The sequence below is a fragment of the Arachis ipaensis genome, chromosome B2, assembly GCF_059453495.1.
Source record: "Arachis ipaensis isolate K30076 ecotype BB chromosome B2, ASM5945349v1, whole genome shotgun sequence".
Classification (NCBI taxonomy): Eukaryota; Viridiplantae; Streptophyta; class Magnoliopsida; order Fabales; family Fabaceae; genus Arachis; species Arachis ipaensis.
This window is the reverse complement of record NC_142437.1, coordinates 65,720,831-65,792,919: the sequence shown is the minus strand read 5'-3', so window position 1 is coordinate 65,792,919 and position 72,089 is coordinate 65,720,831. Positions and strand designations below refer to the sequence as shown.

At 38.1% G+C, this 72,089-nt stretch overlaps 2 non-coding genes and 1 pseudogene across 2 annotated transcripts; all 3 read left to right on the top strand.

The window, feature by feature from the left end:
• The first annotated feature begins 16,414 nt into the window (after nt 1-16,414).
• LOC148574199 (uncharacterized) lies at nt 16,415-16,992 on the top strand (annotated as a pseudogene).
• Nucleotides 16,993-33,120: 16,128 nt separating this feature from the next.
• LOC148574198 (small nucleolar RNA R71) lies at nt 33,121-33,228 on the top strand. Its single transcript, XR_015906083.1, has one exon. It is a non-coding gene; the product is annotated as a small nucleolar RNA R71 (small nucleolar RNA).
• Nucleotides 33,229-56,760: 23,532 nt separating this feature from the next.
• LOC148574197 (small nucleolar RNA R71) lies at nt 56,761-56,864 on the top strand. Its single transcript, XR_015906610.1, has one exon. It is a non-coding gene; the product is annotated as a small nucleolar RNA R71 (small nucleolar RNA).
• Nucleotides 56,865-72,089: the final 15,225 nt, after the last annotated feature.

Below are 72,089 nucleotides of genomic sequence, written 5' to 3'. Positions count from 1 at the left end.
ATAAATTGCAGAAACTTAGATTGCAAGAAATGTAAATTGCAGAATCTTAAAGTGCAAGAAATGTAAATGGCTTGAATTGTAAAGGGAATTGGGAATTGGATTTGCAGAAATTAAACAAGGAAAAGTAAAATGCAATAAACAGAAAAGTAGAAGATGACTTGAATTAAACCGGATCTAAAACGGAAATGGGAAAAAGCTTGGTGTAACAATGAAATAAAGAAATTGAAATTTAAAACTGTAGATCTCAAGACTCAAGAGACTAGATAGCTGAGTCTAGATCTCACTGCCTTCCTAGATCCAGCAAGAACAATTGCAAGGAAATAAAGAAGTGTAAATTGCAGAGAGAGTAGAAGAAGAAGCAATTAACAGAAAAGGAAATTCAATTATGCAGAAAATTAAACAAGATCTCAAGGTGAGATTGAAACAGAAGTTCTTCAATTCTTCACCCAAGATCCAAAGCAAGAAAAGTAAAGAGTGCTCAAGCAAGAACAAGGAAGAAGAGAGATCAATTCTCCTTCCCAATTCTCTAGAATTCTAAAACAACAATTAAAAAATCTAAAGGTGAGTTCTCCACTGTAAGTCTCTAAGAATTCTAAAAGAAAAGCTCTCTCTGTAAGTGTTTTTCCCAATGCTAAAGGAAAGCTCCAGGAAAACTTAAATCCTAAGCTATTTATACACTTTCTTCAAATGGTCTTCAAGCCTTGAATTGGGCCTTTGCTCTTGATGGAATTGGGTTGACAAAAGCCTCTATTGATTGCACTTGGAGTTGGAGAGAAATCCATTGTGAATCGGGCTATAAATCATAAAAGCTTGAGTCAAAGTTTGAGGCAAACTTTGGCTCAAGCTTTTTATATCAGCTGCCCTCATTTGCTGCTACCAACGTTTGGGCTAAAGTTTCAGGTCAAACTTTAGGCCAAACGTTGATCCCCTTGTGTGCATATGTGGCGCCAACGTTTGCCAAAAAGTTTGAGGCAAATGTTGGCGCAAGCTTTTCTCCTCCAGGGTGTGTTGGTGTGGCGCCAACGTTTGCCAAAAAGCTTGAGGCAAACGTTGGCGCAAGCTTTTCTCCTCCAGGGTGTTGGTGTGTGGCGCCAACGTTTGCCAAAAAGCTTGAGGCAAACGTTAGCGCAAGCTTTTTGCTCCAACCAATGTGAATTCACTCTTCCAAAAGTTTGAGCTAAAGTTTGAGGCAAACTTTGGCTCAAACTTTTTGTTCTCTCTTGCTCCTCGCCCTTTCTTCTTTCTTCAACCTTCTTTAAAGCTCTTTTCACATATCATCAATCAATCAAACACATCAAAGCTATGCTCAAAATCATGAGTTTGTTATTCTTTCATAATATATGACAATTATAGCATAAAATCTCATGAAATTACATTAATTCATCCATGGTTGATTGAATCAAAGGAAATATGAAATTTCACCCAATTGGCTTACTTATGGCTCAAGAAAGTGCATAAAATCAATTGAAACCAAAAGAAAAAGACTAGTGAAACTAGGCTAAGATGACTTGTCATCAATTTTCTCATCAAAGATAAGGGCATCAGATTGATACTTGATCCTAAATCACACAATGCCTTATCAATGGATATATTGCCAATGGTGCTGGGCAGAAAGAAACTCCCAGGATCTTTGAGTTTGGGTGGGAGCCCTTTTTGGATGATCGCACTGCATTCTTGGGTTAAGAACACTGTCTCCTTTTCGTTCCAGCTTGTCTTCTTATTAATGAGCTCCTTAAGGAACTTAGCATACAGGGGCATTTGCTTCCAATGCTTTAGCAAGTGGTATGTTAATTTCCAGTTTCTTGAAAACCTCTAGGAACTTGAGAAATTGTTGATCCTTAAGCTCTCTTTGCAATCTTTGAGGGTATTGCAGAGGAGGACTGTAAGGCTTCATTTCCTTCCTCTGTTCTTGCGAATGCTCCTCCGTAACTTGCTTTTCCTTCTTTGAAGATTGTGGTTCTTCATCCTTCTTCTTGAGCTCTTCGTAGTCCTTCTCTTCAATTGCCACTTCCTTCTTACTGCCAACCTTGTCATCCTTCAATGTTCTTCTACTCCTGAGTTGAATTGCTTTGCATTCTTCTTTGGGGTTTGGAATGGAATCACTTGCGAAAGTGTTGGTTAGTTTTTTAGGCTGTTTAGACAGTTGGCCTATTTGTCTTTCTAGGTTTCTTAGTGAAGTTTCGTGGTTCTTATTAGCTAACTCTTGATGCTTCATCATCTTCTCCATCATCATCTCCAAATTGGAGATTCTTTGGGATTCTTCGGGTGGTTGTGGCTGAGTGTGAGGTGAATGTGGTTGTTGGAAATTATTTTGGTTAGTTGATGAGTTATGGGGTGGATAGAAGTTAGAATTGGGGTAATTGTTTTGTGGTTTTCTATATGGATTTTGGTTAGTTTGCTGATGGTTCTGGTGGTTTGTGTTGCGGGAGTTGTTTTGGTTGGAGTTTCTTTGCCAAGAGTTTTGGTTCTGGTTGTCTCCCCACCTTAGATTGGGATGGTTCCTCCAAGAGGGGTTGTAAGTGTCTCCATGAAATTCGTTCTGTGCACCTTGGTTGTGCATATAGTTAACTTGTTCTGGCTGCTGCTCTTTATAGATTTCTTCATTCTGCCCCCATCCAACTGATGATTGATTTGTAGTGCCCACTGATGCTATTTGAAGGCCATCAATCCTCTTAGCCATCATCTCTATTTGTTGCTGGATTTGTTGGTGTATAACTTTATTTTGTGCCAAGATAGTATCCACACCTTCCAGCTCCAACACACCCTTCTGTTGAGCTGGTTGGCATTGCCTTTGATGACCATAGAAGTATTGGTTATTGGTCACAGTGTCTATGAGATTTTGGACTTTCTCAGCTGTCTTCATGAGTTATATTGAACCTCCTGCTGAATAATCACGGGCCTCTTGAGCTTTCAGTGTCAACCCTTCATAGAAATTTTGAAGTCTATCCCATTCACTAAACATCTCTGGTGGACACTTCCTGATCAAGGTTTTGTATCTTTTCCAGGTATCATACAGTGATTTTCCATCCATTTGAGTGAATGTTTGCACCTCTGTCTTCAATCTAATGATCCTCTGAGATTGGTAGAATTTGGCTCGGAATTTGCTCACTAGATCTTCCCAATTATTGATGCTTTCCTTGGGGAATGTCTCTAGCCATTGAGAAGCCTTGTCCCTCAAGGAGAATGAGAACAGCAATAGTTTGTAGATGTCTGGATGCACACCATTTGTTTTGACAGTTTCATAAATCCTCAGAAAGATGGATAGGTGTTGGGTTGGATCTTCAAGTGGACCTCCTCCATAGGAATAATTGTTCTGCAACAAAGTAATAAGTTGAGGCTTCAACTCAAAGTTATTTGCATGGACATTGGGAGTTAGTATACTGCTCCCACAGTTTCTTGGATTGGGGAAGGTGTAAGAAGCTAGAACTCTCCATTGAGGTGGGCCATTGTTATTAGCCACTTCTTAGGGGGGATTAGGGAGATTTCCCTCCATCTCTTGGTCCTCCTCTTCTAATTCTTCTTCTCCAATAACACCCTTCCCTCTTGCAACTCTTCTCAATCTCAAAAATATCCTCTCTGGCTCAGAATCAAAAGAGGTAGATTCACCTCTTCTTCCTCCTGGCATACAACAGAAGTAAAACCAGAAACAAAAAGCAAAACGCTCCACTGCTAGAGTGAAGTTAAGATTAGCTTAATCAAAATCTCAAACAGTTAGTATAAAAACAAAGAAAAATGCTTAATCTATATTATCACATACTTAATCATTGTCAATCTAAATAAATCCCCGGCAACGACACAAAAAACTTGATGAGGGAAAATTGATTCCACACAAACTCACTGGTAAGTGTACTGGGTCGCATCAAGTAGTAAAACTCACAAAAGTGAGGTCGATCCCACAGGGATTAATGGATTGAGCAACTTTAGTATGATGATGAATTTAGTTAAGCGAATATTTAATGAATTTGGTGAAATTTGATTAACAGAAGGGAAATTGCAAGTAAACTAGAGTGCAGAATAAAAATTGGCAGAATCTTAAAGTGCAGAAGAGGTAAATTGCAGAAACTTAAAGTGCAAGAAATTTAAAAGATCTAAAACTTAAATTGTAAGAAAGGTAAATAGCTGAAACTTAAAGTGCAAGTAATTTAAATTGTAGAATCTAAATTGCTAAGAAACATAAATTGCATGAATAATAAAGGGATTTGGGTATTTGGGATCAAAACAAAACTGGAGAATGTAAACTGTAGTAAATCAGAGAAGAAAGTGTAGAAGATGAAAACTAGAATTAAGACTTAGATCCAATTTAAAATCCTAAAACAGAAAAGGAAATTTGCAGAAGAAAAATGAACAGAGAGGAAAATTTAGATCAGATCCTAAATTCTTTAACAGGAAATTTAAATTGCCAAAGAAGAAAAGAACAAAAAGAAAAATTGCAGGATAAGAAAAACAGAAAAGGGAATTTAGATCCGATCTTCAATTCTCAAATTCTAAAGACAACAGAAGAAAAATTAAAAAGAAGCTTTAGCACCAGTGTAAAAGATAATGAACATAATGAAAATAGAAAGCAAACTAAACTTAGATCTCAAAATCTCCCCAATTCCCAAAAGAAAAGCTTAAAGAAAAATTAAAAACTCAAAGGAAAAATAAAAGATCCAGCCTCCTCATGAAATCAAATTTTCTCCTATTTACAAACTTTCTAATTTAGTCATCATGTATTTGGAGTGGGCATTTTGGCCTTTATTGCAGTGGGTCAGGATGGCACTTGATTTCAGCTTCCAGGAGAACGTTGCGTTCTGAAAGTGAGCACAGCGTTCATTCATCCACGCGTACGCGTCTACTGCACCTGCGCGTTCCTTCGCAGTTTTGCTCATCGACGCGTACGCATCACATACGCGTACGCGTCATTGCCATCTTTAGCTTCCATCATGCTTGCACGCCATATTCATGCATACGTGTCTTCTATAGTGCTCTCTTAATGAGCGCTACGTTTGCTTAATGAACGCTGCCCACGCGTGTGCGTACTCTGCGCGTGCGCGTGGGTGGTAAAATATCAATTACATGCTTCAGTGCCACCCACGCATTCGCGTGCTTTCTTCCAAATTCTTCATCGACGCGTGCACGTCATGTACGCGTGAGTGTCGGCAACAAAATTTCTAATTCCAATTTTGAATGTGCCCGAAAACGCTGGTTTAGTGAACGTAGCGCTTTCTTTAAAAACGAGCGCCAACCACTTCCACGCGTACGCGTTATGCACACATACACGTGGATCTTCGAAAGTTGTCCCTAACGCGTAAGCGTCCTATACGCGTGCGCGTCACAAGTGAGCGTGGCTTTCTTTATTTGAACGCTACGTTATACTGCAGTGCTCTTCTTTCTCTTCACTTTTTCACCTGAAATCAACCAAACAAGCAATCAAAGTCTGACCAAAATCACAAAGTTTTTGCATCATTCCTAATAATCACCTATTTCTTGCATAAATCTCATGATTTTGTATAAAGTTAGTGATGTTTGATTGAATCAAAATAAAAAACAAAATGCTACTCCAATCACTTACTTATTGTGCAAGAAAGTGCATAAAACCTAATGAAACAAATAAAAAATGTTTGTGAAACTAGCATAAGATGACTTGTCATCAAAGGGGGATTACTACCTTGTTTAGCAGGTTTGTTGTCATTGAATGACTGATTTCCCTTGCTTGGGCGTTCAACGCCCAAGCTGCTGCCCCCCTGGGCATTTGAACGCCCAGTCTCTGCCCATTCCTGGCGTTTAACACCAAGAGGGATACCTCTCTGGGCGTTTGAACGCCCAGTCCCAACCTATTCTTGGCGTTCAACTCCAGGGGTGGTATTTCTCTGGGTGTTTAAACGCCCAAAACCATCTTGTGCAGAGATCTGGTTATCCTTTATGGGCTTTTCATTCTTATTGGGCTGAGGTTGGGAGCTTAAGGTTTTCCCACTCCTTAGTTGAATGGCCTGGCATTCATCTGTTATCTGCTTAGATAACTGTTGCCTTGTTTGACTCAACTGGGCTTCTACATTTCTGTTAGAAGCCTGAGTTTTTCACAGAGCCGCCTGCAATTCCAACATTTGCTGGGCTAGGGCTTGCAACTGCTGAGTCAATAGGCCATCCTGCTCTGGAGGGTTAGGTTCAGCAACTACTGTCTTAACCTCTCCTTTTAAAGAAGCCTTAGGAGATGAGTACAGATGCTGATTAATGGCATCTGTCTTAATGAGCTCTTGGGCTTCTTGAATGGTCTTTCTCATGTGTATGGAACCACCAGCAGAGTGGTCCAGGGACATTCTAGCCATGTCTGAAAGTTGATGATTGCGCATCATGTTATATTTTTCTATGCTTTTTCACGTTTAATTTTCATTAATCATGCTTAATTATTAAGTGTTTTTATGCTTAAATCATAGATTACTTTCATCCCTTTGATTTTTATCTATTTTACAGAAATTGGTGGAAAAAGAAGTAAAAAGCACAAAAGAAGCATGAAAGAAAAAAAGAGTTTAAAGGCTGAAGAAGAGAAGAAAAACGAGAAGAGCACCTTTGGCGCTACGCTCTTCACCAAAGAGTGCTTGCGATAGTGCAACTGGAAAATTTGCCGGTGACGCGTACGTGTGGGTGACGCGTACGCATCGAAGGGATAATTTTGGAAGACCACGCGTATGCATGGATGAGGCATACGCATGAAAGTGTTATTTTTGAAAGGCCACGCGCACGCATGGACAATGCGTACACATGGATTGGCACGAGCGCTACGCTCTTCTCAAGAACGCTGAAGGTCATGCGTACGCGTGGGTGACGCGTACGCGTCACAAGGGCCAAAAGCAGTTATGACGCGCACGCGTGGGTGCAAGAGCACTCCGCTCTCCTCAAGAGCACTACGCTAGCCTGCAGCCTCATTCTGAATCATTTTTCAATCAAAGTCCACTCTAAATTCAAGGAAGCAAGCCCACAATTGTCAACCAATCAAGGCCACAAGAATCATCTAGAATAGTTAATTTTTATTTGATTGTAATTTGCGTTCAATTTTATTTCAATTTGTAATTTAGGAAAGCCTATATAAAGGCCTTAGTTTCATAGAATTAGGCATGCTGGATTGGGAGAAGTCTTCAGACCCTCTCTGTTCACTATCATCTTCTTCTCCTTTCTTTCTTACTTCGTAAACATTTTAGTTATGAATTACTAACTCTTTCCATTAGGAAAGAGAGCTCTCTTGCTATTTGATGGATTAAATTGTTTTTATTCTTCTTCTTCTCTTCATCTCTCTTGATTTACTTGAAGGATTTTCGTTCTTCATTCTAGCATTCAATCATCTTGGAAAAGAGATTGAATGTATTTGGGTTTTATGGGAACCTTGGAAGAGGAAACATAAAACCATGCTTGAAAATCCTTATTACACTTGAGTAGATTTGGGTATGAATGGGATACGGTGACATTTAATCTCTCCATTATTTGGGTCTAGGAAAGTGTGTGGTATAATCAGGGACCATTCTTCATCTCTTCTCATGAGCAATTAGACCAACGAATTGGCTATTGATCAAGATTTGAGAGATTGAGTCACCAAGGAATTGGGGCTCAACCAATCATGATTGCCAAGAGGTCAATGAGTTGCATGATTAAAGATGAGATGAAATTAATTAATGCGGAGAATGCAATATCTCTTGATCCCAATGCTTATTTTATCTTTCTTTCTTTTATTTACTTTATGGTTATTTACATTTTCTGCACTTTACAATTCCAGTACTTTACTTTCTCGTACTTTACATTTATGCCATTTACTTTCTTGCACTTTATTGCTTTCCTTTACTTTTGTGTCATTTACATTTTCTGTTTAAATATCTCTCTCCAATATGAATAGTCTAACTAGGCTAATCAATAAACTATTGTTAGCTTAATCCGTTAATCCTCGTGGGATTCGACCTCACTCTATTGAGAGTTATTACTTGACGACAATTCGGTATACTTGTCGAAGGAATTCATTGTAGTGATATACATTAAATTCCAATAATCAAGTTTTTGAATTCCAATCATCAAAGAGTCCATAGTAGAAGATGTTTAACTGTACCCATTCTGAAAATATTTCAGTGGGACATTTTCATAGCATCTTCCTATACCTCTCCCAAGCATCATAAAGAGATTCACTGTCTCCTTGTTTGAAGTCTTGGATGTCCAGTCTCAGCTGGGTCATCTTCCTTGGGGGAAGGTGTTGGTTTAAAAACTTATCCACTAACTGTTTCCAAGTTTTTAAACTAGATTTAGGCTGGTTATCCAATCACATTTTTGCTTGGTCCTTTACTGCAAAAGAAAAAACCAGTAATCTATAGACATCTTGGTCTACTCCCTCACTTGTACTGTGTCAGCTATCTTTAAGAAATCTACCAGGAATCCTGTAGGTTCTTCTTGAGGAAGCCCAGAATACTGGCAGTTTTGCTGTACTAGGGTAATAAGTTGAGGGTTCACTTCAAACTTCAAAGCTACTAGCTTTGATGTGAGGTATGTTGATACTTCTTTCATAGAAGTCAACAGTGGAATTTGTATAAGACCCCAGAGTTCTCTTGAACTCTTCATTTCCACTTGGGTTCATAATTAAGAAAGGTAAAAGGAAAAAAAGAAGAAATAGAGATAGGAGAGTTGAATAATAATTAAAATATTTTTGTTTTTATTTATTTATTTAATTAATTTTTGAAAATAAGTTAATTAATTTAAAAAGAATTTAAAATTTAATTGTTAAATTTTTTAAAATAGAGGAGAGAGAAGAGAGAGAAATTTTCGAAAATTAAGAGAGAAGAGAGTTAGTTAGGTAGTTTTGAAAAAGAAGAGAGAAAAAGATGATATTATTTTCGAAAATTAAGGAAGAGAAGAGTTAGTTAGGTGGTTTTGAAAAAGAAGAGAGAGAAAATGGGAGTTAGTTTTTGAAAATTAAGAAGAGAGAGTAAGTCAGGTGGTTTTCAAAAAGATGAGAGAGAATAAGAGATATTAATTAAGAAAAGATAAAAATAAAAATAAAAGATAAGATAAGAAAAGATTTGAATTTTTATGTTTTGAAAAAGATAAGGTTTTTAAATTTGAAAAAGATTTGATTTTTGAAAACTTGACAACTAAGATATGATAAGAATAAATTTTGAAATCGAAAATCTGAATTTTTATGTTAATTTTCGAAAATTAAAGTAAAAATTAAGTTAGAAAAGATATTTTTTTATTTTTGAGTTTTATGATGAAAGGGAAAAACACAAAAAAGACACAAAACTTAAAATTTTTAGATCTAGTGCTCCCAAATTTTTGAAAATTTGGAAGGAAACACAAGGGGACTCCAAACTTAAAATTTTTAAGATCAAGACACATACAAGACTCAAGAACACCTTGAATACTCACAAGAACACAAAGAACAAAATTTAAAGACTCAAAGAACTCGAGAACATAAGAAAAGAACACCAAACTTAAAATTTTTAGAAAACTAAACTTAAATTTTCAAAAATTTGAAGAAAAATAAAAATAAAACACCAAACTTAGAAACTTGACACAAGAATTAAACAAAGAAAAATTATTTTTGAAAATTTTTAGAAAATAGGACTCAAGAACACAAAATTACTAAGAACATAGACACATTCAAAGAACAAAGATTAAACAAAGAAAATAAAAAAATAAAAAATATTTTTGGAAAAATTTTTGTGATTTTCGAAAATTTGAAGAGAAATAAAATAAAAATAAAAGACTTTAATCAAAGTTATACTCTTGCAAAAATCAAAGACTCAACAAGAACATAAATAGAACAAAGAAAAGAAAAATATTTTTGAAAAAGTTTGAAGAATTTTCGAAAATTGAGAAGAAGCAAAATGTAGAAGAGCTAACAAAATTAAAGAGAATACCTGATCTTGGGAGCAAGACAATCCAGCAGTTTGGCCAAACTCAACAATCCCCGGTAACGGCGCCAAAAATATGGTGCGTGTACGCAAACCCCACACTTTTTTACAGTAGTACCAGCAAGTGCACTGGGTCATCCAAGTAATACCTGAGAGAGTCACGGTCGATCCCACGAGGATTGTGGCTTGAAGCAAGCAATGGTTGTCTTGCAGGTCTTAGTCAGGTGGAATCGGAAGGATTTGGATTATATTATGTAAACCTTGAATGATTATATGTCATAAATGCTTAGATGTTAAGTAGAAATAAGGATAGGAATCGTATGCTGGGAATAGAGTTGAGAGTCGGAGTTGCTTTGTCTTTCTGAATAAACTTTGGTATTACTGTCTTCCTTGCTTGTGAATGATCTTCTTCTATGGTAGGCTGTATGTGATCAAAGCCATTGCCTATGGCCATTGATCTCCTCTACTATAAAATGAATGCCAGGGCCCTTGGTCATTCAATCTAATGGAGGGTGAAGCTCTAGCAAATCATTCCCCTAGCGATCCTACTCAACACGCCACAGACAAGGTCAAATCTTCCGGATCAGAGAACGCTGCTTCTTTGGATCTAGCCTATACTACGGAGACCTTAATCTCCCAAAAATTAGCTGAACTGGTGTCTCGAGAAGTCCCCAATGAAGTCGTGGATTAACCGTGTGAGAGATGTATAAACATAGCTGTTGGCTCGTCCTTTCCTTCCAAGTATTCACACAAACCCAATTAGACGTGGGTGTTTGTCAGGCACGTTCGTCTTAGTGTGGTGAACAGAGCTAATTTGTTAGATCATCCTGTTCACCACTATAAAGATCGAATATATATCTTAGAGATAGATCAAACACGGATTGAAGAAGAAATAGCAATATTTTTATTAATTCATAGGACTCAGCAGGGCTCCTCCCCTAAACCTAGGAGGTTTAGAAACTCATAATGAAAGTATAATACAAATAGGGCTGAAGATCCTTAACAAAGAGTAATCTTCTACTTTAAATACTAAACTAGCGACTAGTAAGGGTAAAATAGTCTATCTAGTGCTAAAATCCACTTCTGGGGCCCACTTTGTGAGTGTTTGGGCTGAGCTTTGATGAACTCCATGTGATTAGGCTTCCTTGGGCGTTGAACTCCAGTCCTAGCACCTTTTTGGGCATTGAACTTCAGCTTGGAATCCCTTTCTGGCGCTGGACGCCAGAACTGGTCAGACGGCTGGCATTATTGAATGCCAATTTTGGGCCTTCTACTCCAAAATAACGTATGGACTATTAAACATTGCTGGAAAGCTCTGAAAGTCAAATTTTTATAGCCATTGAGAACGCTCCATTTGGACTTTTGTAGCTCCAGAAAATCACTTCCGAGTGCAAGGAGGTCAAATCTATACAGCATATGCAGTGCTTTCTCTGTCTCTGGATCAGACTTCTGCTCCAGCTCCTCAAATTCAGCCAGAAAACACCTGAAATGGTGCAAAAACACACAAACTCATAGTGGAATCCAAAAATGTGAATTTAACACTCAAACCTGTAAAAATTTAGGGAAAACTAAGTAAAACTTATTAAAAACTATATAAAAACTATGGCAAAAAGCGTATAAAATATCCGCTCATCACATTCCTGCAGTGGCAGATGTGTTATTTCGTGCGTGTAGTGTACCCTGTGGTGGTAGAGGGGTTATTTCCTGTACATAGGGGTATAGCCAACAGGAAAGCCATATCCGGCTAGTAATGTTGGGTCGGGTAGAAACCGACAGATGAGCTTATTACCTGCAGTAGGACTAGACATGCATCATTCTTGTTTGCGCATCATTCTCTGTTGCATTCCTTTTATGTGTGTGATCTATTTCTTTATGTTTGTCTGCTTGTATGGTATATCTGTGTTTTATTTTCTTGTATTCATCTGTTCGTGTTTTGTTTTCTATTTTCTCTATTTTCTCTATTTATCTTCATCTCCTGTTTACTGCTTTGCTGTATTCTGTTATCTGTCTGCTAAATGATACCTAGGCATCTAAGGCTAGTTTTACAAGCCTTTTTCATTTTTTTTACTTGGTTTTCATGCATTTCTTAGGCAATAAGTAAGTATTTAGATGAGAATTTCATGTATATCTTGATTCAATCAAACATGGTTAAATATGTGCATTTTCATGAAATTTATGCAAGATTTACTTGAATACTATAAATGATGCAAAATCTTGTGATTATGGCAAGGCTTTGATGCATTTGTTTGGTTGATGATAGGTGGAAAGAAGCAGAGGAAGAGCAAGGAAGAGGAGAAGGAAGTAACATTGGTGGCCAAAGTTGGCTCACCAACGGTTGCCTTAAACGTTGATGGAGGAGGAAAGTGCAACGTTGGTGGCCATTTGGCTCACCAATGTTGCTGGAAACCATTTTTGAAAAAAGTAGTGCTAACGTTGGATAGAACGTTGGTGAACCAACGTTAGCCCCAACGTCCTCAAAATTGGAAGCTGGAAGAATTACCTTGTGTGCGTAAGCACAGCGTTGTGTGTGTACGCACAAGTGTGCAACGTTGGAGGGAACGTTGGTGAACCAACATTACCCCTAACGTCTGCGATCAAATTTTAGTTTTGAGATTGGAAAATTTGGCTGCGACGCGCACGCGTGGGCCACGCGCATGCGTGACTAAGCGAACGTTGGTGCACAACGTCGAGTCAAACGTTGCTGGCAACGCCCAAAAAATTTTTTTTATTCAACATTTTTACATAAACGTTGTTCACCAAAGTTAATGCCAAATTTTTTTCTAAAAGGGCACGCATGCAAGTATGAACGTTGGTGAATTAATCCCAACGTCAATGCTGCTAAAAGAGCCACTCCTAACTACTTCAATCAAGGCCAAGGCCCACATCCAAGTACATGAAGAATCCAATTGAAGATGAGAAGAAGAGTATAAATAGAAGAGTTTTTGAAGATGAAAGGGGACGGGGAAAAAAAGAGAGGCTCTCGTAGGACTAGAGGCTGGAGGATTAGAGATTCCAGAGCTCTCTTGGAGGATTAGAGACTCCAGAGAGCTTAGCTTAGGATTTTAGTTTGATACACTTTTTCTTTTTTGCACTTTTACATTTCATTTGTATTCAATTTAGTTTAGTTTATGCAATTTCAATTTCCTATATTTCTCTTCTGCAATTTTCCATTCTGCAAATTTTACGATTGAGTTTACATTAAGTTGGATCTACTTTCTTGCAATTTAGTTTCCCTTCAATTGTTCTTAGAGCGATGACCCACTGAACCCCAATCATTAGGGGGAGGAGCTCTATTGTAATTCACATAATTGAATGACCATCTTGATGCACGGAAAACTTGTCTCATAACAAATTTCCTTCGGCAAGTGTACCGAATTTGTCGTCAAGTAAAAACTCACAATAGAGTGAGGTCGAATCCCACAAGGATTGATTGATCAAGCAACTTTAATTAGAGGAATGTTCTAGTTGAGCGAATCAGAAATTGAGTTGAGAATTGCAGAAAATTAAATGGCGGAAAAGTAAATAGCAGAAAGTAAATTGTAGAATCTTAAATGGGAATGGGGGAATTGCTCATAAATGTAAATGACATAAATTAAAGAGAATGGGTAAGATCAGAAATGGGGAGTTCATTGGGCTTAGGAGATGTTGCATTCTCCGGATCAATCTCATTTTCATCTCTTCCTCAATCAATGCACTCATTGATCTCCTTGGCAATCTTAAGTGATTGAATTACAATTTCTTGTAATTCAATCTCTCAAATCTTGATCAATAGCCAATTCCTTGGTCAATTGCTCATGAGAAGAGATGAAGTATGGTCACTGATTATACCACATGCATTTCCCAAATCAAGTGTTGAGAGGATTATAGTCACACATCCATCCAAACCCAATTTGGTCCAGCATGAGAAAGCATTTCTAGCTTGATCCCTTCATTCCTCTTTCAAGGTTCAGAAGAGATCCAAGTATGAATAGCTTCTTTTCCAAGATAACTACCTAATTGGATGAAGATCGAAAGCTTTCAAGTAAAATCAAGAGAAAAGATAGAAGAAGAATAATGAAAACTAGTATTGATCCATCAAATTACAACAGAGCTCCCTAACCCAATGAAAGGGGTTTAGTTGTTCATAGCTCTGGAAAATGAAAACAAAGATGGAGAATATATGATGAAAACTAGAAGTGGAGAGAAAGTAAATACAGAGAGTAGTTCTATGCCAAGAGGCTCCCTATATTTTCCAACTCCTCAAATAATTCAAAGCTACTCCTATATATACTACTCTTCTGTTCTTCTAGTTGATTCTTCAAGTCTTGGGCCTTTGGATCTTGAGTTTGAAGCAGTTCTCTTCTTCATTGGGCTTAGCTTTTACTTGCAGAGAGAAAGTATGAAGTGGGTAGGGACTTTGGCTCAGGAAGTTAGTGGTGTTAACGTTCAGTGAAAATATGGGTTCGAGAATGTTAGTGACAATCACTTTTTTCACTAACGTTCCTCACCAAAGTTAAAAGCCACGTTAACCTCAACGTTAGTGGCACAAACGTTGCCACTAACGTTTCCACTATGTCCTTCGCACACGTTATTGGGACTCAACTTTCCCAATAATGTTGAGAAGCCTCCCCCTTCCCTATGTTAGAGTCCACGTTAACTTAGTTAACGTGGCTCTTTTAACGTAGGCTTGCCATCTTTCGAGAACGTTAGTGACACTTACCATTGTCACTAACGTTCTAAATTGCCCCTATTTTCCACGTTAACTAGGTTAACGTGGCTTCTAACGTGGCCTTACTAGCCATCTCCAACGTTAGTGACAAAGTTGGGTGTCACTAACGTTGGCGATCACCTTCCTTCTTCACGTTAGCTTCCACGTTAACTAGGTTAACGTAGGAGTCAACGTGGCTTATTGGGGGCTTGTGTGCTTCCAACGTTAGTGACAATGTTGGGTGTCACTAACGTTGTTGACCACTTTGTGTCTTCACGTTAGCTTCCACGTTAACTAGGTTAACGTGGGAGTTAACGTGGCTTAATGTGCTTTGGCCAACGTTAGTGACAATGTTGAGTGTCACTAACGTTGGCTTCCCCCTTTTCCTCTTAACGTTAGAGGCCACGTTAACTAAGTTAACGTGGACTCTAACGTGGCCACTCATGATATTGGTCCAACGTTAGTGATAATGTTAAGTGTCACTAACGTTGGCTCCATTTCTTTACTTCCACGTTAGAGTTCGCGTTAACTTAGTTAACGTGACTCTTAACGTGGGCAATGATGGCTTCGAGAGCGTTATTGTCAATCACTTTTCTCATTAACTTTGCAAGTTACTCCCATTCCACGTTAGTGTAACTAACGTAGCCACTAATGTGGTTCTTCTTTGCTTCCTTTGTCTTGAAATCAAGCAATAAAGTGCATCAAAGTTCTAGTCCAAGTCATGGGAAATGCAACATCCAATTTGTCCTTAAATTCATGCAAAATCCTCATGAAATCATGTAAAGTGCACAATGTATGCTTGAATCAAGATGTAAGTGAATATCTACCCAAAACTAGCTTATTTTCTAAGGAAATGCATGAAACTACCCTAAAAACAGTAAAGAAAAGGTCAGTAAAACTGGCCAAAATGCCCTGGCATCACATCTTCTTCTTCTCAATCTGCTTGGGTAGCTAAGAGATAACTTTTGTTTTGATTTGATCCATTCACTCCGTAAGGGGGTTTGGATCCATTGAATTTCCATGTGAGCCTTGGAAGGGGAATCATGGAAATTAGAACTGAAGCTCTGTCTCTCACAACTCTCTTGATCAACACCATTCGGGAGGAATTGAGATCTTGAGAGTTAGTGTGACTTATGGATGAGAGACATGCACTTAACCTCTTCTCATGACAATTGGATCAAGGAATTGGCAAGATTGATTGTGATTAGAGAGATTGTATTGCCAAGGAATTGGGATCCAATCAATTACAACCTGCCATAAGATCTACTCATATGATTGAGAAGGAAGTTGAAACCCATTGATTCATGATGGATTATGATATCTCCAATCCCTAATGAATCTTTCCTTTTGTTAATTGTCCTTGAGTTCATTTCAATTGCTTGATTTACTGCTCTCTTTAATTTTCCTGCACCCAAAGCCCCTTTACATTTGATGCAATTTACATTCTATTGTCGTTTACATTTAGCTCTTTTACTTTCTTGCTCTTTAAGTTTCAGTCCTTTAAGTTTCTTGCTATTTACGTTTCAAGCAATTTATATTCAGCAATTTACATTCCCTGCAATTTACATTCTGTTAATCAATTTTCACTAAACTATTTCAATATTTTACTTGACTAGACATATCACCTCACTAAAGTTGCTTGATCCATCAATCCCTGTGGGATCGACCTCACTCTTGTGAGTTTTACTACTTGATGCCACCCGGTATACTTGCCAGTAGTTTATGCGGATGCAATTTTTTCGTATCACTAAACAACACCAAATTAATGAACGTAACTAATAACCCCATCCCTACTAAGAACTCCCCAGTTTTTACCCCCCTTTTCTCCCTTCCTCCCTTCAAATGGAGAAGGGCGTGATATTCTATGAGTTCGAGGACCCTTACATCTACGAGGATCCGGTACACCACAGTTACTTTATTATGGGATTGGAGCCTCGTATCAGATGTTATGCATTACAGAATCGAGCTTTTCAACATTCTCTGTCTAGCCCGCTTTTTGACCCCGATGCTCTTTACGAATTTCTCTTATTTTGGGTACACCCTGACGCACCTGGGAATCCTTTTCCCGATGTTCCCAGACACCCTATACCAGCTCAACCCTTGGATGAGGTGGCACCTGAGCCTATCATTCCTAATAAGCCCGAGATAGCTGGAGGGTATGTACCTACAATTCCACCAGAGTAGGACTTTTCCCCTGAGCCAATTCCTGATTTTCCACAGCATGATGAGCCGGCACTACCGGACGATGGGGTAGCTCCTACATACATAAACCAACCTGTGATCGTGAATGGTTTTGTACATAGTGACAGTATTGCTTCTGGTGGTTCTGAGGATATAGCTATAGCTATTGATGACTACGAGGAAGAGGACCCAGAGATAGAGATAGAACAGGATGAGGAGATGGACGAGCCTCATGACGATCTACTGAACGGCCACGTGTAGATATAGGTTGACAGCGGTAGGGGCATTCTTTTGATGACACTCTAGTCTGACATTGACTTTTGGTTAGTCTCTCACTTGTGTTAGTACACCCAAGAGCTAGGAGCTATAGAGTAGTTAAGCTAGCCTGGGAGCCAGCTTAGCAGCTTTTTGTATGGGCCATGCCCTAGGAGTGTCGTGTATATATTAACTACGTAGGTTGACGAGGATGTAAACTAACATTATCTCTTGTAAACGCTACATGTTTTGTCATAGTGTATATGATGTATATTATCAGCTGTGTTCTATGTTTTCTTATGCTTCCTTTATATTCCTGTCTATGTATGTATTACCTCATCGCTCGTAATGATATAAGTTAAATAAAAAAAAGTTACTCGTAAATTATCTACGTTCTAACAAGGAACAGGCTCATATATTAAATAATAGTTAATAATTAGGAAGGACAAGTTGGTAGCACTTGGCTTCTTGTATGACCATGACATACCGGGAGTTGGGTCGTTACAATTAGTATTTAAAGGGATCAGATGCACCCTGTCTAGGTATCTGGAATCTCGCATCAAGCATCATATGAATTAGCGTTTTCTCTGTATGTATGACCAACTAAACCTCTCTTGGTTAAGGTTAGGAGCTCTATTTATTTCTATAGATTAGAACTATTATTCTTCTATTTTAATTTATGTTTGATTCAATTCTAAGGATTGTTTTCGTTCTTAATCTTATGAACTGGGTGGAACGAGAGTATAACCCTGTTCTACATGAGTTCTTGTGATTCTCGAGTGAGTTATCTCGCTTGAACTACATCTTGAAAACATTCCTCTGAGGCGGCTAATTACACAACCGATGGGGATAAGCAACATCTATTTAGTCGGTTTAGGATAATTAGGGCCTTCGTGGTATAAACTAGCTTTCTAAACTTCACCATCTAATCTGAGTTAAGTAACCACGAGAGTGGCGGTTGATGAAGATTAGAGGAGGCTAAATCGCTAAGAGATTAGGGTTTAGACACTTATGGTTTGCCATAGAATGAATCATTCATTGTTAAAATAGTTGGTAAGATATTTTAATCCAAAAAGATAAACATCTCCGAGACCTTAACCGTTTTCTCACATTGTTTTCACATCAATTTGTTTGTTGCTTTCTTTATTTTTATTGCTTATTGTTCTATGCGAATTGCACACACCAAACCCTCTTTCAATTTGCCTGACCAATTCCAACAAGATAGTCATTGCTTGCTCAATTCGACAATCCTCGTGGGATCAACCCTCACTTACTTGAGGTATTACTTGGATGACCCGGTGCACTTGCCGGTTAAGTTGTGCGAGTTCACAATTCACGCACCAAACGCCAGCTCACCAGAGAGCTTGCATGCGATACGAGGCATCTGACGCCAAATGCCCAGTAGTGGCATTTAGCGCCAGCTTTCCTGAAATAAATAAAACCACAATGCACTTTAAAATAGCATCCAAACAGGCTTCAAACACTAAAAATTCAACAAAACTCAATAAATTCATATCCAAAATAACCAGAAAATAAAGAGAAGATGTCATGCATCACAACACCAAACATGAATTGTTGGTTGTGCTCAAGCAACTAAAATAATATAAAATTGGGGAATGAAATTATTAGAGAATTGAGTTTTAAATTGATCTCCTATCCATTCACTAAGTGGGGTAAATGACACTGTGTTCCTGAACAGTTTTGGCATCTCACTATCCTTTGAAGTTTAGAAGTGTCAAAGTCCTTCAGAGCTAGAGTTCGGATAATATTATGAATTCTCTTCCTTTTTAATCCCTGACTAATCCTTGAACACAGCTCTTTCTTATCTTTTCTTTGGTGCTTTGCACCTTGAGTCTAGTTGTGACTTCTAAATATTTTGTCCCAAGCTTTACTTGACATAGAAACACCACAAGCACTTGATTGGGGTACTCTTTGAGTTCAGACTTTTCTTTTTTATTTTTCTAGTCAGTGGTACTCAGAGCCTTTGGCATACTCTTTTATTTACACTTGGTCTCGACTCTTAGTGCTCTATCTCAAGAATTCCTTGACACATTTACACCACAAGCATATGGCTACGAAAACAACTTCTTTGAGCTTTTAATCATATTTGACCTTCCTAGCCATTGATGCTCAGAGCCTTGGACCTTGCTTTCTATTTTTTTTCTTTTTGCTATCTCTTTTGCTTCAAGGATTACTTTCTTGTTTAATTTAGAGAATCCATAATACTTCTCTAAATTCCTGTGCTTCAGAACTTAACACTCTCAATTTCAATATTAATTACGCACTATTCATTTCATACATTTAGAACCACTGATAATACCACCACATCAAGACAAATAAGACACTTCAGAATATATAACTCAATTTCTCATGCAATTACATCACTTTTTTTTCTTTTTCTTTCAAGCTCAGTGAGCAATACATGAGACCACTTTTCAAAATAAGCAAAAATTAAAGACACTTAAAATTATTAACTATAACTAGACTTAGTGACTCTAAATAAGATCATGCAAAAGACACTAATAAGCACTAGAAAATAGGAGATAATAATAATAATAATAGTAGAGCTAAAATAGGAAAATATACATAAAAAGAACTAAACCACCTCAAGTGTCATGGTGGCTACCTCCTCCTCCTGACGGACTTATTGGGAATCCTCTCCAAGTTCCAAAGTTGCACCTTAGCTCATCCATATCCCCCCTCTGGCTTTACTGCTCCTCCACTAGCTACTGGAGTAGGGTAGAATGGCCCTCATGATCGATCCTCATCTAATCAACAGATGATGTCAGCTGATCCCAATAGTCTCGTGGAGGAAACTAATATCCCTGAGGCATCACGGGCTGCCCTGGCTAAGGAGAGGAAACTGGCTCCTCCCTCGGGGCTCTCGCATACTCACAAGCATATTCCATGATCCTCTTGGTGATGGGCTGATGCCAAGGCATCTTGGCTAGTTTCACAAGCCATTTTTTGTTTGTTTTAGAGTTTCATGTATTTCTTAGGCAATAAGTAATATTTGGATGAGAATTTTATGCATGCCTTGATTCAATCAAATAGTATTAATTATGATATATTTTCTTGAGATTTATACCATAATTACTTGTGTGCTAAGACTGAGGCAATTTCTTATGATTTTAGCAAAGCTTTGATGCATGTGTTTGGTTGTTGATAGGTGGAAAGAAGTAGAGGAGGAGAAAGAAAAGGAGGCAATGCAACTTTCTGCAAGTTTCTGATGCCAACATACAATGTATTTCAATACATTGTGCTTTCTGGAAACTTGAGAAATTTGATGCAATGCGTACGCGTGGGCGACGCGCATGCGTGAAGCCTGGAAATTTCACAATCCACGCGTACATGTGGGTGACGCGCACGCGTGGAAAAGGCCAATATTGGAGGGAGCGTTTGTGGTCCAACGCTGAGGCCAACGTATGCGATGAGTCTCCAAAATTGGAATTGGGAAAATTTGAGGCGACGCATACGCGTCTATTACGCGTACGCGTGAATGCGAATTTTGGCCTTGCACGCGAATGCCTGAAAGACGCATACGCGCAAAAATTTGTTTGACGCGTACGCGTGGGAAACACACACGCGTGGAATGACAATTTTGACCACCCACGCGCATGCGTGGACGCGCGAACGTTGGTGCTTGGTGCACGAAATCGTGATCGTTCATTCCTTGGTAACGGTGCCAAAAACTTTATACGCAGATTCATAATCTTAGTTCTTTGTCACAACTTCGCACAACTAACCAGCAAGTGCACTGGGTCGTCCAAGTAATAAACCTTACATGAGTAAAGGTCGATCCCACGGAGATTGTCGGCTTGAAGCAATCTATGATCACCTTGTAAATCTCAGTCAGGCGAATTCAAATGGTTATAGAGTTTTAATAATTAAAAGATAAATAAAACGTAAAATAAAGATAGAGATACTTATGTAATTCATTGGTGAGAATTTCAGAAAAGCGTATAGAGATGCTTAGTTCCTTCTGAATCTCCGCTTTCCTACTGCTTTCATCCAATCCTTCATATTCCTTTCCATGGCAAGTTGTATGTTGGGCATCACCGTTATAAATGACTACATCTCGTCCTCTCAGTGAAAATGGCCCAAAATGCACTGTCACCGCACGGCTAATCATCTGTCGGTTCTCGATCCTGCTGGAAGAGGATTCAGTAATCCTTTTGCGTCTGTCACTACGCCCAGCACTCGCAAGTTTGAAGCTTGTTGATGCCAGGGCATCTTGGCCAGTTTCACTGACCTTTTCTTTAGTGTTTTTAGGTTAGTTTCATGCATTTCCTTAAGAAATAAGCTAGTTTTGGGTAGATATTCACTTACACCTTGATTCAAGCATACATTGTGCATCTTACATTATTTCATGAGGATTTTGCATAAGTTTAGTGACAAATTGTATGTTGCATTGCCCATGACTTGGACTAGAACTTTGATGCGCTCTATTGCTTGATTTTAGGACCAAAGGAAGCAAGAAATGGGAGGTAACTTGCAAAGTTAATGAGAAAAAGTGATTGCCAATAACGCTCTCAAAGCCATCATTGACCACGTTAAGAGTCACGTTAACTAAGTTAACGTGAACTCTAACGTGGAGAAGGGAAGTTGAGCCAACGTTAGTGACACTTAACATTGTCACTAACGTTGGCAAATGCTCATAAGTGGCCACGTTAGAGTCCACGTTAACTTAGTTAACGTGGCCTCTAACGTTAGAAAGGGGGAGGAACGCCAACGTTAGTGACATTCAACATTGTCACTAACGTTGGCCTAAGGAGAAACATACCACGTTAACTCCCAGGTTAACTTGGTTAACGTGGGAGCTAACGTAAGAAGCAAGCATGGTCGACAACGTTAGTGACACCCAACATTGTCACTAACGTTGGAAGCAACCACACAACCCCCCAAGGAGCCACGTTAACTTAGTTAACGTGGAAGCTAACGTTGATGAGTGAAAGAATGGCCAACGTTAGTGACACTCAACATTGTCACTAACGTTGGAGATGGCTAAGCATGGCCACGTTAGAAGCCACATTAACCTAGTTAACGTGGACTCTAACGTGAGGCATAGGGGCACCTTAGAACGTTAGTGACAATGTTGAGTGTCACTAACGTTCTCGAAGGATGGCAAGCCCACGTTAACTAAGTTAATGATGCGGGTGGAAACTTGTCTCACAACAAATCTCCTTTCGGCAAGTGTACCGAATTTGTCGTCAAGTAAAAACTCACAATAGAGTGAGGTCGAATCCCACAGGGATTGATTGATCAAGCAACTTTAATTAGAAGAATGTTCTAGTTGAGCGAATCCAGAATTTAGGTTGAGAGTTGCAGAAAATAAATGGAGGAAATGTAAATAACAGAAAAGTAAATGCTAGAATTAAAGGACTGGAAGTAAATGACTGAAAATAAATTGCAGAATTGTAAATGGGAATGGGGGATTTGCTCATAAAAGTAAATGACAGAAATTAAAGAGAATGGGTAGATCAGAGATGGGGAGTTCATTGGGCTTAGGAGATGGTGCAATTCTCTGGATCAAGTTCATTTTCATCTCTTCCTCAATCAATGCACTCATTGATCTCCTTGGCAATCTTAAGTGATTGAATTACAATTTCTTGCAATTCAATCTCTTAAATCTTGATCAATAGCCAATTCCTTGGTCAATTGCTCATGAGAAGAGATGAAGTATGGTCACTGATTATACCACATGCATTTCCCAAATCAAGTATTGAGAGGGTTATAGTCACATACCTATCCAAACCCAATTTGGTCCAGCATGAGAAAGCAATTCTAGCTTGATCTCTTCATTCCTCTTTCAAGGTTCAAAAGAGATCCAAGTTTGAATAGCTTCTCTTCCAAGATAACTACTCAATTGGATAAAGATCGAAAGCTTTCAAGTAAAATCAAGAGAAAAGGTAGAAGAAGAATAATGAAAATTAGTATTGATCCATCAAATTACAACAGAGCTCCCTAACCCAATGAAAGGGGTTTAGTTGTTCATAGCTCTATTAAATGAAAATAAAGATGGATAATACATCATAGAACCAGAAATTTCAGAGAAAGTAAAATACAGAGAGTAATTCCCTTTTCCCAACTTCCAGAACTCCCTTAACAGTTCAAAGCTACTCCTATATATACTACTCTTCTCAGCTTCTAGTTTGCTCTTCAAGTCTTGGGCCTTTGGATCTTGAGTTTGAAGCAGTTCTTTTCTTCATTTGGGCTTGGCTTTACTTGCAGAGAGAAAGTGCTAAGTGGGCAGAGACTTTAACTCAGGGCGTTAGGGGTGTCAACATTTAGTGAAAGTATAAGTTCGAGAACGTTAGTGACACTTAACATTTTCACTAACGTTCCAATGTACCCCTTTGCCTCACGTTAGAGCCCACGTTAACTAGGTTAACGTGGCTTCTAACGTGGCCTTGCCAACCTTCGAGAACATTAGTGACACTCAACATTGTCACTAACGTTCCAGTGTGCCCCTTTTTGCTTCACGTTAAAGCCCACGTTAACTAGGTTAACGTGGCTTCTAACGTGGCCTTGCCAAACTTCGAGAACGTTAGTGACACTCAACATTGTCACTAACGTTCCAATGTGCCCCTAGATCTCACGTTAGAGTCCACGTTAACTAGGTTAACGTGGCTTCTAACGTGGCCATTCTTAGCCATCCCAACATTAGTGACAATGTTGCGTGTCACTAACGTTGGCTCATCATTCATTCCTCATCGTTAGCTTCCACGTTAACTAAGTTAACATGGAAGTTAACGTGGCTCCTTGGGGGTTGTGTGGTTGCTTCCAACGTTAGTGACGATGTTGAGTGTCACTAACGTTGTCGACAACTTTCACTTCTTACGTTATCTCCCACGTTAACCAAGTTAACGTGGAAGTTAACGTTGTGTGTTGCATCCTTAGGCCAACGTTAGTGACAATGTTGAATGTCACTAACATTGGCTTCTCTTCCCCCTTTAACGTTAGAGGCCACGTTAACTAGGTTAACGTGGGCTCTAATGTGGCCACTCATGAGTGTTTGCCAACGTTAGTGACAATGTTAAGTGTCACTAACGTTGGCTCAACTTCCCCTCTCCACGTTAGAGTGCACGTTAACTTAGTTAACGTGACTCTTAACGTGGGGAATGATGGCTTTGAGAGTGTTATTGGCAATCACTTTTCTCATTAACCTTGCGAGTTACCTCCCTTTCCTTGCTTCCAAGTCATGGGTAATGCAGCATACAATTTGTCACTAAATTCATGCAAAATCCTCATGAAATAATGTAAAATGCACAATGTATGCTTGAATCAAAGTGTAGGTGAATATCTACCCAAAACTAGCTTATTTCCTAAAGAAATGCATGAAACTACCCTAAAAACAGTAAAGAAAAGGTCAGTGAAACTGGCCAAGATGCCCTGGCATCAGTTAACGTGGGCTCTAACGTGGGAACAAAGGGGGCTTTTCAAAGTTATTGGAAATGTTAATTCTCAATAACGTGTGCGAAGGACTTAGAGGTAACGTTAGTGGCAACATTTATGCCACTAACGTTGAAGTTAACGTGGCTTTTACTTAGTAACGTTAGTGAGAAAGTTGATTGTCACTAACGTTCTCGAACTTATATTTTCACTAAACGTTAACACCCCTAACGTCCTGAGCTAAGGTCTCTGCCCACTTCACATTTTCTCTCTGCAAGTAAAGCCAAGCCCAAATGAAGAAGAGAACTGCTTCAAACTCAAGATCCAAAGGCCCAAGACTTGAAGAGCCAACTAGAAGCTGAGAGAAGTAGTATATATAGGAGTAGCTTTGAATTGTTGAGGGGAGTTCCAAAAGAGGGGAAAAAAGGGAACTACTCTCTGTATTTTACTTTCTCTGCAATTTCTAGTTCTATGATGTATTCTCCATCTTTATTTTCATTTTCTAGAGCTATGAACAACTAAACCCCTTTCATTGGGTTAGGGAGCTCTGTTGTAATTTGATGGATCAATACTAATTTTCATTATTCTTCTTCTATCTTTTCTCTTGATTTTACTTGAAAGCTTTCGATCTTCATCCAATTGAGTAGTTATCTTGGAAAAGAAGCTATTCAAACTTGGATCTCTTCTGAACCTTGAAAGAGGAATGAAGAGATCAAGCTAGAAATGCTTTCTCATGCTGGACCAAATTGGGTTTGGATGGGTATGTGACTATAACCCTCTCAATACTTGATTTGGGAAATGCATGTGGTATAATCAGTGACCATACTTCATCTCTTCTCATGAGCAATTGACCAAGGAATTGGCTATTGATCAAGATTTGAGACATTGAATTGTAAGAAATTGTAATTCAATCAATTAAGATTGCCAAGGAGATCAATGAGTGCATTGATTGAGGAAGAGATGAAAATGAACTTGATCCGGAGAACTGCAACATCTTCTAAGCCCAATGAACTCCCCATCTCTGATCTTACCTATTCTCTTTAATTTCTGCCATTTACTTTTATGAGCAAATCCCCCATTCCCATTTACAATTCTGCAATTTATTTTCAGTCATTTACTTCCAGCCCTTTAATTCTAGCATTTACTTTTCTGTTATTTAAATTCCCGCCATTTTATTTTCTGCAACTCTCAACCCAAATTCTGGATTCGCTCAACTAGAACATTCTTCTAATTAAAGTTGCTTGATCAATCAATCCCTGTGGGATTCGACCTCACTCTATTGTGAGTTTTTACTTGACGACAAATTCGGTACACTTGTCGAAGGAAATTTGTTGAGAGACAGTTTCCACCCGCATCACTCGTCACAGCCATCCCTTCCCAGATCCTACTCGGAGTACCACAGAAAAAGTTTAGACTTTTTGGATCTCAAGAATTGCCGCCAATAATTATAGCTTATACCACGAAGACTCTGATTGTAGGTCAGGAGGCTAACAGATATGCATTCAAGCTTGCTTTCATGTAGAACGGAAGTGTTTGTCAGGCACGCGTTCATAAGTGAGAATGATGATGAGCGTCACATAATCATCACATTCATCATATTCATGTGTGCGAATGAATATCTTAGAGAAGAAATAGGCTTGAATTGAATAGAAAAATAATAGTACTTTGCATTAATTCATGAGGAACAGCAGAGCTCCACACCTTAATCTATGGTGTGTAGAAACTCTACCGTTGAAAATACATAAGTGATAATGGTGCTCATTGGCTTCGGCCCCAGAGAGGGAACCAGAATGACCAAGATTAAAGTGCTCCAAAGACTTTGAATACAATAGTAAAAAGTCCTTATTATACTAAACTAGTTACTAGGGTTTACAAAAATGAGTAAATGATGCAGAAATCCACTTCCGGGCCCACTTGGTGTGTGCTTGGGCTGAGTGTTGAAGCTTTCACGTGTAGAGGTCTTCCTTGGAGTTAAACGCCAGTTTGTAACCTGTTTCTGGCGTTTAACTCTGCTTTGCAACTTGATTCTGGCTTTTAACGCCAGAATAGGGCAGAGAGCTGGCGTTGAACGCCAGTTTGCGTCGTCTAAACGCAGACAAAGTATGGACTATTATATATTGCTGGAAAGCCCTGAATGTCTACTTTCTAACGCAATTGAGAGCGCACCAGTTGGACTCTTGTAGCTCCAGAAAATTCACTTTGAGTGCAGGGAGGTCAGAATCCAACAGCATCTGCAGTCCTTCTTCAGCCTCTGAATCTGATTTTTGCTCAAGTTCCTCAATTTCAGCCAGAAATTACCTGAAATCACAGAAAAACACACAAACTCATAGTAAAGTCCAGAAATATGATTTTTATTTAAAAAAACTAATAAAAATATACTAAAAACTAACAAAATCATACTAAAAACTATGTAAAAATAATGCCAAAAAGCGTATAAATTATCCGCTCATCACAACACCAAACTTAAATTGTTGCTTGTCCCCAAGCAACTGAAAATCAAATAGGATTAAAAGAAGAGAATATACTATAAATTTCAAATATCAATGAAACTTAGCTCCAATTAGATGAGCGGGACTAGTAGCTTTTTGCCTCTGAACAGTTTTGGCATCTCACTTTATCCTTTGAAGTTCAGAATGGTTGGCATCTATAGGAACTCAGAATTCAGATAGTGTTATTGATTCTCCTAGTTCAGTATGTTGATTCTTGAACATAGCTACTTTATGAGTCTTGGCTGTGGCCCTAAGCACTTTGTTTTCCAGTATTACCACCGGATACATAAATGCCACAGACACATAATTGGGTGAACCTTTTCAGATTGTGACTCAGCTTTGCTAAAGTCCCCAATTAGAGGTGTCTAGGGTTCTTAAGCATACTCTGTTTTTGCTTTGGACCTCAACTTTAACCGCTCAGTCTCAAGTTTTCACTTGACACTTTCACGCCACAAGCACATGGTTAGGGACAACTTGGTTTAGCCGCTTAGGCCAGGATTTTTTTCCTTTGGGCCCTCCTATCCATTGATGCTCAAAGCCTTGGATCCTTTCTATTACCCTTGACTTTTGGTTTAAAGGGTTACTGGATTTTTGCTCTTGCCTTTTGGTTTAAAGAGCTCTTGGCTTTTTCTGCTTGCTTTTTTTTTCTTTTTCTTTCTTTTATATTTTTTTTCGCCAATTTTCTTTTCTTTTTTTTTTCGCAAGCTTTTCTCTATTCACTGCTTTTTCTTGCTTCAAGAATCATTTTTATGATTTTTCAGATCATCAAATAACATTTCTCCTTTTTCATCATTCTTTAAAGAGCCAACAATTTTAACATTCATAAACAACAAATTCAAAAGACATATGCACTGTTCCAGCATTCATTCAGAAAACAAAAAAGCATTGTCACCACATCAAAATAATTAAACCAATTTCAAGGATGAATTCAAAATTATGTACTTCTTGTTCTTTTGTAATTAAAACATTTTTCATTTAAGAGAGGTGATGGATTCATAGGACATTCATAGCTTTAAGATATAGACACTTAGACACTAGTGATCATGTAATAAGACACAAACATAAATAGACATAAAGCATAGTAGACGAAAAATAGAGAAAATAAATAAACAAGGAGATTAAGGAATGGGTCCACCTTAGTGAGGGTGACGTCTTCCTCTTCTTGAAGAACCAATGGTGCTCTTGAGCTTCTCTATGTCTCTTCCTTGTCTTTGTTGCTCCTCCCTCATAGCTCTTTGATCTTCTCTAATCTCATGGAGAATGATGGAGTGCTCTTGGTGTTCCATCCTTAGTTGTCCCATGTTGGAACTTAATTCTCCTAGGGAGGTGTTGATTTGCTCCCAATAGTTTTGTGGAGGGAAGTGCATCCCTTGAGGTATCTCAGAGATTTCATGGTGAGGAATTTCCTCATGCTCTTGTTGAGGTCCATGATCTCTTGTTTGCTCCATCCTTTTCTTAGTGATGGGCTTGTCTTCATCAATGAGGACATCTCCCTCTATGTCAATTCCAGCCGAATTGCAGAGGTGGCAAATGAGGTAAGGAAAGGCCAACCTTGCCAAAGTGGAGGACTTGTTAGCCACCTTGTAGAGTTCTTGAGGTATAATCTCATGAACTTCCACTTCCTCCCCAATCATGATACTATGGATCATGATGGCCCGGTCTACAGTAACTTCAGACCGGTTGCTAGTAGGAATAATTGAGCGTTGAATGAACTCCAACCATCCTCTAGCTACAAGCTTAAGGTCTGGTCTTCTCAATTGAACCGGCTTGCCTCTTGAGTCAACTTTCCATTGAGCTCCATCCACACATATGTCCATGAGGACTTGGTCCAACCTTTGATCAAAGTTGACCCTTCTAGTGTAGGGGCGTGCATTTTCTTGCATCATTGGCAGGTTGAACGCCAACCTTACATTTTCTGGACTGAAATCTAAGTATTTTCCCCGAACCATGGTAAGCCAATTCTTTGGATTCGGGTTCATACTTTGATCATGGTTCCTATTGATCCATGCGTTTGCATAGAACTCTTGAACCATTAAGATCCCGACTTGTTGAATAGGATTAGAGAGAACTTCCCATCCTCTTCTTCTAATCTCTTGTCGGATCTCTGGATATTCGCTCTTTTTGAGCTTAAAAGGAACCTCAGGAATCACCTTTTTCTTGGCCACAACTTCATAGAAGTGGTCTTGATGGACCTTTAAGATGAATCTCTCCATCTCTCATGACTCAGAGGTGGATGCAATTGCCTTCCCTTTCCTCTTTCTTGAGGTTTCTCTGGCCTTAGGTGCCATTGATGGTTATGGAAAAACAAAAAGCAATGCTTTTACCACACCAAAATTAAAAGGTTTGCTCGTCCTCGAGCAAAAAAAGAAAGAAAGTGGTAGAGGAAGAAGAAGAATGGAGGAGATGGAGGGAGAAGGTGTATTCGGCCAAGGGGGAGAAGTGGTCATTATAATATGTGAAAATGGAGTAGTATTGAGGGGTTTATATAGGAGTGGGGTGGAGGGTAGGTTTCGTCCATTAGGGTTGGGTTTGGGAGGGAAAAGAATTTGAATTTTGGAGGTAGCGGGGTTTATGGGGAAGAGGTATGGAAGTGATTGGTGAAGGGTATTTGGGGAAGAGGTTTATGAAAAGGTGTGAAGAGGAGAGAAGAAGAGGTGGGGTAGGTGGGGATCCTGTGGGGTCCACAGATCTAGAGGGGTCAAGGACTTAACATCCCTGCTCCATTTAGGCGTGCAAAGCGCCCTTAGAGTGCATGTCTGGCATTAAACGCCAGCTTGCTGCTTGTTTCTGGCGTTTAACGCCACTTCCATGCTCTGTTCTAGCATTAAACGCCAGTCTGGTGCTTGTTTCTGGCGTTTAACGCCAGCTTGATGCTTCTTTCTGGCATTAAACGCCTGTTTGATGCTTCTTACTGGTGTTTAAATGCCAGTAAGTTCTTCCTCCAGGGTGAGCTATTTTTAATGTTGTTTTTCATTCTGTTTTTTATTTTTCAGTAGTTTTTGTGACTCCACATGATCATCAACCTAAAAAACATAAAATAGCAATGGAAAATTAATAGATATAATTATATAACATTGGGTTGCCTCCCAATAAGTACTTCTTTAATGTCAATAGCTTGACAATGAGCTCTCATGGAGCCTCATAGATATTCAGAGCAATGTTGGGACCTCCCAACACCAAACTTAGAGTTTGACTGTGGGGGCTTTGGTTGACTCTGCAGTGAGAGAAGCTTTTCTTGCTTCCTCTCCATGGTTACAGAAGGAGAACCTTGAGTTTTAAATACAAGGTAGTCCTCATTCAGTTGAAGGACCAACTCTCCTCTGTTCACATCGATCATAGCTTTTGCTGTGGCTAGGAAGGGTCATCCAAGGATGATGGATTCATCCTCCTCCTTCCCAGTTTCTAGGATTATGAAATCAGCAGGGATGTAAAGGCCTTCAACCTTTACTAGCACGTCCTCTACTAGTCCATAAACCTGTTTTCTTGAGTTGTTTGCCATCTCTAATGAGATTCTGATAGCTTGCACCTTAAAGATCCCAAGTTTCTCCATTACAGAGATTGGCATAAGGTTAATGCCTGACCCCAGGTCACATAGAGCCTTCTCAAAGGTCATGGTGCCTATGGTACAGGGAATTAAGAATTTACCAGGATCCTGTTTCTTTTGAGTTAAAGTGTGCTGAACCTAGATATTTAGTTCATTAATGAGCAATGGAGGCTCATCCTCTCAAGTCTCATTACAAAATAGCTTGGCATTCAGCTTCATGATTGCTCCTAAATACTGGGCAACTTGCCCTTGAACAATGTCTTCATCTTCTTCAGAAGATGAATAGTCATCAGAGCTCATGAATGGTAAAAGGAGGTTCAGTGGAATCTCTATGGTCTCTAGATGAGCCTCAGATTCCTTTGGTTCCTCAAAGGGAAACTCCTTATTGGTTACTGAACGTCCCAGGAGGTCTTCCTCACTAGGATTCACGTCCTCCTCCTCCTCTTTGGGTTTGGCCACACCAAGTAAGGTTATGGCCTTGCACTCTCTTTTTGGATTCTCTTCTGTATTGCTTGGGAGAGTACTAGGAGGAGTTTTAGTGACTCTTTTACTCAGCTGGCCCACTTGTGCCTCCAAATTTCTAATGGAGGACCTTGTTTCATTGATAAACCCATATTTTATGATATATATTGTGCTCAATTTAAATGATTTATTCAACCCTTCACCCACTTATTCACGTAAATTTCATGGTTTTACTTTCCCTTCCTTATTATGTGATATATGTGAAAAACATGTTTCCTATGCTTAAAAATAATTATTTCAATTACCCTTTATTACCATTCGATGCCGTGATTTGTGTGTTGAGTAGTTTCAGATCTTCTAAGACAGGAATAACTTAAAGGATGGAAAGGAAACATACAAAAATGGAAGGAAAGCACAAAATGGAGTTTTTGAAGAAACTGGCAGCGACGCGAACGCATGGACGACGCGGTCGCATGCCCAGCGCAAAAAGGCAGCGACGCGAACGCGTGACTGACTCGGACGCGCGCCATTAGCAGAACACAGATGACGCGTACGCGTGACCGAAGCGAACGCGTGACAATGAAAACTCCAAATGACGCGACCGCGTGACCCACGCGGACGCGTGATAGACGCCATGTACCAGAAATTACAGAAAATGCTCCCAGCGATTTCTGAAACCCTTTTTGGCCCAGATCCAAGTCCAGAAGGCACAGATTAGAGGTTATAAAGTGGGGGAATGAATCCATTCAAGAGGAGAGTCTCCAATTAGGCACTTTTCATGATTTAGATGTAGTTTTTAGAGAGAGGTTCTCTCCTCTCTCTTAGGTTTTAGGATCAGGATTTCTTATTATTTCAATTTAGTATTCCAACTCCTTATCAGGTTCAATATTCCTTTTACTTTATATTTCTCTTTTACTTTCAGTTATTCTAATGTTATCCTTTAATTACTTTTATTGCCAATTTGGCTTATGAACCATTCATGTTTAGGTTTGATTTTCTATTTAATATAATTTGAGGTATTTCAGAATTATGATTGCTTTCCTTTATTTATATTAATAATTTAGATTTTTCCCTTTTGGCTTTGGTAAAGTAATTGGTAACTCATGAGTTATCACACTCAACGTGATTGATAATTGTTGTCTTTGCTAATTGAATTGAACTTCAATAACTCCAGTCCTTTCTTAGGAATTGACTAGGACCTGAGGATCAAACTAATTGGTCCACTTGAGCTTCCTTTGCTTTAGTAAAGGTTAACTAAGTGGGATTAAAACTCAATTCTCATCACCATTGATAAGGATAACTAGGATAGGACTTCCAAATTCTCATACCTTGCCAAGAGTTTATTTTATAGTTATTTATTTATTTTATTTGTCATTTAAATTACTTGTTCCTTACTTTCAAAACCCCCAATTTACAAAATTCATAACCGATAATAAAGAACACCTCCCTGCAATTCCTTGAGAAGACGAACCAAGGATTAAATACTTCGGTTATCAATTTTAAAGGGGTTTGTTACTTGTGACAACCAAAACGTTTGTAAGAAAGGACTTTTGTTGGTTTAGAAGCTATACTTGCAATGGGAATTTATTCTGAATTCTAGATCACGCAAAAGTTCTCTCTTCATTCATTCATGAAACTTAAAGTGGCCTTAGATAGATCAGAGACTATATTTGCTAAGCTAGATGGATTCTGCTCAAAATTCTCTGTCTGTTGCTGAGAGGATGATGGAAAAGGCTTACTATTGCTAAACCTGTTTCTTCCACCATTATTAAAGCCTTGTTGAGGCTTTTGTTGATCCTTCCATGAGAAATTTGGATGATTTCTCCATGAGGGATTATAGGTGTTTCCATAGGGTTCACCCATGTAATTCACCTCTGCTATTGTAGGGTTCTTAGGATCATAAGCTTCTTCTTCAGAAGATGCCTCTTTAGTACTGTTGGATGAAACTTGCAATCCATTCAGACTCTGAGAAATCATATTGACTTGCTGAGTCAATATTTTATTCTTAGCCAATATGGCATTCAGAGTATCAATTTCAAGAACTCCTTTCCTCTGAGGCGTCCCATTACTCACAGGATTCTTTTCAGAAGTGTACATGAACTTGTTATTTGCAACCATGTCAATAAGTTCCTGAGCTTCTGCAGGTGTTTTCTTTAGGTGAATAGATCCACTTGCAGAATGGTCCAATGACATCTTAGATAATTCAAACAGACCATCATAGAATATATCCTGGATGGTCCATTCTGAAAGCATGTCAGAAGGACACTTTTTGGTCAGTTGCTTATACCTCTCTCAAGCTTCATAGAGGGATTCACCTTCTTTCTGTTTGAAGGTTTGAACATCCACTCTAAGCTTGCTAAGCTTTTGAGGAAAGAACTTGGCTAAAAAAGCCGTGACCAGCTTATCCCAAGAGTTCAGGCTATCTTTAGGTTGAGAGTCCAACCATATTCTAGCTCTGTCTCTTACAGCAAACGGGAAAAGCATAAGCCTGTAGACCTCAGGATCAACCCCATTGGTCTTAACAGTATCACAGATCTGCAAGAATTCAGTTAAGAACTGAAAAGGATCTTCTGATGGAAGTCCATGAAACTTGCAGTTATGTTGTATCAGAGAAACTAATTGAGGCTTTAGCTCAAAATTGTTTGCTCTAATGGCAGGGATTCAGATGCTTCTTCCATGTAAGTTGGAATTTGGTGCAGTAAAGTCACCAAGCATCTTCCTTGCATTATTATTATTTTCGGCCGTCTCCTTTTTTTTCGAGAATTTCTGTCAGATTTTCTCCAGAGAGTTGTGCTTTAACTTCCCTTAGCTTCCTCTTCAGAGTCTTTTCATGTTCAGGATCTGCTTCAACAAGAATGTTCTTATCATTGTTCCTGCTCATATGAAAAAGAAGAGAACACAAAAGAAAATATGAAATCTTCTATGTCACAGTATAGAGATTCCTTATATGAGTATAAGAATAGAAGAATGGGAGAAGGAAAAGATAAGAATTCGAACATAGAGGAGAAGAGTGGGTTCGAATTTTTGAGTGAAAGAGAAGTGTTAGTAGATAAATAAATAATTAGAAGGAGATGAGAGAGGGAAGAATTTGAAAATTAAACAAAAAAAAATAAAAATACTTTTGTTTTTAATTTAAAATAATTCAAAAATAAACTAAAAATGAAATTAAATTAAATTAAAATTTAAAATAACTAGTTAGTTTAAAAGGAATTATGAAAAAGAGGTTAGTGATTTTCGAAAATTAGAGAGAGAGAATTAGTTAGGTAGTTTTGAAAAAGATAAGAATCAAACAAAAAGATAAGATTAATTGAAAAGGATTTGAAAATCAATTTTGAAAAGACAAGAAGTTAGAAAAGATTTTGAAATTGATTTTAAAAAGGATGTGATTGAAATTTATTTTGAAAAAGATTTAAAAAAGAATTTTAAAAAGATTTGATTTTGAAAATTAAAAATGATTACTTGACTAACAAGAAACTAAAAAGATATGATTCTAGAGTTTAAAGATTGAACCTTTCTTACTAGGCAAGTAACAAACTAAAAATTTTTGAATCAATCACATTAATTGTTAGTATTAATTTCGAAAATATGAAATAGAAATAAGAAAAAGATTTTGAAAATAAATTTTGAAAATTTTGAAATTCTGAAAGAAAAATTGAAAAAGATTTGAAAAAGATAGAATTTTTAAATTGAAAATTTGACTTGACTCATAAGAAACAACTAAATTTTAAAAAGTTTTAAAAAAGTCAACTCAAATTTTCGAAAATTTATGAGAGAATAAGGGAAAGATATTTTTTTATTTTTGAATTTTTAATGAAGAAAGAGAAAAATACAAAAAAGACACAAGACATAAAAATTGTGAATCAAAACACACAATGCATCCAAGAACACTTTGAATGTCAAGATGAACACCAAGAACACTTTGAATGTCAAGATGAACATCAAGAACATGTTTTTGAAAATTTTTAAGAAAAGAAAAGCATGCAAGACACCAAACTTAGAAATTTTCAAACTTTAGACACTAACAAATTGAAAATGCATATAAAAAACAAGAAAAGACACAAAACAAGAAAAATTAAATATCAAACATAGAAAATCATCAAGAACAACTTGAAGATCATAAAGAACACATGCATGAGTTTTCAAAATTTTTAATGAAATTAAAAATATGCAATTGACACCAAACTTACAATTTGATACTAGACTCAAACAAGAAACATCAAATTATTTTTGATTTTATGATTTTATAAAAAAATTTTAGATTTTTTGAAAATTATTTTGAAAAGGAAAATAAGAATTTCAAAATTTTTAATAGGAATTCTAGGAATCTTGCAATGTTAGTCTAAAACTCCGGTCCAGGAATTAGATATGGCTTACTAGCCAGCCAAGCTTTCAGTGAAAGCTCCGGTCCAAAACACTAGACATGGCCAATGGCCAGCCAAGCTTCAGCATACATAGTTCAAGCATGTGAAGAGGAAGCCTCAGTCCAAAAGAATTTAGACATGGCTTTACAGCCAGCTAGGCTTCAACATATTATCTTGAAACTCTAGAATTCATTCTTAAAAATTCTGAAGCCATAGAATAATTTATTTTTAAAATTTTTTTTCGAAAATATAAATAATTAAAACAAAAAGCTTAAATTAAAATAAAATTACCTAATCTGAGCAACAAGATGAACCGTCAGTTGTCCAAACTCGAACAATCCCCGGTAACGGCGCCAAAAACTTGGTGCACGAAATCGTGATCGTTCATTCCTTGCTAACGGCGCCAAAAACTTTATACGCACGTTCATAATCTTAGTTCTTTGTCACAACTTCGCATAACTAACGGCGCCAAAAACTTTATACGCACGTTCATAATCTTAGTTCCTTCTGAATCTCCACTTTCCTACTGCTTTCATCCAATCCTTCATATTCCTTTCCATGGCAAGCTGTATGTTGGCCATCACCATTGTCAATGGCTACATCCCGTCCTCTCAGTGAAAATAGTCCAAAATGCGCTGTCACCGCACGGCTAATCATCTATCGGTTCTCGATCCTGTTGGAATAGGATTCAGTAATCATTTTGCGTCTGTCACTACGCCCAGCACTCGCGAGTTTGAAGCTCGTCACAGCCATCCCTTCCCAGATCCTACTCGGAATACCACAGACAAGGTTTAGACTTTCTGGATCTCAAGAATGGCCGCCAATAATTCTAGCCTATACCACGAAGACTCTGATTGTAGGTCAGGAGGCTAAGAGATATGCATTCAAGCTTACTTTCATGTAGAACGGAAGTGTTTGTCAGGCACGCGTTCATAAGTGAGAATGATGATGAGCGTCACATAATCATCACATTCATCATGTTCTTGTGTGCGAATGAATATCTTAGGGAAGAAATAGGCTTGAATTGAATAGAAAAACAATAGTACTTTGCATTAATTCATGAGGAACCACTACAAGGTTTTTGTTTATTTGTGGCAATTTTTTTCTTATTTGTGGAGGTTCATAACCCCACCAAATAGTTTGTGGGGGTTTCTAAAACCCCCCAAAATTTGAGGTGCCACGAGGTCTTTTGTGGGGGGTTTTTAAGAACCTCCACAATCTATTCAGTGGGGGGTTTTGTGTGTGTTTAGTGGAGGTTTTATATTGAACTTTTGTGGCAGTTTTAAATCACTTTTGTGGCAGTTTAAAACCCCCACAAATTGATTTTTTAATTTAACAAGAATTAACTATTTTGTGAGATTTTCAAACCTCCACAAATCCTGTAATTAATTATTTATTTTTAATTTCAAATCATTCATTAATCTCATCCCATTTATATACTCTCAAATTAGAAATTTATTTTGTAATATCAAAATTTAAAAGCTAAATCTTTTATAACACAATTCCTGAATATAAGACATAACTCTATATATAAAAATTCTCAAAGTCAATAGTTCCAAACATAATTGCATATGGTATTGTTTTACATAACTATTACTGTTTTTCTTTAAAAAGTAAAATACAACTTCAATATTTCAATGTCATCTAATTACATAAAAATATCAAATATTTGTCCTCGGATGTCCGTTACTATCACCAGCTAATCTCCTAGCATCAAAGGGAGTAGTAGGCTCACTTTCAGCATCATTAGCCTATATGTAAACATAAGATGTTATTAGTAATTTCAGTAAAGTTAAAGCATCAAGATAATTCGATATAAGCCTTACAACTCAATTTTAAAGAGCATCTAAACCTAGTGTAAGAAAACAAAAAACTGCAGCTATACGATTAAAGAGGTAGAAACATGCGGATATGCTTGGTTGCTTACTACAAAATGATATCATTATCCTAAAACATGGGTTCAGTAAAATATGGTTGCCTTTTTGTGAGGCTGATTTATTTTGGGGAAATGAATGATATATGGCTATAGCTTCCTCTGCAATCCATGCAATACGCAGCAGCAGAGCAGTTTCTCATGTTTAATGCACAACGACCACTAACAGAATGCAAGAACATTATGATGTCCATGTTCTTAACCATTCTTAGCCTAATTTTTGGCATCTAGAGTCGTGGGTTTCCACTGATAATGAAACAAGTTGGTAAAATAATGTAACAACTTTAACATAACACTAGCTTTTTTATAACTATTAAACACACCAATTGTTATCATTTGAGCCTTTTACTTTTAGTGTGTCACACTATTAAACACACCAATTATTATTCCATCTAAACTTATATTCCTAACAAATGAATTAATTATAAAGTTACCTCGCGGGCAGAAAAGAAGCCAACAAGCGCTTTGGGAATTCCTCCTTCCTTCATCATTAGATATGCTTTCATCATATCAAATGATTGCTGCAACTTAGACTCTAGACTAATGACCTTTTGCTGTGAATTATGTAAGTCGGACTCCAAATTATTGATCTTTTCCTGTAAAATTGCAGCACTAGTAGGCGAAGAAGATCCAATTGAATTAGTGGAGATGGTCATCCCATTAAGCCGACTTCTCACATTCCTAAAGGTATTTGTAGGCGCTGCTCCCATGCCGATGCAACGAACTCTCCCAGAGTGTTCAGGCCCAAAAATTTTACCAACAGCATCATTAGGGGACACCTCAAATTGTGTATTTGACTGTGTTATATTCAGCTCAATTTGTTCCTATTTAAAAGAATAAATAGAAACTATTCAATTTAAAAGTAGCAACACATGTAACCAATGGCATTGCAGATTATGATTATTCTAGTGTTCCTAGACCATTATCACAACCAAAAATTTAAAGTGAAAAGTACTTGCAAGTGAAGTGAACCACTTTCCTATAATCATTATATATCTCAATCCACAAGAAACCACACTCAAATCCCATTTTCACATGATCACATACAAATAAAATAAGATAAGATAGCAAAGGTTTACAAAATACTTAACACTATAGTTAATGCCTCGTTATTTACAAAAGACCCATCCTTTCTCTTATGTGTTTCAATGTACATCATTCCTCTACTAGGCTTCTTTCCCGTTTCCAAGTACTAAAAAAGAAAGAATAAAGAGTTAAACATTTAACATATATAATGCAAGTAAAATCACACATGTACCAAGTGTGTATATATGTACCATTTCATGTCGCCTCCGAGAGTTGGATTTAGATCCACAAGTGTGAGGAATGGTTTGCTTGCTTCAATTTTCCTTATTTTTCATGCAAAGCTCCTAAAAATAAATATAATAACTTCAATTAATATTTCTTTTAATTAAAGTACAACAATAACTAAATGAATTGTTTAGTGTCTTACAACTATAGACAGTTTTAGTCGATAATTGACAAAGCAAGCCCATTGATCTCTTGGAACATCATCAGGCACATTGTTCACCAATGCTTCTCTTCTCATGGTTAGATCATAGAACTCATTCCACAATCTTTGCCTATATGTTGCCCACTTCTTTGCAATACTTTGAATGCAATACCTGTAGGCAATCTTTTCTGTGCTTGTAAAATGGAAATGGGACTTCAAACAAACAAATAAATAAATAAATAAATACTTGAACTAATAGAAGTTTCAAATAAAATGAATTTTACCTTTATCATTGTATCAAAGCACTCATCCTTAAAAGACTTAGGCATGCCACCATTTTCTTGTCCTGACCACTTTTCAAAGCTAATTGGAAAGATACGTGCATTAGTTGCTAATATACCACAATAGCCAGCAAGTAAACCTTGTGCTTCACCATATGCCGCACCCTCTTCGTCAACCTCTACAATTACACGGTCTCCCCTAGGTAAGTTGCAAACATCCTTAACTTTGATCTTAGCTTTCTTCTTCATATTTGTAGAGTCTTAAGAAAAATAAAAAACTTAATTATTGAAAACATTCATAAATAATGCATGTATAACTATTTATCCATTTTTTTTAAAACTTCATTGTTACAATTATTCTCAAAAGTCAAATATAAAATATTAGGAGTTACAACCCTTTAAGCTAACAAATGATTATGGATCAAGACATGTTCAACCTAATAGCATAAATGATTTAAACTATGCTTTAATCACATAAATTAATTATGCAATATAAATTAATACCAATTATCTCTACATTCCAAGCAGATGAAGACTTTGAGTTAGAACAACATGTAGCTCCATCAGATGAAATGGAATTTGCAGCGGCTTGAGAAGGAGCTTGAGAAGGATCTTGAGAAGGAGCCTCACTAGCCTCTACACTAGTGGTATCTTCAAATGCTGCTGGTGCTGGAGGTTGAAGTAAACGAGAAGCATTATTGTTTTCCCTCTCATCTACAAACTTTAATGGAATTTTTATGCGTTTGCCCCTTGGCATGACTGCACATCAACAAATACAAAAATGTTAAGTATTAGTTTATTCTCTTCTATCCTCCTTACCACCCTGTGGAATATTAATGAATTCAATAACATGCCTTTTTTAATCAATCTTCAGTTGATAAGCACAGTAAACAAGACAAATAGGACAAAAATGCAGACAAATCATACCAGTGGCCAGAAATCTTTTCATGCGGTCAGCTATGAAGCTGTAAGATTCCAATTTAATTCAGTGGTTTACAATGTGTTACATCAGAATACATGGCAATTTTTGAATATTATTTATTAAAGTAAACAAATTTAACAGTAAGACCCGGTGACAGGAAAGGAGCCTCATTTGCAGAAATTGTGGCAGCTGACACACAAAAAGCAGTATATATTTGGCAGTAAACTAGTAAACTAGTACTACAATAGTGGTCAGGAATAAAACATGTGTGCTAGGTTCTAGAGGAGGACCTCAGTCTTCAAAATCTAATATGGTTCAGTAGCTGCTGGGTGAATTAGAGGCCCAGAAGAGGGAGACAGGCAATGCTAGGAAAGAATGCAATGAAACGAGAGCTAAGCTTGTTGAGGTTGAGTCCCAGCTAGATAAAGAGCGAAAAATAATCTTGTTCCTGAAAAGCATTACAGGTTTAGAACAATTACCAGCAATAGAATAACTAAATTTAAAGCAAGTGAATAAGAAGGAAGCTAAACAATGAAAATGGAAGCAAAGAAATACTTCAGACTTGTTTGGTTTTGTTTTCATTTTTAGTATATTCTATTTTCTTTTCTTCATCATCATCACTATAATTCAGAGTTTTCCTGTACAGAACATGATTCAAGAAACTTTCAAGGGATCTAAGCAAATCTAAAGCTCTAGTCATCCTCCTCACATCATTGATCTGAATAAAAGATGTTGGAATGTGTGTGTACAAAGTCTGCATATAGAACTCGAATTTTCCTTTCAATTCCTTGAATTTCTTCTTCATAAATTGATCAAATGTCATTATACTTTCAATGAGAAAATGATACTTCTTTGCAATGTCACTGTATTTCATGTTCACAAATTCCTTCAATGTTTTAGAATCACCAAAGAGCAAGTTCCTTGTTTTGTATAGGCTATACTGGATTTCAACAGTGCTATTTTCTCTTGCTGCACAAAATCTTTGAATGGCATTAGGCCCTCCTCTTTTTGATACAATTTATATAGCTTCTTAGGTTCCTTACACATGATTCTTCCCAAAATCAAACATGTGAAAATTTATCCATGATAAAGGAAGGAGACACATGGGACAGAACAATTGTTTTCCCTCAACAAAGGACAGTTTAACTATAGCAAATTAGACAATTTCAATAATGGTTACTACAAAAAACAAACTTAAATCAAATTAACTCTTCAATCAATGTAGAGAAGTACATATAACTAACCAAATTCAGACAGAATAAGCAAGGTACAAAAATCATAGGACAATAGAAAAAGTAACACATTGTTCACTTTCTTTTTCTCCACTAAGAATTAATACAAAAAAAATGAGAACAAGTCACTGATTGAGTGTACTAGCTACCTTTAAAGTCATATAAGTGCCACCATTATTTCAAATAGCAGCATACATTTTATATATCAAGCCAAATAATCTGGACAGATCTGTTTATAGAAGTTACATTTCTTGTTGTTCCTGTTTATCTTTTTCAATAAAAAAAAATTGTATTATAATTAGACAAATATAGATCCTAGATGTAGATCTACATACAGAATTCGTAATTCATGCTCTCTAGCACATTTTTAGCAAAATATCATGTCATTTTCCTTTGAACAAAGCAACACCAAAACAGATATGTCTTCAAAAGTTACAAAAAAAGTGAGAGATAAGAACACATTAAATTAACAAAGAAAGTAAACAACAAACGAGAACCAACCTCATGCTTGGCATCCAGAGAACTTTTGGTTTACAATATAATCTGAAATTTACTCTGAAAAATGGGAAATTAATTTGTATCTTCATGAACAGATCAAAATGTCAATTAATAGGACAAGAGAATAATTAATTAATCAACTAATTATAATTCACAATTAGACAGAGAGATAGAGAATCATAATCATAGCAAATAATCAAATCCAAAATAACAAAGACACAGAGAAACGTAAAGAGACAAATGAAATTCTTCAGAATAAAATGACATTTATTAATAGAGAAGAGATATCAACAAATTAATAGCGAAGAAGTACCAACGGCAGAGGAGAAATATGGAGGGAGAGAAAGTTGCGTCGAAGAAGAAGCTTGGAAGCGAACAGATCCAAAAACGCGTTGAGGAGGTGGCTCGATTAATAGCGTACAGATCTGGAAATTAATAGCGAGGAGGTGGCTCGATTAATAGCGAACAAATTAATAATGAACAGATCTGGAAACTTCACTGTGGCAGCAACAACAGTATAGAATGGACATGGCAGAAGCTCTCTACCGCAACGGACACGGCAGTGGTGGCGGTGCCGCTGGCGATGCCGGCGGCAGAAATGGCAGCGGGAATGATGCAAAAATGGCGGTGGAACCCTAAAAAGTACTCGGCAAGTTCTCACTCACCTAACTCAGTATCACAGCTAACTCAGTCTCTCAATTTTGAAAAATTGAAAAAATTAGGTGTTGTTTTAAAATTTAATATTAATTAATTATTAGTGGAGGTTTTTTAAATTGCCATAAATAAAATGTATTGTGGAGGTTTTTAAAAACCTTCACCAAAATACTCCCTCAAATAAATATTAATCTTGTAGTGAACAGCAGAGATCCACACCTTAATTTATGGTGTGTAGAAACTCTACCGTTGAAAATACATAAGTGATAATGGTGCTCATTGGCTTCGGCCCCTGAGAGGGAACCAGAATGACCAAGATTAACGTGGTCCAAGAACTTTGAATACAATAGTAAAAAGTCCTATTTATACTAAACTAGTTACTATGGTTTACAGAAATGAGTAAATGATGCAGAAATCTATTTCCGGGCCCACTTGGTGTGTGCTTGGGCTGAGCATTGAAGCTTCCACGTGTAGAGGTATTCCTTGGAGTTAAACGCCAGTTTGTAACCTATTTCTGGCGTTTAACTCTGCTTTGCAACTTGTTTCTGGCGTTTAACGCTAGAATAGGGCAGAGAGCTGGTGTTGAACGCCAGTTTCCATCGTCTAAACTCGGGCAAAGTATGGACTATTATATATTGCTGGAAAGCCCTGGATGTCTACTTTCCAACGCAATATAGAGCGCGCCATTTGGAATTCTTAAGCTCCCGAAAATCCACTTTGAGTGTAGGGAGGTCAGAATCCAACCGTATCTGCAGTCCTTCTTCAGCCTCTGAATTTGATTTTTGCTCAAGTCCCTCAATTTCAGCCAGAAATTACCTGAAATCATAGAAAAACACACAAACTCATAGTAAAGTCCAGAAATGTGATTTTTATTTAAAAATTAATAAAAATATACTAAAAACTAACGAAATCATACTAAAAACTATGTAAAAACAATGCCAAAAAGCGTATAAATTATCTGCTCATCAGTGCTCCAACATTGAGTCAAAAGTTGCTCAAAGTACCGAGAACTCATTTTCTTAAGAGAACGTTTGACTCAACGTTTGCCCTCAAACGTGGACTCCAACGTTGATATCAAAACCTTGCAATTGAGCACCCCTCTCTTCTCAACAGCATTGGAGCCACTTCAACCCACTTCAACAAAAGCCAAGGCCCACATCCAATAAATATAAGAATTGTTGAATATTGAAAGAGCTCTCTAGGAGGCCCTTAGGGGGGGCTATGGGAGTTCATCACTCTGATTTTCATTTTCTCTGCTATGTCTTTTAGTTTTATGTACTTTTCTTTTCTTTTCTATTTTTGTTTTGGGTTTTGGATAGATTGGAGGGCTGACACACACGGAGTACTAAAACTCTGCCCAATTTTACTTTTTTTGCACTTTTTTACTTTTCAATTCTATAATGTACTTTTCTAGTTCACTTTCCATTCTTAGAGCTATGAACAACTAAACCCCTTTCATTGGGTTAAGGAGCTCTATTGTAATTCAATGGATCAATAATAGTTTTCATCTTCTTCTTCTATCTTTTCTCTTGATTTTGTTAGAAAGTTTTCGATATTAATTCAATTGGATAGTTGTCTTGACAGAGAAGCTATTCATAATTGGAATTCCTTTGATCCTTGAGAGAGGGATGAGGAATTCATGCTAGAAATGCTTTCTCACATTGGATTGGATTGGGGGTTGGATAAATATCGTTACATGTAATCCTACCAATACTTTGATCTATGTATTTGTATAGTAAAATCACTGACCGAACTTCATCTCTTCCCATGAGCAATCAAATCAAGACATTGGAAAATTGTTCAAGCTTAGAGAGATTGGTGAGCCAAGACATTGGGATCCAATCACTTAAGATTGCCAAGAAATGTCAATGAATGCATTGATTGAGGAAGAGATGAAAATGATTTGATCCGGAGAGTTCAATACCTCCTAAAATCCAATGAATCCCCTATTCTGATCTCACCCATTCTCTTTACATTCTCCCCTTTTTAATTTGATGCTTAACAATCCCTATTCCCTTTTAATTTCTTGCAATTTAAATTTCTGCACTTTAGTTTCCTGTAATTTCTTTTCTGGTATTTAATTTCTGTTATTTACATTATGTCATTTACATTTCTTGCTCTTTAAGTTTCCCGCCAATTTACATTCTGCAATCCCAATTTCGAATCTGAATTAGCTCAACTAGAACATTCTTCCAATTAACATTGATCAACCAACCAACCAATCCCTGTGGGATTCGACCTCACTCTATAGTGAGTTTTTACTTAACGACAATCCGGTGCACTTGCCGGTGGAAATTTGTTGAGAGACAAGTTTTTGTAACATCAGGTTTATGGCGCTGTTGCCGGGGATTGATTTTGTATTGACAATTATTAAATTGGAGGATAACTATATTGAACATTTTTCTTTTCTTTAGTTAATTAGTTTTAATTTCCGTAGTCACTGTTACTTTCTGTAAATTTAATTTTGTTTTTCAGTGTTTATTCAATCACTAGCTATTTGTGATATTGTCTCACTAAGAATCCTCATTCATGATAATGGAGATTCTAATTTCTTTTGGTGATTATTGTTTGAGATAGAGCCTGTTGCAAGAAAGAAAGGATCATCCATCATCTCTTGGTCAATCACATTTCATGTGAAACTTTCTACCACCATAGAATGATTCATGTTATTATGCTCATGGCCGGTGGGAGTATCAAGAACATGATATGTGGTACTTTCCAGAGCCACAAAATGGTCCATATTTTGGTGAAATTGATCACTACTCAAGTTGTGGCTGGGGAAATCAAAATCAAAGAGATTTCACTCATTCATACCCCATTCATCAAGAGCCATCACCTCTTAATTATCCAACCTCACCTCCTAGTTTTACATGTCCAAATTCTTCATCATTTGAGTATGTCTCAGCACAAGATTTCCCCCTAAATCCATACAATTCATTTCACTATTCACAAAATTCATTCCACTACACACAAAACTCTTTTCACAGTCCACAAAACTTATTCCACTACCCACAAGAATCATACCACTCTCAGAACACACAACCACAAAACAACCAATTCCATTTACAAGCCAACCCCAACCAACTATCACAACCTTCTTTAGATAGCCTTGCTAGGATAGAACTCATCATTGAAGAATTCAACAAAAGGAGAGAAGAAGATCAACTTGCTAGGATAGAACTCCTCCTTAAAAAAATGATAAAGATAAACGAAGAGGAGAAAATAGCAAAGAGGGAGCATGAAGAAAAATTGAGACAGATAGCACAATCCAATTCCGAAGAATAATTCATTGAAGAGCTGAGATCACAAAGAGAGACCACTTCACTCTCTCCTAAAACAGAGAAGTTCACTCAAGGGTCAAGAATAAGGGAGGAATCAGAAGAACAAGAAAAAGAAGGACCCATGCCAAGTGAGATTCCTATGAAGAAGGAGGAGGTTGTAAGAGTATATAAGCCTAGAGCTCCATACCTACAGAGGCTGCGAAGGGTGACAAAGGAATGTGCAAACTCACTCCCAGAAGACTCAATGCAACATCATGAAGAAGAAAGGGAGGAAGTCAATCAAGAAAGTCCACACTCCAATAAAACAGAGAGTTGCATAGAGGGCGAGTTCATTGAACCACCAACTTAAGAAGCTCTTAATGAAGAGGATGCTCCAACTATCCAACAATACCCAAGTCTTGAGATCAAAGATGTGAAGGCAGTAATTACAAGCACCAAAAAGAGGATTGTGACCGAAAAATAAAGGATCATATCCATGAAAAAGAGACGGTCAAAGAACAATCTAACTCCTGATCCAACAAGCAAGTTCACTCAAGCCAATCACAAAAGAAAGCTTGCTGAAAGGAGGAACTCACAGCAAGGGGCATTAACTGGCTCCTTTTTCCACTTGAGGTCATTCCTCTTAGCAAATTGGAAGAAGGGGAAGAAATTCATGAAAATAATGTCAAGCTAATGATAGTAAAAGAGCACTTGTTAGGAAGCAACCCAACTAGAGGTAGTTTTCTTTTCCTAGTTAATTCAATAAAGAGTGGAGTAGATTCTCTGTATTACAAGGAGCTAAGTTTAGTGTTGCACACCAAAACAATTCAAAGGGTGAATGTGTGATGCTAAATTTGGTGTTCTACCACTATTTTCATTTAAAAACACATTGCAACCCTCAATGACAAGTCACTGACTCCAAACAACCAGAGAAACTACTTAGCATGCTTTTAGTTTCTAGTTCATATTTTGTTTTTCTAGTTTATAGTTGTTTTCTTAATAAAAGTACATGAGGCTCTCTGCATGTATTCAATCTGCTGCATTAGGCAAGGAACTAAGTTTGGGGTTCACACACCCACTTAAGTTCAGAAAATCACAAGCATACATGCATGCTAACCATCTCTCAAGTGCTTGGAGAACAAGGAACTTCTAATAATTTTGCAGGAATTCAATCAATCTCTTAGAGGGACTATGCACCATCATCCAAGGAGACAAGAAGGATATAAAAGCTATGGATGATGAGGACAAGGAAGAAACAAGAAGACACCAAGAGGTTGTATTGTTACTTAACTATTTCTTGTTTGTAAAGCTTAAATTAGAAGTATGATTGTACCTTGTCTTCATGAATCTTTGCATTCTGCTTGTTTTTCTTTATTGACATTTGGGGCTGCTAGTCTAAGTGCCTAGGCCACTGCATCCTTGCTTGAATTATATGCTTTGTTCTTGAGCTCAATAAAAGAAATTATGAGAAATTGTTGTGAAAAACAAGAGTGAAAACCAATGTTGCAGAATTAAGTCCTAGTGTTGTGGTGGTAATTGTTAACTAAATTGGTTTATCAATAAGGTACAAGGCTAAGATATCTCTTGAATTATGAGCTTGAAGTGCATTCTATGAGACTTAAGTGAATTAATAAGATCCTAAAAAGAGAAAAAGAGAATGAAAAAAAAAGAGGGAAAAAAGAGCATAAATTAAAGCTAGGCACCAATAGTTTGAGCCTTGAGGCATGTGTCTGTGGTGTTTTTGTGCAAGGATATGCTTGGATGAGTAAGTTCTTAGGAGTGCTTCATCACTTGAAAACTTGGGTTAACTAACTCGGGATTGTCAACTGAAAGTCCACTATCAAGAGCAACCTTGTCACAAGGCATTTAGCAACCCAAAGAGGTGCTAGACACCAAGGTCTAAGGAATGAATAACAAACCATGTGCCTGTGGTGTGTATGTGCTGAGGAGAGACTTGGGTGATTAAGTCCTTAGGGGTGTTTCAACACCTAGCACCTTGAACCAACTGGTTCAGGAGTGTTGGCTGAAAACCTATCCTAAAGAGTTGTCTCAACACAGAACACTTAGCCACAGAAAACAATAAGCTATAAAGAAGGAAAGAAAACAAAAACAGAAAAGCTAAGGATAAAAAATAAGAGTCTCATAGAAGGCAATAGAATCAGAATTCAAGAGTATATGAGAGCCTAGAAACCAGCATGAATATTAACCTAAGTTGCCATGCATGAAACTCCATGAACCAAGGATTTGAATTCTCTGAATAAGGACTTGTGTCTCTTGTATTTTCATTTCATTCTTCTTATGTTCTATCACTTGCTTGAGGACAAGCAAGATTTAAGTTTGGTATTGTGATGCCAGGACATCTTGGCTAGTTTCACAAGCCATTTTTTGTTTGTTTTAGGGTAGTTTCATGCATTTCTTAGGCAATAAGTAAGTATTTGGATGAGAATTTCATGCATACCTTGATTCAATCAAACAGTGTTAATTATGATGCATTTTCATGAGATTTATACCATAATTACTTGTGTGCTAAGACTGAGGCAATTTCTTGTGATTTTAGCAAAGCTTTGATGCATGTGTGATGCGCATAAACTTGTTATGCTACGATTTAGGAAATTGCACGATTGGCAAAATTCCTTCCGGCAAGTGCACCGGTTATCGTCAAGTAAAAACTCACAATAGAGTGAGGTCGAATCCCACAAGGATTGGTTGAGTGAGCAATTCGGATTAGAAGTGTGTTCTAGTTGAGCGGAATCAAGATTTAGATGAGAATTGCGGAATGTAAAATTGGCGGAAAACGTAAATGACAAGAAATTTAAATGGCGGAATCTTAAATTGCATGAATTAAAGAGCAGAAGCTAAATTGCTGAAATTAAAAGGGAATGGGGGTGATTGCATGAATTGAGTTGCAGAATGTAAAGAGAAAGTGGAAATCAGAAATGGGGAATTCATTGGGTTATAGGAGATATTGAGATCTCCGAATCAAAACATGTTATCTCTTCCTCAACCAATGCGTTCATTGAATTTTGCTTGGCAATCTTATATGATTGGATGCCAATCCCTTGGCTCACCAATTCTCTCTAAAAACAAACAAATTCCCAATCCCTTGGTTTTAATGTTCATAAGAAGAGATGATGCTCGATCACTGATTTTACCACACAGTTTCATGAACCACAATTTGGTAGGATTACATGTCACAATATCCATCCAAACCCCAATCCAATTCACTGTGAGAAAGCTTCTCTAGCATGAATCCTCCATTCCTTTCCCAAGGTTCCGAAGGATTCCAATTATGGGTAGTTTCTTTCCCAAGACAACTACCCAATGGAATTAGATCGAGAAGCTTTCTAACAAAATTCAAGAGAAAAGATTGAAGAAGAAGATAAACTATTATTGATTCATTGAATTACAATAGAGCTCCCTAACCCAATGAAAGGGGGTTTAGTGAGTCATAGCTCTGAATTCAATTACAAAGATATGAAAACTAGCCAAAAATGAAAAGGTAAAAGTCCTTCCTAACTTAAATTCTATCCTATTTATACACTTTCTATACTGAGCTTCTGTTGTGTTTCTTGGGCTTTGAGGCCTCTCCCTGCTTTCCTTTTGCCTTGGGTTTATGATCCATAATCTTGATGAGGCTGCTGATCCAAATTCTGTAACATTCATTGAGCCAACTTAGTGATAATCAAATAATGACACATGACTCAACAAATTGAAATTTCAGACTCATCAATCCTTCAGGCCCAATCCCATAAACCATGATATTCAATTGGGTTTCATACCAGAGTAAGTTTAAGTTAATGTTTGTGCTCAAGTACTAACTTAAACTGCAATATTTTTGGCCCAGAAACCTTCTCCAAGAGTGGTGTTTAAGTTGCAGTTTAAGCTTAAACTGCAGCTTAAACGCCAGACACTTCCAGTGATGCCTTTTGTGGAAGCACGTTTAAGCTTCAGTTTAAGGCTAAACTGAAGCTTAAACGTGGAAATGGAAGAAGGCAGCCCTGGAGGGTAACGTAGTCGAACACGTTTAAGCTTCAGTTTAAGGTTAAACTGAAGCTTAAACGTGGAGATAGGAAAGGCAGCCCTGGAGGTCGAACACGTTTAAGCTCCAGTTTAAGGTTAAACTGGAGCTTAAACGTGGAAATAGAGAAAGCCATCCTGGAGGTTGAACACGTTTAAGCTCCAGTTTAAGGTTAAACTGGAGCTTAAACGTGGAAATAGAGAAAGCCATCTGGGAGGTCGAACACGTTTAAGCTCCAGTTTAAGGTTAAACTGGAGCTTAAACGTGGAAGTTGAGAAAGGTAGCCCTGGAGGTGTCGAACACGTTTAAGCTCTAGTTTAAGGTTAAATTGGAGCTTAAACGTGGAAATGGAGAAAGCAACCCTGGAGGAGAAAACTTGGTCGAACACGTTTAAGCTCCAGTTTAAGGTTAAACTGGAGCTTAAACGTGGAAATGGCTCCCTGGTGCACTTCCCATTTCTGGCGTTTAACCTCCAGTTTAAGGTTAAACTGGAGGTTAAACGTGGAAATGCTTCCTGGGTGGAATTCTCATTCTGGCGTTTAACCTCCAGTTTAAGGTTAAACTGGAGGTTAAACTTCAGTTTCAGCATTTCTTAGCCTTCATGATTCTGGCGTTTAAGCTCCAGTTTAAGCTTAAACTGGAACTTAAACTCCACATGTGATATTCAAGCTTCCTTTATTGATTTTGTTGCTTCCTTGCCTAGCCTCTTCTTTCCTGAAATCATCCAAACAATTGCATCAAAGTCTTGCAAAATTTCATGAGAATTCTTCCATTCATAGCATTCAAGTAATATAACTAAAACTCATGGAATTTGCATCAAAATCATACTGTTTGGATGGTTCATTGCTTTGTTATTCATTTAACCATTCTTGGTTACTTTAAGCTCAAGAAAATGCATAAAACAACTAAAACTAACAGAAAAATGCTAGTGAAACTAGCCTAAGATGCCTTGGCATCACAACACCAAACTTAATACTTGCTTGTCCCTAAGCAAGTCCTGAGTTATTTGAGAAGAAAGTATGAAACAGAAAGCAATTACATTGGCTATATTAGCAAGCATTTGAAGTTCATCAGAAGGGTTTTATGCAGAAAGTTGCAGCATCACTTTTTCATTCTTATCAGGTAAGATTATCACTTTTTCATTGCATCCATCAAACACTGCTATGGCCTCTTGTTATTCTTATGTCCTTGGCACTTTTCTCTTCTTTGTTTTTCTTTTCTTTTTCTTAGAGCTCCTTTGCTCCTTGTTTGCTTGGTGTCATGTGTTGCACAAGCCTTTGGCATTTTCTTTTTCTTATCAGTGCACTACACATATCCACTCCAGGCATTTTAGTTCACATTTCTTCTTGAGACATTGGTGCCCAGCACCTCTTTGTGTGACTAAATGTTTTGTATTTAGGTTGCTCTTGATAATGGACTTTTGGTTGATAATCCCGGGTTAGTTAACCCAAGTTACCAAGTGTTGAAACACTCCTCAGAACCTATTCATCCAAGCATATCCTTAATACATAAACACCACAGGCATTTGTCTCAGAAGTTCAAACCATTGGTGCCTAGCTTATTTTCTCAATTTTTTTTTTTGCTTTTTGGTTGCCCTTTTTCAGTGGCTTTTTCTTCTTCTTTTTCTTTCTTTTTCATGGCCAAAGACATTTATTCATCAAGATCCATAGACAGTTTTCAATTTCTACAAAAAATGATAATTCTACACTCTATTTCCAGTGATCTGACTAAACAATCAAGCATGCATACCACCACTTAATTCTACTTGATTTGTCACTAATTGAGCCAAGTTACTTTTGTTCAAACTTTTCTTTTATTTTTGGAAACAGAACAAGCATGGCAAGCACTTGTTTAAGAAGGTGAAGTTATATCCAAACATTTAGGCATTCACTTTATTCAAAGCAATAAATAGACAAGCATACTAGAGACTTCACATTCCAGAAAGATTCAACATTTACAGTTTAAACCAGAACAAGCATGCTTTTGTTTGCCCTTTTTAAAGAATTATCAAGGAACAACACCACCTTGTGAAATTTCTTGTTTTCTCTTTGTTGCCAGGAAACAATTTGATTTCTCCTTCTTCTCCTAATTGTTGCTTCATGCTTTAAGATCCTTGTTTCCTTTCCTGCAAAGAGTGATGAAGTTGCTTGCTTCTCAAGCACTTGAGTGGTTAGCTCAACTATGTGTGGGTAAGTCTCTGAGTCTTAAGTTGGTGTGTGAACACCAAACTTAGTCTCCCACTTACTTCTCTATTCTTTGAATCTTTGAGTTCTCTTTGGAATGAAGTTGCTGCTAAGGGTTTTAAGCATTTTTGTGACTGCTTAGAATGGTTGTTCCTTTCATATAATTCAAAGGTTGTTGTGTACAGTGGTGGAACACCAAACTTAGAGTCACACATTCCCCTTTGAATTATTGATCCACGAATTCATTGTTTGGTGTGAAACACCAAACTTAATTCTTTGCAATGCACAGAAACTACTTCACCCTTTTTATTGAAACAAATAAAAGAAACAGCAAAAGGGTATTACCTCAGGTTGGGTTGCCTCCCAACAAGCGCTTCTTTAACGTCATTAGCTTGACGGTCAACTTCCTCAGTTGAGGTGATATTTAACCTTGTCCTTCTCCTCCACATCTCCCAAGTAATGCTTGAGTCTTTGACCGTTCACAATGAAGGTTCGTTGTGACTTTTCTTCCATGATTTCTACTTGTCCATATTGGGAGACCTTGGTGACAAGGAATGGTCCAGACCACCTTGATTTTAGCTTCCCTGGAAATAGCTTCAGCCTAGAATTGTAAAGCAATACTTTTTGTCCTTCTTCAAATTTCCTTGGGGCTATGTTGCTGTCATGCTTCTTCTTTGCTCTTTCTTTATAAATTTTGGCATTCTCATAAGCTTCAGCTCTGAATTCTTCCAACTCTTGAATTTGCAACATCCTTCTTTCTCCAGCAGCTTTGCTGTCCAAGTTCAAAAGTTTCAAGGCCCAGTATGCCTTGTGCTCCAACTCCAGTGGCAAATGGCAAGCTTTTCCATATACTAGTTGGTAAGGAGACATTCCAATTGGTGTTTTGAAAGCTGTCCTATATGCCCAAAGAGCATCATCTAGCTTAATCGACCAGTCCTTCCTTGAAGTTCCCACAGTCTTTTCCAAGATTCTTTTGAGTTCTCTGTTAGATATTTCGGCTTGCCCACTTGTCTGTGGATGGTATGGTGTGGCTACCTTGTGTTTGACTCCATATTTTAGAAGCAATGCCTCTAGTGGTTTATTGCAGAAGTGGCTTCCTCCATCACTGATGATTGCTCTTGGAACCCCAAAACGGCAAAAAATGTGTTTTCTGAGGAAGTTCATGACTACCTTATTATCATTGGTTGGAGTTGCTATTGCTTCAACCCATTTGGAGACATAGTCTACTGCCACAAGAATGTAATTATTTGAGTATGAGGAGGGAAAGGGTCCCATGAAATCTATCCCCCATACATCAAACAATTCAAGTTCCAGAATGAATTGTTGTGGCATTTCATTTCTTCTTGGCAGGTTCCCCGCTTTCTGGCATTCATGGCAGTGCTTCACTAGTTCCTTTGCATCTTTGAAGATAGTGGGCCAATAAAAACCACACTGCAACACCTTAGCTGCTGTTCTTTCTCCTGCAAAATGTCCTCCATAAGTGGAGCCATGGCAGTCCCATAAGACTTCCCTTCCTTCTTCCTCTGATATGCATCTTCTGAGTATGCCATCTGAACATTTTTTGAACAAGTATGGTTCGTCCCAGATGAAGTATTTGGCATCATTTACCAATTTCTTCCTTTGATGCTTGTTAAATTCCAACGGCAAACTCCCAGTGGCCTTGAAGTTTGCTATGTCTGCAAACCAGGGTGCCTTGTGAATTACCATGAGTTGTTCATCAGGAAAGCACTCATTTATATGTGTGCTTTGTGCGCTTCCTTCTTCACATGGTATCCTTGATAAATGGTCTGCCACCTTGTTCTCTACACCCTTCTTGTCTTTGATTTCAATGTCAAATTCCTGCAACAAAAGAACCCATCTAATAAGTCTTGGTTTGGATTCTTGTTTAGCAAGTAAGTATTTTAAAGCTGAATGATCAGTGAAGACAATGACTTTAGATCCAATGAGATAGGATCTAAATTTGTCAAATGCAAAGACTATTGCCAAGAGTTCTTTTTCAGTGGTTGTGTAATTCCTTTGGTTATCATTCAAGACTTTACTGGCATAATAAATCACATGTACCAAATTGTCTTTCCTTTGTCCTAACACTGCCCCAATAGCAAGGTCTGATGCATCACACATCAGTTCAAAAGGTAAGTTCCAATCAGGTGGGGCAATGATAGGTGCAGAGGAAAGTTTTTGCTTCAAAAGTTCATAGGCTAGCATGCAATTTTTATCAAATACAAAGGGTGTATCAGAGACAAGCAAGTTACTCAAAGGTTTGGCTATTTTAGAAAAGTCTCTAATAAACCTTCTGTAAAAACCAGCGTGTCCCAAAAAACTCCTAACTGCCTTGACATTACTTGGTGGAGGTAGTTTTTCAATAAGTTCCACCTTAGCTCTGTCCACCTCAATGCCTCTATTAGAGATTTTGTGGCCAAGGACTATTCCTTCTGTGACCATGAAATGACACTTTTCCCAGTTTAATACTAGGTTAGTCTCTTGGCACCTCTTAAGCACCAAGGCAAGGTGGTGTAGGCAGCTAGGAAAAGAATCTCCAAACACAGAAAAATCATCCATGAAGACCTCAATAAATTTTTCAATCATGTCCGAAAAGATGGACAGCATGCATCTTTGGAAAGTGGCAGGTGCATTGCACAATCCAAAGGGCATGCGTCTATAAGCAAAAACTCCATATGGACAAACAAATGATGTTTTCTCTTGATCTCTAGGATCAACTACTATCTGATTATAGCCTGAGTATCCATCCAAAAAGCAATAGTAAGCATGTCCTGCAAGCCTTTCAAGCATCTGATCCATGAATGGGAGTGGGAAATGATCTTTTCTGGTGGCTTCATTGAGCTTCCTGTAGTCTATGCACATCCTCCACCCAGTGACAGTTCTTGTGGGTATGAGTTCGTTCCTCTCATTTGGCACCATAGTTATGCCACCTTTCTTGGGAACTACATGGATGGGACTAACCCATGGGCTATCAGAAATGGGGTAGATTACCCCTGCCTGCCATAACTTCATGACCTCCTTTTGTACCACTTCTTTCATGACGGGATTCAATCTTCTCTGAGATTGGATGGAGGGTCTAGCATCCTCTTCTAACAAGATTTTATGCATGCATATGGATGAACTTATCCCCTTCAAATCAGCTAGGGTCCATCCAATGGCATCTTGATGATTTTGTAGCACCTTGATCAATTCTTCTTCCTGTTCTTGACTCAGGGCAGAGCTAATGATAACCGGATGACTCTCATCACTACCCAAGTATGCATACTTGAGATTAGGGGGCAATGCTTTGAGCTCAGGTTTTGGTGCTTCCTTCTCTTCTTTCACTATCTCTGGCATGCTTGGCATGGTTGTTTCAGCAGCCTTGATGTCACTAACTTCTATGTCCTTGGTGAACTCCTCCTCTGCCACTTCCTTTGTTGTTTCCTCAAAGGTTTCTTGTACTGCAATGTCCACTACATCCACCCTCATGCATTCCCTTAGTGATTCTGATGGATAGCTCATTGCCTTGAATACGTTAAACACCAATTTCTCATCATGTAGTCTAAGAGTGAGTTCACCCTTTTGTACATCTATGATGGCTCCAGCAGTAGCCAGGAAGGGTCTTCCCAGAATTATTGAAGCTTTGGCTTCTTCCTCCATATCTAACACCACAAAATCAGCAGGAAATATAAAATCTCCCACTTTCACCAACAAATCCTCAACTATCCCATGAGGGAATTTAAAAGTTCGATCCGCCAATTGGAGGGCCATTCTTGTTGGTTTGGCTTCCTCAATCTTCATTCTTCTCATCATTGTTAGAGACATCAAATTGATACTGGCCCCTAAGTCACACAAGGCCTTCTCCACCATGACTTCTCCTATGATGCAGGGGATTTGGAAACTGCCTGGATCCTTCAATTTCTGAGGCAATTTGTGCTGGATGATGGCACTGCATTCTTCAGTTAACAACACAGTTTCCTCATTTCTCCAGCTTCTTTTCTTGGTCATTAATTCCTTTAAGAATTTTGCATAGAGTGGCATTTGCTCTATTGCCTCAGCAAACGGAATGTTGATTTGAAGCTTCTTGAAAATCTCCAAGAACCTGGAGAATTGGCCATCCTTTTCACTTTTCATCAAACGTTGAGGATATGGTGCTTTAGGTGTATAAGGCTTCAGGACCTCTTTTTCTTTTTCTTTTGTTGCAGACGATGTAAAAGATTGTCCTTGTTCCTTATCTCTCACATTTTCCTTTGCTTCATCCTCTGTGGTTTCCTTTGAGATCTCCTTTAGATTTTTCCCACTTCTGAGGGTTATGGCCTTACATTCTTCCCTTGCAATAGCCTTGGCAGCATGAGAAACGCTTGTCCCAGGGGTTTTCTTAGACAAATACACAATTTGATTTTCTAGCTTCTGGATGGCAGCTCCTTGGTTTTGCAGGTTAGAATTTACTTCTTCCTTAAAAGCTTTCAATTCGGTTATGTCTTGACTCATGGTTGCAAGCATTCCTTCTATCCTGTTTAATTGATCTTGAAATTGTTGGTTCGGGTTAGGTTGGGTAGGTTGATTATTTTGGCCATGATATGGTGGTTGAGAGTAAGTGTTTTGTGTGGCTTGGTATGATCTTTGGTTGGAGTTTTGGTATGTGGACTTGTTATGTTGGTTTTGCTGGTTTCTCCACCCAAAGTTTGGGTGGTTTTTCCAGCCTGGGTTGTAAGTGTTGGAATGTGGATCATATGGTTGCCTTTGTTGATTTCCTACATAATTGGCCTCTTCCCAATCACCTCCTTCAGTACTTTCTTCCCCTTGATCTTGTGTGTGTATTGCAGCCACTTGTTTTGTTTCTAATTTCCTGGTGAGCTCTGCTAGTTGCTTGGCAAACACCTTGTTTTGGGCTAGAATTGTATCAACATGGTTCAGCTCCATGACTCCCTTAGTGTTGTGTCTCTCTGATGCATAGTAGTACTCATTCTCAGCCACTGTCTCAATCACTTCAATGGCTTCTTCCATAGTCTTTTTCCTGTTCAATGAACCTCCTGATGAATGGTCTACAGCCTTCCTTGATTCATAAGACAGTCCATCATAGAAAATATGCAATTGCACCCAGTCATGGAACATGTCTGGTGGGCATTTCCTTGTCAAATCCTTGAATCTCTCCCATGCCTCGTAGAGAGTTTCACCATCTTGTTGTCTAAAAGTCTGAACCTCAGATAGAAGCCTATTGACCTTTTGTGGGGGGTAGAAACGTGCCAGAAACTTGCTTTCCACCTCGTCCCATGTTGTTAGGCTCCCCCTTGGGAATGATTCCAGCCACTTCGCTGCCTTATCCCTAAGTGAAAATGGGAACAAAAGCAATTTATAGGCATCTTCCTGGACTCCATTGGACTTCACAGTGTCGCAAATTCTCAGGAATTTTGTGAGATGTTGGTTTGGATCTTCATTAGCACTCCCACCAAATGAACAATGATTCTCCACAAGTGATATTAGCTGTGGTTTGAGTTCAAAATTGTTGGCCTAAATGGGTGGTTTCTGAATGCTGCTACCACAATTCCCAGAGGTTGGGTTTATGTATGATCTAAGAACCCTCCTCTCAGGAATGGCATTGTTTCCATCAGCTCTCTCATGGTTGTGAACTTCTCTATCCATGTTGAGATCTAGAGCTTCCTCAAAATTGTCCTCAGATTCTCCTTCAGATTCTTCTTCTCCCAGTATTCTCTTCCCTCTTGCTTCCCTTCTAAGTCTATGAAGGGTCCTCTCTGGTTCGGTATATGGAGGAGTTGATGTCTCTCCTCTCCTACCTGTCATACAAGAACACAGCACAGGCAACAAACAAGTGAAATACTCTTGGTTAATGGAAGAGTATGGTTAGAGCAGTTGAGGAATTAATTCAAACAGTTAGTGAGTCAGTGAGTTAGTTGCTTGAATTTAAAGGCATAAAGAAAGAAAGCATGTAACAGAGTGCAGAAATTAAAATTCAACAAGTACTTGTACTGAATTAATCAAAACAACAAAAAAATTGCTCAATCTAGTTAACTTCCAATTTGAGAATTGTCAATCGAAAACCAATCCCCGGCAACGGCGCCATAAACTTGATGCGCATAAACTTGTTATGCTACGATTTAGGAAATTGCACGATTGGTAAAATTCCTTCCGGCAAGTGCACCGGTTATCGTCAAGTAAAAACACACAATAGAGTGAGGTCGAATCCCACAAGGATTGGTTGAGTGAGCAATTCGGATTAGAAGTGTGTTCTAGTTGAGCGGAATCAAGATTTAGATGAGAATTGCGGAATGTAAAATTGGCGGGAAACGTAAATGACAAGAAATTTAAATGGCGGAATCTTAAATTGCATGAATTAAAGAGCAGAAGCTAAATTGCTGAAATTAAAAGGGAATGGGGGTGATTGCATGAATTGAGTTGCAGAATGTAAAGAGAAAGTGGAAATCAGAAATGGGGAATTCATTGGGTTATAGGAGATATTGAGATCTCCGAATCAAAACATGTTATCTCTTCCTCAACCAATGCGTTCATTGAATTTTGCTTGGCAATCTTATATGATTGGATCCCAATCCCTTGGCTCACCAATTCTCTCTAAAAACAAACAAATTCCCAATCCCTTGGTTTAAATGTTCATAAGAAGAGATGATGCTCGATCACTGATTTTACCACACAGTTTCATGAACCACAATTTGGTAGGATTACATGTCACAATATCCATCCAAACCCCAATCCAATTCACTGTGAGAAAGCTTCTCTAGCATGAATCCTCCATTCCTTTCCCAAGGTTCCGAAGGATTCCAATTATGGGTAGTTTCTTTCCCAAGACAACTACCCAATGGAATTAGATCGAGAAGCTTTCTAACAAAATTCAAGAGAAAAGATTGAAGAAGAAGATAAACTATTATTGATTCATTGAATTACAATAGAGCTCCCTAACCCAATGAAAGGGGGTTTAGTGAGTCATAGCTCTGAATTCAATTACAAAGATATGAAAACTAGCCAAAAATGAAAAGGTAAAAGTCCTTCCTAACTTAAATTCTATCCTATTTATACACTTTCTATACTGAGCTTCTGTTGTGTTTCTTGGGCTTTGAGGCCTCTCCCTGCTTTCCTTTTGCCTTGGGTTTATGATCCATAATCTTGATGAGGCTGCTGATCCAAATTCTGTAACATTCATTGAGCCAACTTAGTGATAATCAAATAATGACACATGACTCAACAAATTGAAATTTCAGACTCATCAATCCTTCAGGCCCAATCCCATAAACCATGATATTCAATTGGGTTTCATACCAGAGTAAGTTTAAGTTAATGTTTGTGCTCAAATACTAACTTAAACTGCAATATTTTTGGCCCAGAAACCTTCTCCAAGAGTGGTGTTTAAGTTGCAGTTCAAGCTTAAACTGCAGCTTAAACGCCAGACACTTCCAGTGATGCCTTTTGTGGAAGCACGTTTAAGCTTCAGTTTAAGGCTAAACTGAAGCTTAAACGTGGAAATGGAAGAAGGCAGCCCTGGAGGGTAACGTAGTCGAACACGTTTAAGCTTCAGTTTAAGGTTAAACTGAAGCTTAAACGTGGAGATAGGAAAGGCAGCCCTGGAGGTCGAACACGTTTAAGCTCCAGTTTAAGGTTAAACTGGAGCTTAAACGTGGAAATAGAGAAAGCCATCCTGGAGGTCGAACACGTTTAAGCTCCAGTTTAAGGTTAAACTGGAGCTTAAACGTGGAAATAGAGAAAGCCATCTGGGAGGTCGAACACGTTTAAGCTCCAGTTTAAGGTTAAACTGGAGCTTAAACGTGGAAGCTGAGAAAGGTAGCCCTGGAGGTGTCGAACACGTTTAAGCTCCAGTTTAAGGTTAAACTGGAGCTTAAACGTGGAAATGGAGAAAGCAACCCTGGAGGAGAAAACTTGGTCGAACACGTTTAAGCTCCAGTTTAAGGTTAAACTGGAGCTTAAACGTGGAAATGGCTCCCTGGTGCACTTCCCATTTCTGGCGTTTAACCTCCAGTTTAAGGTTAAACTGGAGGTTAAACGTGGAAATGCTTCCTGAGTGGAATTCTCATTCTGGCGTTTAACCTCCAGTTTAAGGTTAAACTGGAGGTTAAACTTCAGTTTCAGCATTTCTTAGCCTTCATGATTCTGGCGTTTAAGCTCCAGTTTAAGCTTAAACTGGAACTTAAACTCCACATGTGATATTCAAGCTTCCTTTATTGATTTTGTTGCTTCCTTGCCTAGCCTCTTCTTTCCTGAAATCATCCAAACAATCGCATCAAAGTCTTGCAAAATTTCATGAGAATTCTTCCATTCATAGCATTCAAGTAATATAACTAAAACTCATGGAATTTGCATCAAAATCATACTGTTTGGATGGTTCATTGCTTTGTTATTCATTTAACCATTCTTGGTTACTTTAAGCTCAAGAAAATGCATAAAACAACTAAAACTAACAGAAAAATGCTAGTGAAACTAGCCTAAGATGCCTTGGCATCAATGTGTTTGGTTGATGATAGATGAAAAGAAGCAGAGGAGGAGAAAGGAAAGGAGGCAATGCAACTTTCTGCAAGTTTCTGATGCCAACGTTGGAAACCAACGTTACCTCCAACGTATTTCTTTACAATGTGCTTTCTGGAAATTTGAGAAATTTGGTGCGACGCGTACGCGTGGGCGACGCGCACGCGTGAAGCGTGGAAATTACACAATCCACGCATACGCGTGGGTGACGCGCATGATAAACCACAATTTTATGATTTATCTTGTGCTTATTTTTGGGAATTTTATCACTTTTTCCTACATTTATTCAATGAAATAAAATGGTTTTGTAATTCTCCCTTGATTTGTGCTTAAGTTTAAAAACATGCTTTTTAGGCCCTTAAATTGGTGATTTTAATTCACTTTAATCCCATTCGATGCCTTGATATGTTTGTTGAGTGATTTCAGGTCCATAAGGCAAGTATTTGATGGAAGAAATAAAGAGAAAAGCATACAAAGTGGAGAATGCATGAGGAAACAAGGATTTGGAGTACATCAGCGCACGCGTGGAAAGGCCAACGTTGGAGGGAGCATTTGTGGTCCAATGCTGAGGCCAACGTACGCGATGAGACTCCCAAAAATAGAATTGGGATAATTTGAGGTGACGCGTACGCGTCTATAGATGCGTACGCGTGGATGTGAATTTTGGCCTTGCACGCGAACGCCTGAAGTACGCAAATGCGCAAAAACTTGTTTGACGCGTACGCGTGGGATACGCGCACGCATGGACACTCGAACGTTGGTGCTCCAACGTTGAGTCAAACGTTGCTCAAAGTGCCGAGAACTCATTTTTCTTAAAAGAACGTTTGACTCAACGTTTGCCCTCAAACGTGGACTCCAACGTTGATATCAAAACCTTGCAATTGAGCACCCCTCTCTTCTCAACAGCATTGGAGCCACTTCAACCTACTGCAACAAAAGCCAAGGCCCACATCCAAGTACTTTATCCAATTGAAGATGAGAAAGAAGAGTATAAATAGAAGAATTATTGAAGATTGAAAGAGCTCTCTGGGAGGCCCTTAGGGGGGGCTTTGGGAGTTCATCACTCTGATTTTTATTTTCTCTGCTTTGTCTTTTAGTTTTATGTACTTTTCTTTTCTTTTCTTTTTTTGTTTTGGGTTTTGGATAGATTGGGGGGCTGACACACACGGAGTACTGAAACTCTGCCCAATTTTACTTTCTCTGCACTTTTTCACTTTTCAATTCTGCAATGTCCTTTTCCAGTTCACTTTCCATTCTTAGAGCTATGAACAACTAAACCCCTTTCATTGGGTTAGGAAACTCTATTGTAATTCAATGGATCAATAATAGTTTTCATTTTCTTCTTCTATCTTTTCTCTTAATTTTGTTAGAAAGCTTTCGATATTAATTCAAATGGATAGTTGTCTTGATAGAGAAGCTATTCATAATTGGAATTCTTCTGATCCTTGAGTGAGGGATGAGGAATTCATGCTAGAAATGCTTTCTCACATTGGATTGGATTGGAGGCTGGATAGATATCATGACATGTAATCCTACCAATACTTTGATCTATGAATTTGTGTGGTAAAATCAGTGACCAAATTTTATCTCTTTCCATGAGCAATTAAATCAAGACATTGGGCAATTGTTCAATCTTAGAGAGATTGGTGAGCCAAGACATTGGGATCCAATCACTTAAGATTGCCAAGCAATGTCAATGAATGCATTGATTGAGGAAGAGATGAAAATGATTTGATCCGGAGAGTTCAATACCTCCTAAAACCCAATGAATCCCCTTTTCTGATCTCACCCATTCTCTTTACATTCTGCCCTTTTTAATTTGATGCTTAACAATCCCTATTCCCTTTTAATTTCTTGCAATTTAAGTTTCTGCACTTTAGTTTCCTGTAATTTCTTTTCTGGTATTTAATTTCTGTTATTTACATTATGTCATTTACATTTCTTGCTCTTTAAGTTTTCTGCCAATTTACATTCTGCAATCCCAATTTTGAATCTGAATTAGCTCAACTAGAACATTCTTCCAATTAACATTGATCAACCAACCAATCCCTGTGGGATTCGACCTCACTCTATAGTGAGTTTTTACTTGATGACAATCCGGTGCACTTGCTGGTGGAAATTTGTTGAGAGACAAGTTTTTGTGACATCAAGTTTATGGCACCGTTGTCGGGGATTGGTTTTGTATTGACAATTATTAAATTGGAGGAGAACTATATTGAACATTTTTCTTTTCTTTAGTTAATTAGTTTTAATTTCAGTAGTCACTGTTACTTTCTGTAAATTTAATTTTATTTTTCAGTGTTTATTCAATAACTAGCTGTTTGTGATATTGTCTCACTAAGAATCCTTATTCATGATAATGGAGATTTCAATATCTTTTGGTGATTATTGTTTGAGACAGAGCCTGTTACAAGAAAGAAAGGATTATCCATCATCTCTTCGTCAATCACATTTCATGTGAAACTTTCTACCACCATAGATTCATGTTATTATGCTCATGGTCGGTGGGAGTATCAAGAACATGATATGGGGTACTTTCCAGAGCCACAAATGGTCCATATATTGGTGAAATTGATCACTACTCAAGTTGTGGCTGGGGAGATCAAAATCAAAGAGATTTCACTCATTCATATCCCATTCATCAAGAGCCATCACCTCTTAATTATCCAACCTCACCTCCTAGTTTTACATGTCCAAATTCTTCATCATTTGAGTATGTCTCAGCACAAGATTTCCCCCCAAATCCATACAATTCATTTCACCATTCACAAAATTCATTCCACTACACACGAAACTCTTTTCACAGTCCACAAAACTCATTCTACTACCCACAAGAATCATACCACTCTCAGAAATATACAACCACAAAATAACCAATTCCATTTACAAGCCAACCCCAACCAACTATCACAACCTTCTTTAGATAGCCTTGCTAGGATAGAACTCATCATTAAAGAATTCAACAAAAGGAGAGAAGAAGATCAACTTGCTAGGATAGAACTCCTCCTTAAAAAAATGATAAAGATAAACGAAGAGGAGAAAATAGCAAATTGGGAGCATGAAGAAAAATTGAGATAGATAGCACAATCCTATTCCGAAGAACAATTCATTGAAGAGCTGAGATCACAAAGAGAGATCACTTCACTCTCTCCTGAAACAGAGGAGTTCACTCAAGGGTCAAGAACAAGGGAGGAATCAGAAGAACAAGAAAAAGAAGGACCCATGCCAAGTGAGATTCCTATGAAGAAGGAGGAGGTTGTGAGAGTATATAAGCCTAGAGCTCCATACCCATAGAGGCTGCTAAGGGTGACAAAGGAATGTGCAAACTCACTCCCAGAAGACTCAATGCAACATCATGAAGAAGAAAGGGAGGAAGTCAATCAAGAAAGTCCACACTCCAATGAAACAGAGAGTTTCATAGAGGGCGAGCTCATTAAACCACCAACTTAAGAAGCTCTTAATGAAGAGGATGCTCCAACTATCCAACAATACCTAAGTCTTGAGATCAAAGATGTGAAGGCAGTAATTACAAGCACCAAAAGGAGGATTGTGACCAAAAAATAAAGGATCATATCCATGAAAAAGAGACGGTCAAAGAACAATCCAACTCCTGATCCAACAAGTAAGTTTACTCAAGCCAATCACAAAAGAAAGCTTGCTGGAAGGAGGAACTCACAGCAAGGGGCATTAACTGGCTCCTTTTTCCACTTGAGGTCATTCCTCTAAACAAATTGGAAGAAGAGGAAGAAATTCATGGAAAAAAATGTCAAGCTAATGACAGTAAAAGAGCGCTTGTTGGGAAGCAACCTAACTAGAGGTAGTTTTCTTTTCCTAGTTAATTCAATAAAGAGTGGAGTATATTCTCTGTATTACAAGGAGCTAAGTTTAGTGTTGCACACCAAAACAATTCGAAGGGTGAATGTGTGATGCTAAACTTGGTGTTCTACCACTGTTTTCATTTAAAAACACATTGCAACCCTCAATGACAAGTCACTGACTCCAAACAACCAGAGAAACTACTTAGCATGTTTTTAGTTTATAGTTCATAGTTTGTTTTTCTAGTTTATAGTTGTTTTCTTAATAAAAGTACATGAGGCTCTCTGCATGTATTCAATCTTCTGCATTAGGCAAGGAACTAAGTTTGGTGTTCAGACACCCACTTAAGTTCAGAAAATCACAAGTATACATGCATGCTAACCATCTCTCAAGTGCTTGGAGAACAAGCAACTTCTAATAATTTTGCAGGAATTCAATCAATCTCTTAGAGGGACTATGCACCATCATCCAAGGAGACAAGAAGGATACAAAAGCTATGGATGATGAGGACAAGGAAGAAACAAGAAGACATCAAGAGGTTGTATTGTTACTTAACTATTTCTGGTTTGTAGAGCTTAAATTAGAAGTATGATTGTACCCTGTCTTCATGAATTTTTGCATTCTGCTTGTTTTTCTTTATTGACATTTGGGGCTGCTACTCTAAGTGCCTAGGCCACTGCATCCTTGCTTGAATTATATGCTTTGTTCTTGAGCTCAATAAAAGAAATTATGAGAAATTATTGTGAAAAACAAGAGTGAAAACCAATGTTGCAGAATTAAGTCCTAGTGTTGTGGTGGTAATTGTTAACTAAGTTGGTTTATAAATAAGGTACAAGGCTAAGATATCTCTTGAATTATGAGCTTGAAGTGCATTCTATGAGACTTAAGTGAATTAATAAGATCCTAAAAAGAGAAAAAGAGAATGAAAAAAAAAGAGAGAAAAAAGAGCATAAATTAAAGCTGGGCACCAATAGTTTGAGCCTTGAGGCATGTGTCTGTGGTGTTTTTGTGCAAGGATATGCTTGGATGAGTAAGTTCTTAGGAGTGCTTCATCACTTGACAACTTGGGTTAACTAACCCGGGATTGTCAACAGAAAGTCCACTATCAAGAGCAACCTTGTCACAAGGCATTTAGCAACCCTAAGAGGTGCTAGACACCAAGGTCTAAGGAATGAATAACAAACCATGTGCCTGTGGTGTGTATGTGCTGAGAAGAGACTTGGGTGATTAAGTCCTTAGGGGTGTTTCAACACCTAGCACCTTGAACCAACTGGTTCGGGAGTGTTGGCTGAAAACCTATCCTAAAGAGTTATCTCAACACAGAACACTTAGCCACATAAAGCAATAAGCTCTAAAGAAGGAAAGAAAACAAAAACAGAGAAGCTAAGGATAAAAAATAACAGTCTCATAGAAGGCAATAGAGTCAGAATTCAAGAGTATATGAGAGCCTAGAAACCAGCATGAATATTAACCTAAGTTGCCATGCATGAAACTCCATGAACCAAGGATTTGAATTCTCTGAATAAGGACTTCTATCACTTGCTTGAGGACAAGCAAGATTTAAGTTTGGTTTTGTGATGCCAGGGCATCTTGGCTAGTTTCACAAGCCATTTTTTGTTTGTTTTAGGGTAGTTTCATGCATTTCTTAGGCAATAAGTAAGTATTTGGATGAGAATTTCATGCATGCCTTGATTCAATCAAACAGTGTTAATTATGATGCATTTTCATGAGATTTATACCATAATTAGTTGTGTGCTAAGACTGAGGCAATTTCTTGTGATTTTAGCAAAGCTTTGATGCATGTGTTTGGTTGATGATAGGTGGAAAGAAGCAGAGGAGGAGAAAGGAAAGGAGGCAATGCAACTTTCTGCAAGTTTCTGATGCCAACGTTGGAAACCAACGTTACCTCCAACGTATTTCAATACAATGTGCTTTTTGGAAATTTGAGAAAATTGGTGTGACGCGTACGCATGTGCGACGCGCACGCGTGAAGCGTGGAAATTTCACAATCCATGCGTACGCGTGGGTGACGCGCACGCGTGGGTGATGGGCATGATAAACCCCAATTTTTTTGTTTATCTTGTGCTTATTTTTTGGGATTTTATCATCTTTTCCTACATTTATTCAATGAAATAGCATGGTTTTGTAATTCTCCCTTGATTTGTGCTTAAGTTTAAAAATATGCTTTTTAGGCCGGTGCACGAATTTGTGTATGTCAATGTTAATATTACTATATCTCACAAATTCGCACAACTAACCAGCAAGTGCACTGGGTCGTCCAAGTAATACCTTACGTGAGTAAGGGTCGATCCCACGGAGATTGTTGGTTTGAAGCAATATATGGTTATCTTGTAAATCTTAGTCAGGAAATCAATTATAATTATCAATATGAATTGCGAAGAATAAAAGAGTATGGATTAAATACTTGTTCTGCAGTAATGGAGAATATGTTGGAGCTTTGGAGATGCTTTATCTTCTGAATCTCTGCTTTCCCCTGTCCTCTTCTTCACGCACGCAAGGTTCCTCCTATGGCAAGCTGTGTGTTGGTGGATCACCGTTGTCAATGGCTACCATCCGTCCTCTCAGTGAAAAAGGTCCAGGTGCGCTGTCACCGCACGGCTAATCATCTGTCAGTTCCCACTCATGCTGGAATAGGATCCATTGATCCTTTTGCGTCTGTCACTACGCCCAACACTTATAAGTTTGAAGCTCGTCACAGTCATTCAATACCTGAATCCTACTCGGAATACCACAGACAAGGTTTAGACTTTCCGGATTCTCAGGAATGCTGCCAACGGATTCTAGCTTATACCACGAAGATTCTGATTAAGGAATCCAAGAGATATTCATTCAATCGAAGGTAGAACGGAGGTGGTTGTCAGGCACGCGTTCATAGGTTGAGGATGATGATGAGTGTCACGGATCATCACATCCATCATATTGAAGTGCGAATAAACATCTTAGATAGAAACAAGCGTGTTTGAATAGAAAACAGAAATAATTGCATTAATTCATCGAGACACAGCAGACCTCCTCACCCCCAACAATGGAGTTTAGAGACTCATGCCGTCAAAGAGTACAAAGTTTAGATCTAAAAATGTCATGAGGTACAAAATAAATCTCTAAAAGTTGTTTAAATACTAAACTAGTTACCTAGGTTTACAGAAAATGAGTAAACTAAGATAGATAGTGCAGAAATCCACTTCTGGGACCCACTTGGTATGTGCTGGGGCTGAGACTTAAGCTTTACATGTGCCTAGGCTGTTTCTGGAGTTAAACGCCAGGTTGTAACCTGTTTTGGGCGTTTAACTCCAACTAGTAACTTGTTTCTGGTGTTTAACGCCAGACTACAACATGGAACTGGCATTGAACACCAGTTTACGTCGTCTATCCTTGAGCAAAGTATGAACTATTATATATTGCTGGAAATCCCAGGATGTCTACTTTCCAACGCAATTGAGAGCGTGCCATTTGGACTTCTGTAGCTCTAGAAAATCCATTTCGAGTGCAGGGAGGTCAGAATCCAATAGCATCTGCAGTCCTTTTTCAGCCTGAATCAGATTTTTTCTCAGCTCCCTCAATTTTAGCCAAAAAATACCTGAAATTAGAGAAAAACACACAAACTCATAGTAAAGTCCAGAAATATGATTTTTATTTAAAAACTAATAAAAATATAATAAAAACTAACTAAATCATACTAAAAACATACTAAAAACAATGCCAAAAAGCGTATAAATTATCCGCTCATCACAACACCAAACTTAAATTGTTGCTTGTCCCCAAGTAACTGAAAAGCAAATAGGATAAAAATAAGAGAATATACAATGAATTCCAAAAACATCTGTGAAGATCAGTATTAATTAGATGAGCGGGGCTATTAGCTTTTTGCTTCTGAACAGTTTTGGCATCTCACTTCATCCTTTGAAGTTCATAATAATTGGCATCTATAGGAACTTAGAATTCAGATAGTGTTATTGACTTTCCTAGTTCAGTATGTTGATTCTTGAACACAGCTACTTTATGAGTCTTGGCCGTGGCCCTAAGCACTTTGTTTTCTAGTATTACCACCGGATACATAAATGCCACAGACACATGACTGGGTGAACCTTTTCAGATTGTGACTCAGCTTTGCTAGAGTCCCCAATTAGAGGTGTCCAGGGTTCTTAAGCACACTCTTCTTTTTGCTTTGGATCTCGACTTTAACCGCTCAGTCTCAAGTTTTCACTTGACACCTTCATGCCACAAGCACATGGTTAGGGACAGCTTGGTTTAGCCGCTTAGGCCAGGATTTTATTCCTTTAGGCCCTCCTATCCACTGATGCTCAAAGCCTTGGATCCTTTTTATTACCCTTGCCTTTTGGTTTTAAGGGCTATTGGCTTTTTCTGCTTGCTTTTTCTCTTCTTTTTTTTTTCTTTCATTTTCGCTATTTTTTTTTCCTGCAAGATTTTGTATTCACTGCTTTTTCTTGCTTCAAGAATCATTTTTATGATTTTTCAGATTATCAAATAACATTTCTCCTTTTTCATCATTCTTCAAGAGCCAACAATTTTAACATTCATGAATCAACAATATCCAAAATATGCACTGTTCAAGCATTCATTCAAAAAGACAGAGAAGTATTGCCACCACATCAAAATAATTAAACTGTTTTAAAATTTGAAATTCATGCACTTCTTTTTTCTTTTTCAATTAAAAACATTTTTCATTTAAGAATGGTGATGGATTCATATTCATAACTTTAAGGCATAGACGCTTAGACACTAATGATCATGTAACAAGATACAAACATAAACATAAAGCACAGTAAATGAAAAACAGAAAAATAAAAACAAGGAGATTAAGGAATGAGTCCACCTTAGTGAGGGTGGCGTCTTCCTCTTCTTGAAGAACCAATGGTGCTCTTGAGCTCCTCTATGTCTCTTCCTTGTCTTTGTTACTCCTCCCTCATAGCTCTTTGATCTTCTCTAGTTTCATGGAGGATGATGGAGTGCTCTTGGTGCTCCACCCTTAGTTGTCCCATGTTGGAACTTAATTCTCCTAGGAAAGTGTTGATTTGCTCCCAATAATTTTGTGGAGGGAAATGCATCCCTTGAGGCATTAGTGGTTATGGAAAAACAAAAAAAAAGCACTGCTTTTTCCACACCAAACTTAAAATGTTTGCTCGTCCTCGAGCAAAAGAAAGAAAGTAGTAGAAGAAGAAGAAAATAGATGAGATGGAGAGGTATGAGTGGTTTGAATTTGAGTGGGTGGGTGTAGGTGGGTTGTATGATGGTTTTGGAGGAGTAATGGAGGTGATTGGTGGAGGTTAATTTGGGGAAGAGTGTTATGGAAAGGTGTAATAAGGAGAGAAGAAGAGGTGGGGATCCTGTGGGGTCCACAGATCCAGTGGGGTTAAGGACTTAACATCCCTGCTCCAATCAGGCGTGTAAAACACCCTTGCGGTGCAATCCTGGCATTTAACGCCAGACTGCTGCCTATTTCTGGCATTAAACGCCCAAATGTAGCTTGTTTCTGGCGTTAAACGCCAGCTTGGTGCCTGTTTCTGGCGTTAAATGCCAGATAGATGCTTGTTTCTGGCGTTTAAACGCCAGACTGTTCCTCCTCCAGGGTGTGCTGTTTTTAATGTTGTTTTCATTCTGTTTTTGATTTTTCAGTTGTTTTTGTGACTTCACATGATCATCAACCTAAGGAAAACATAAAATAGCAATAGAAAATAAAGAGATATAGTTAAATAACATTGGATTGCCTCCCAATAAGCGCTTCTTTATTTGTCTTTAGCTGGACCTTGCTGAGCTTTTAATCTAGCCTCAGCCTTGAGCACTCTTGCTCAACATTGCCTTCAAGATAATGCTTGATTCTCTGTCCATTAACAATGAACTTCTAATAAGAATTAATGTCTTGAAGCTCCACATAGCCATATGGTGACACACTTGTAATCATATATGGTCCCCTCCACCAGGATTTCAGTTTCCCGGGGAATAGCCTGAGCCTAGAGTTAAACAATACAACTTTCTGTCCTGGTTCAAAGACTCTAGATGACAAATTTCTGTCATGCCATCTTTTTGCTTTCTCTTTGTAAAGCTTGGCATTTTCGAAAGCAGTGAATCTGAATTCCTCTAGCTCATTCAGCTGGAGCAATCTTTTTTCTCCAGCTAATTTGGCATCAAAGTTTAGGAATCTGGTTGCCCAGTAGGCCTTATGTTCCAGTTCCACGGGTAGATGACAGGCCTTACCATACACAAGCTGGTATGGAGAGGTCCCTATAGGAGTCTTGAATGCTGTTCTGTAAGCCCACAGAGCATCATCCAAGCTTCTTGTCCAATCCTTTCTACGGGTACTTACAGTCCGTTCCAGGATTCTTTTTAGTTCTCTATTAGAAACTTCAGCTTGCCCATTTGTCTGTGGATGATATGGAGTCGCCACCTTGTAGCGAATCCCATACCGGACCATGGTAGAGTAAAGCTGTTTGTTGTAGAAGTGAGTGCCCCCATCACTGATTAGTACTCTAGGGACACCAAACCTGCTGAAGATATATTTCTGGAGGAACTTCAGCACTATTTTAGTATCATTGGTGGGTGTGGCAACGGCCTCTACCCATTTTGATACATAGTCGACTGCCACCAGAATATAAGTGTTTGAGTATGATGGTGGGAAAGGTCCCATGAAGTCAATTCCCCATACATCAAACAACTCAATCTCCAAAATTACCTATTGATGCATGGCGTAACCATGAGGCAGATTACCAGCTCTTTGGCAACTATCACAGTTATGTACAAACTCTCGGGAATCCCTATAGAGTGTAGGCCAGTAGAAGCCACATTGGAGGACCTTGGTGGCTGTTCGCTCACCTCCGAAATGGCCTCCATATTGTGATCCATGGCAATGCCATAAGATCCTCTGTGCTTCTTCTCTAGGCACACACCTACGGATTATTCCGTCTGCACATCTCTTAAAGAGATAGGGTTCATCCCACAAGTAGTACTTTGCATCAGTAATTAATTTTTTCTTTTGTTGCCTGCTGTACTCCTTGGGTATGAACCTTGCAGCTTTATAGTTTGCAATGTCTGCAAATCATGGTGTTTCCTGAATGGCAAACAAATGCTCATCCGGAAAGGTCTCAGAGATCTCAATAGAGGGGGGAAACTCCCCTTCTACTGGTTCTATCCGGGATAGATGATCAGCCACTTGGTTCTCTGTCCCTTTTCTGTCTCTTATTTCTATATCAAAATCTTGCAGAAGCAACACCCATCTTATGAGCCTGGGTTTTGAATCCTGCTTTGTGAGTAGATATTTAAGAGCAGCATGGTCAGTGTACACAATCACTTTTGATCCTACTAAGTATGATCTAAACTTGTCAATGGCATAAACCACTGCAAGCAATTCTTTTTCTGTGGTTGTGTAATTTTTCTGGGCATCATTTAAAACACGGCTAACATAATAAATGACATGCAGAAGCTTGTTATGCTTCTGCCCCAATACTGCACCAATGGCATGATCACTGGCATCACACATTAATTCGAAATGTAATGTCCAGTCTGGTGCATAAATAACTGGTGTCGTGACCAGCTTATCTTTTAGAGTTTCAAACGCCTGCAGACACTCTGTGTCAAACACAAATGGCGTGTCAGCAGCTAGCAGATTGCTCAGAGGTTTTGCGATTTTTGAAAAATCCTTTATAAACCTCCTATAGAATCCTGCATGCCCTAGAAAGCTTCTAATTGCCTTAACATTGGCAGGTGGTGGTAATTTTTCAATTACCTCTACTTTAGCTTGATCCACCTCTATTCCTTTGTTCGAAATCTTATGCCCAAGGACAATCCCTTCAGTCACCATAAAGTGACATTTCTCCTAGTTTAAAACCAGGTTAGTCTCTTGGCATCTTTTCAGAACCAGTGTAAGGTGATCAAGACAGGAGATGAATGAGTCTCCATATACTGAGAAGCCATCCATGAAGACTTCCAAAAATTTTTCCACCATATCAGAGAAAATGGAGAGCATGCATCTCTGAAAGGTTGCAGGCGCATTACACAGCCCAAATGGCATCCTTCTGTAAGCAAACACTCCAGATGGACATGTGAATGCTGTTTTCTCTTGATCCTGGGGATCTACTATGGTTG